At 40.6% G+C, this 72,089-nt stretch overlaps 1 protein-coding gene and 1 long non-coding RNA gene across 2 annotated transcripts; both read left to right on the top strand.

Moving 5' to 3' along the window:
- The first annotated feature begins 4,441 nt into the window (after positions 1-4,441).
- PTP4A2 (protein tyrosine phosphatase 4A2) lies at positions 4,442-31,754 on the top strand. The gene is given in 7 exon segments (XM_036846426.1): positions 4,442-4,578; positions 19,844-20,543; positions 22,629-22,721; positions 26,484-26,549; positions 26,551-26,615; positions 27,925-27,999; positions 29,240-31,754. Coding segments are annotated over 6 exon segments (504 nt in total). The 5' UTR covers positions 4,442-4,578; positions 19,844-20,447; the 3' UTR covers positions 29,349-31,754.
- Positions 31,755-36,938: 5,184 nt separating this feature from the next.
- Positions 36,939-54,283, top strand: LOC118890257. The gene is made up of 3 exons (XR_005018716.1): positions 36,939-36,966; positions 53,337-53,429; positions 53,750-54,283. It is a non-coding gene; the product is annotated as an uncharacterized LOC118890257 (long non-coding RNA).
- The last annotated feature ends 17,806 nt before the right edge of the window (positions 54,284-72,089 follow it).

The raw sequence follows: 72,089 nt of genomic DNA, 5'->3' as shown, positions 1-72,089 counted from the left end.
GTTGTGGTGCACGGGCTTAGTTGCTCCGCGGCATGTGGGATCTTCCCGGCCCAGGGCTTGAACCCGTGTTCCCTGCATTGGCAGGCAGATTCTTAACCACTGTGCCACCAGGGAAGTCCCACCAGGCAAGTTTAGAAGTTGGGAATTTGAGGGGCAGAGCTGGGATTCCTGTAGAGTCACAGTACAGAACCACAGTTAATGTCCATGTAGTGCTTGACAGTTTATAAAACACGTTCAAGATCTTCATTTCAGGAACTTCCCTGGTGGCGCAGTGGTTAAGAATCCGCCTGGCAATGCAGGGGACACAGGTTCGAGCCCTGGTCCAGGAAGATCCCACATGCCACGGAGCAACTAAGCCCGTGCACCACAACTACTGAGCCTGTGCTCTAGAGCCTGCAAGCCACAACTACTGAGCCTGCGTGCTGCAACTACTGAAGCCCGTGTGCCTAAAGCCTGTGCTCCACAACAAGAGAAGCCACCACAATGAGAATCCACAGCAAGAGAAGCCACCGCAATGAGAAGCCTGTGCACTGCAACGAAGAGTAGCCCCCGCTCTCCGCAACTAGAGAAAACCCGCGCACAGCAATGAAGACCCAATGCAGCTAAAAATAAATAAGATTTAATAAATAAATAAATCCTGTTTAAAAAAAAGAAAGATCTTCATTTCAGAGCTATCCCATTTCACAGATGAGGATAGAGGTTCAGTCCTGAAGTTAAGCCGTCTGTCCAAGGTCACAAAGCTAACAGTGAGAACAAGAGCTGGCAGTTTTGTTGTTGTTTTTTTTAAATTTATTTATTTATTTATTTATTTTTAGCTGTGTTGGATCTTCGTTTCTGTGCGAGGGCTTTCTCTAGTTGCGGCGAGCGGGGCCACTCTTCATTCCCGTGTGGGGGCCTCTCACTATCGCGGTCTCTCTTGTTGTGGAGCACAGGCTCCAGACACGCAGGCTCAGTAATTGTGGCTCACAGGCCTAGTTGCTCCGCGGCATGTGGGATCTTCCCAGACCAGGGCTCGAACCCATGTCCCCTGCATTGGCAGGCAGATTCTCAACCACTGCGCCACCAGGGGAGCCCGAGCCGGCAGTTTTGAAATAAACTCTGTAGAGTCAGTAGTAGCAAAGCTCATTCCATTTACTCATTCCACAGTGCCAAGTACCATTCTAATAATTGTAATAATAGCTAACATTTATTGAACAGTTACTATGTGTCCTGTATGGTGCTACCTGAGTTATATACACTAACTCCTGTAATGCTCAAAACTATGTCATGAGGTAAGTACTGTTTCCTTTTCCATCTTACAGATGGAAAAATTAAGACTAGATGAAATAACTTCCGAAGTTACACAGCAATATAATGGCAATGCAAGGATTCCTGATGAAACAGTCTAGGGTCCCAGGGTAGCAACAAGGCACCTGGGTTGTGTCCCCACTTCTGTCTAAAACCACTTCCCTGAGGGTCTCGGTTTCTTTGCCACACCACCGTTACTTCTTTCTCTAACACCTGTGTGTGGCAGGCCCACACAGCTCCCGCTCTCAAGGAGCTAATGCTCCATAAAATCAGTCAAGAAGGCCGCCAGCTTTGCCTCACAGGGGCGCTGGAAGGATTAATAAGCTAATGGCACTTGGAATGCTTCAGCAAAGGCACTGGATAAACTCAGGGCACTTATTATGTGTAAAACTCACTGCCAAGGGTGGTTCACGCTGTAATAAGGTGCCTGCAGCCCAGTTCCTGATCTGTTTGAGGTGTGCAGTTTTCCTTGGGAAACCATTTGGATGAGGTCATTCACGTCAGGGGTTAGAGCATTTCCCTGCTGTCCTGGGAGTGCGGGGAGTTGGTGGTGCCATGGTCTCAGGGCTTTTGCTCCCAGAGGGGGGTGTTTCCAATATCTCAGAAGGGATTCCAGCTTACTATGATGTACACCAGTTATTGACTGGAGTCAGAGACTAACGTCATGCTTATGTGGGCTTCAGAGGTAGACACCTGGGCTGAATCCTGCTTCTGTCACTTCGTCTCTCTGAGCCTCCAGTCCCTTTTATTTTAATGTTTTTGGCCGCACCATGCAGCTTGCAGGATCTTAGTTCCTGACCAGGGATTGAACCCAGGCCCTTGGCAGTGAAGGCACGGAGTCCTAACCACTGGACTGCCAGGGAATTCCCTCCAACCCTCTTAAAATGAGGATGGTAACAACTTCCTCACAGGGTTATTTTGAAGCATAAACTTGATAATATATTTAAAAACATCTGCCCAGGGCTTAGAATAGATGCTTAATAAATGGTACCTGTTATGATAGCTATTTTTGTTATCCTTATGTTGTGTGTGTGTGTGTGTGTGTGTGTGTGTGTGTGTGTGTGTGTATGTTTTCAGCCATGCCGCAGGGCATGTGGGATCTTAGTTCCCCAACCAGGGATCGAACCCGGGGCCCCTGCAGTGAAAGCACAGACTCCTAACCACTGGACTGCCAGTGAAGTCCCATGTTGTTATTATACTATCTACTGACATTTTAGGGCTGGGCTAAATCCATTTCTCAACAATCTACTACACTGCCCCAAGTAAGACAGTCTAAATAGGGGAGAACGTGAAATAGACATTTATAATACACGTGATACATGCTATGATAGGGGATTGCATAAGGTGTTTTGAAACTTTAGCAGACGAATCAATAACCAGGAGACTCAACCAAAGTTTTGCAGAGCAGGTAGTTCTCTGTCTCAAGCCTGTGCTTCGAGGAAGTGGAAAACGCTGCCTGCTGGAGGCAGGTAGAATTTAAGAGTGGCAGCTGAGCCTGTGCTCCTCACCCAAAGGGCCTTGATTCAGATCTGCAGCCCCTCTTGCTTCAAGGCCTCTCAGCTTCTTCACAGCTCTGCCACCCAGCCTTGCCCTGGAATATCTACCTCCTCCCGGGCCACCTGCTGGAGGTGAACATCCTGGGTTCTGTGCTGTGGCATGATGTGGCTGAGTCATAAGACCTTTCTTTTCACCGCTAAGCTCTAATGGAGGCCTTCTGGTCAGGAGCAAAGCCCCAGGTCTACCTTGTGGGGAAGGCTTAATGATGACTACTGACCATTTCTTCTCCCCACAGGGCCAAGCGAACATGTGTGTGGTGGTGCCGGGGGGCGGGTGAAAGGCAGCCCAAGGGGCAGGAGTCCCTTCTAGATAGGTGCCAAGTCCGAGCAGGTGAGGCTTCCCAGGGTGGCGAGGGAGGACAGAGCCCCTGCCCCCCTCCTCCAACTCTCATGGGTAAGCCTCCCTCCTTCCTCTCAAGCCAGCCTCTAGTGTCTTTCCTGCTGCCATCTGGCAGTGGCCCAAACCAATATCCCAACTCACCTGTGACCACATTTTCCAAACCAAAACTCAGAACGCATGGTCTGACAAAGAAAGAATTTCTGGCCACCTTCTAAATGCAAGAGAGAATACTGAGATCTCTAGGATAACCCCTGTCGTTAAATTCAGGGTCTCCTTTTTATCAGGAATTTTTCACACGAAATGAAAACAGCCCTATGAAGTAGCTGATAACTATTTCCATTTAATAGTTGAAAATACGCAGAGAGAGGAAATAACTTGCCCAAGATACTACATCCCGGAAGTTTGAATTTTGATCTGCTGCTCGCGGTTCCTAGGTCTGGGGGTGTGTGTGTGTGTGGCGCGCGGCCGGGGAGTAAGGGTAGGGGGACGCAGAAATATCCTTCGCTATTGCAGACGCACACGCCATTTATCTGGGGCCTCGGGAAAGGGCAGCCAAGAACTGAGCTGCCTGGGTTTTCACTTCTGGGTTGGAAATCCCCGAGCAAAGGGCTCGGTCACCGCCTTGTCCCGTCAGGATCTGGCCTCAGGCCTCACGGCCTGGCCGCGGGAAAAGGCCCTTCGACCTTGAGGGTCACCCCGCGGCCTCGAGCTCTGGCCCAGTCCAGGTGCGGATGGGCGGGCCGCGGCGTGGGCGAAGGACACCCAGGCCAGGTTCTGCCCCCCCTCCCCGGTCACATGGACGCGCCTTCCGCAGCCAGGAGTGCTGAGCGGAACGAACCACGAGGAGGAGCGGGGGAGGCGCCGAGGGCAGTGGGTCAGCGCCCCGCGGGGCAGGTGGGCGGGCCTCACCGCCCCTAGCCGGCCCGCCAGCCAGTCAGCGGGCGCGGGGGGCGGGGCGGAGGGCGCGCGCGCCGCGCCCCGCAGCGCCCCCTGAGGGGCGGCGGCGGGAGCTGGTTCCGGCTGCGCGCGCAGCGGTGGTGGCGGCGGCGCGATCGGCCGGGCTGTAACCGTCGTCCGTCCGGTAGCGGCTGGAGCGGCAGCGGCGGCCGGGCACGGCGCGAGGCGACGCCACAGGGCAGCGGCGGCAGTGGGGACAGCGGCGGCAGCCGGAGACGCAGCGGCGGCCGCAGCAGCAGCAGCAGCAGCAAGACGGACTCGTGGACACGCGCCGCCGCCGCCGCCGGGCCGGGCCGGGTGTCGCGCGCCGAGGCTGGGGGGGAGCCGTCGCCGCCACCGCTACCGCCGCCGCCGCCGCCGCCGAGGTGACTGAGGAGAGAGGCGCCTCCTCGCTCCCGCCGCCGCCGGACTTCAATGCCCAGTCCCCAGCTCGCCAGCGTGAGTGCGCTGCTCCCGGGCGGCTCCCGCTCTGGCTCCCGGGGCCTCGGGGCAGGGGAGGGCGGGAGGCGCCGCAGCCATTAGTGCAGGCCCGAGACACGTCCCCGGAAGGAGGGCCGGGCCGGGGCCGGGGGCGGGGGGAGCGCGGCCGGGAAGCGTGGAGAGCGAGGGTGGGTGAGCAGGGGGGGGAATCGCGCGTGTGGGAGGGGGAGGGACTAGTGTTGTGTGCAAGAATGTTGAGTGGGGGGGCGATGTGCGTGCGTGAGGGCGAGAGTGTGAGTTGGGGACAGGGCTAGTGTGCATGTGGGGGGAGAGAGCGTGGGGGGGAGAAAGTGTGGATGGGGGGAGTTGGGGGCAGTCTGTGTGTGTAGGGGAGAGTGAGGGGGAGTGCGAGTGGGGGACGGTAGGGGGGACAGTGTCAGGAGGGTGGGAGGAGAGCGAGGGGGAGCGTGTGGGAACGAGTGAGTGTGGGGAGTAGGAGTGTGCATGGGAGAGTGGGGTAAGTGGGGGAGGGAGAGTTTCGCGTGCCTGAGGTAGAGTGGTGGGGGGGAGAACCTGAGTGCAGAGTGAGAGAGGTTGGGGAGAAGGTGAACGGCAGATGAGGGAGTGTGGAGGTGTGTGCCTGCGACTGTCCAGTCTGTGAGCCGGCTTCCTGGAGGCTCTCCTTGATCGTTTTCTAGGGCCATAGTGAACCCGGGTGTCCTGGGTTAGGGAGTTTTTTCCAGGAGCATCTTGTCCCTGGGTCCTTGGGTTCAAGTATGAGGAGAGGGTACAGAAGTCTGTTCCAGTGGCACTACCATCTTCTGGCCCTGTGACCCCCCCCCCCCATATTTCATGACATGGACATGAGTTTCCAAATTTGTGAAACATATGATTGGCATCCCATCCTAGTCTGGGGTTCTGAGAGCTAACTAGAATTTGTGTATTGCACAGACTCTTTTGTAAAGTACTGCTAGTTTTTCAGGTGAGAGGTATTCTATTGTTAGATAAATTCAAGAAATGTTTTTTAGGTTTTAGCTCTTTCCTACCCTTCTGGAGAGAAGATTTTAAGAAGTAATAATAATGATAATAATAATGGTGTAACATGTTGATGATGAAGAAGAACCATAGGCTAGTTTATTATTTTCTGGAATTTTTCAAGAAATGTATTAAGTATCTAGCAGTTCTAGCATCATTGTAGGCATTCAGCAAATGCTTGTCTGTATGGAGTCACCAAACTGTAGCCATTGCTGGATTAAATATGGTGGTTACTGGCTGCCTTCCTCTGTATTACAGAGTAGTTTCAGACAGGAAGTGAGTGAAGTTATGCCTTATTCAAGGTGCAAAAGGAAATTAAGGCTTCAGAATGACACATTATTTTTTTAATACATTTACTTATTTATTTTTGGCTGCATTCTTCGTTGCTGCACGCGGGCTTTTCTCTAGTTGTGGAGAGCGTGGGCTACTTTTTGTTGCGGTGCGCAGGCTTCTCATTGTGGTGGTTTCTCTTGTTGCGGAGCACGGGCTCTAGGTGCGTGGGCTTCAGTAGTTGCAGCACGCGGGCTCAGTAGTTGTGGCTCGTGGTCTCTAGAGCGCAGGCTCAGTAGTTGTGGCGCATGGGCTTAGTTGCTCCGCGGCATGTGTAATCTTCCTAGACCAGGGCTCAAACCTATGGCCCCTGCATTGGCAGGCGGATTCTTAACCACTGCACCACCAGGGAAGTCCCCAGAATGACACATTATTAAGGCTTCATCATCACTTGCCAGCATACCATTATGTTGGTGAAGATAGAAGTTGATTGCTGGTATTCATTTTAAAAGTTGTTTCATAGTGGATAGTGAACGGACTAATCACTGTCATGGAGTTTTCCCAGATTCTCATGTTGTAGAAGTAGGGGTTCTTGATGAAGAGTACCTTGATATGGATTTTATACTGTAATGATGGGAAGTCTCTTAGAAGTTGGGAGTCTTTTCAATATAAGCAAAGAGTAGTGTGGTCCTTTTGGTACTAGACGTGATAGAATTACAAGCAAAAGCATTGGTGCGTAATTAGAAGTCAAATTATATTTTTCTTACAGTGTCCTTTTCTCCATCACTAGCATGCTCTCTGCTTTCAGAAACAGTAAATAGTATCGATACTGTTTGGTGGGGGTCCAGATTAATTAGTATTAAGTTCCTCCTATGTACCAGGTGCTTTTTATACTCTCATTCAGTTCTCACAGCTACTATTAAAAGGTGGTAGGTGTCCTCATTTGCATTCATTTGGCACATGTTGAGTGGTTTCTATTTGCCAGACGTCGTTAGGGATACAGTGATGAGCCCTCATTGACTTACAGTGATGAGATGAGAAGATATAGAGACTCAAAGAGGTGAAGTAACTTGTCCCAGCTGGATTAAAAACCCAGGTCAGTCTGACTCCAAAGTCTTTGATTTTTCCACTCTACCATCAACTACCCTCGCTAGGTTGTCTCTCTTTGAGGTTTCTCATCCACACAGTGACCTAGCAGCTTGTACAGATGAGAGATGTTGAAGGTAATGCAGAAGACTGAATGGCTGGAGGCAAGGAGATCATTTAGGAGATGCTGACTTGAGGCTCTTTGGGGCCTAAGTTAGGCTAGGCTTTTATGTGGGTGGAGATTCTGCCTTGGAACTCTCTTGGGGCCTTAGGGTGCTTTGAGACAAGAGTCTTATGAGGCACCTGGGATATATCTGGGAGAGGAAAGTCTGATTAAAGAAACCCGGCAGCCTTTTAAATGTTTTTTTATTTTGGGGGAAAGAAGAAGAGTGTATTAATGGGGCTAAGAGTCAACCAGAAGTTGTCACTTCTTTGTGAAAGTCTTTCTCTTCAGCTTTGTGGGATTTTTACCTCAGGAGAATTTGAAGATCAAGTGAGAAAATAGATATGAAAGCACTTTGTTAATTATAAATTGAACTACAGACTCAAAGTATTATTATCACTAAGACTTTTCTACTAATGCAACAGTTTCTTATATTTAGTAGCTGGAAAAGGCTACTAGCATTTTAGACCACCTATATAAATGAAAAATTTTTTAGAACTGCTGAACCCGGTATATTCTGACTCAGAACAGCAAAAGTCAAACCACTCCCTCCATGAGTCAGGCAAGTAATATTTAATTTGAACGAACCAAATTTATAGGCAGAAACCATTTACAACATCATTGAACTTTGGTGGCACTAGGGAAGAGTGAAGAGTAAATGTTTGAATGTTTTTGCACGTAGTTTCTTAAAAAGTCTGAAAGCCCCATGTTTATGTTTTACTTGAAAAGACATTTGTGTGAACAAGGAAAAACATTTATTTTTCTTAAGATGCAACTTTTTATTCACTGTGTCTTTAAAGATGGCATTTCTATATGAGGTAGTTACAGAACACTTTATGGTTTTGAGACACAAAGTTGAAATTGAATGGAGATTTATTTTATAGGGTTTGACTGTATGGTTCTTTTTTTGTTGGAATGTGGGATTGGTAACCAGTGAAGCCTCTAGTAAAAGCATTTACGAATAAGATGCAGATGAGCAGTACATAAATTTTTAGTTGTTGCTCTTGGAAGAGTGAAACTTAAGTTAGAGGGAAGCCTGAGTTAGGTTGATTTTTTCGAGTGCTATCTCATCAGCTATACTACTTGTAGAAGTTGGTGATCTTTAAAAATTTTGAGCAACTGGAAATCAGGACCCATAGTTTTAACATAGAAGACTTAGTTGTGTTTATTGAATTAGGGTAGTAGTTAGAGATTTTGAGCTCTTGGAGTACTTATGAAGTCCAACATTATGCTTTAGGTTTCAACATTACCGTCTTAAGAATCTTCTGTGTGCTAAATCACGAATCATATCATTTTAAATTCATAATAACCCTGGGAGTGAGTAAGTGGCATTCTTCCAATTTTACAGATAAGAAAATTGGTTTAGAGATCAGTTGTTGAATCCTAGTTAAAGAGTATCAGTAAATAGATGGCAGTGGCTTAAAAAAAATTTTTCCCCTTGGGGCTTAAAGTACTTAAGTCTCTAACCATTTTTTTTTTTTCCTCCCCAGTTAACTGTAGTCATTTTACAGGGGATTATGTAGGAATTAGTTAAAGAAATTGCCTTTTCTTTGCTTGAAATTTAGTTTTTAGTTAGTTTTCTTTTTTTTTTTTTTTAAAGGATACCTCAGTTACCTTTTTTGCTCTTTGGGGGATGTTGCTGCTTTGAGATTTTTCTCAAGATACTAGTTGGGTTATATAGAAACTGATGATTATTCTCGAAGTTTGTAAAGCAAGAGTCCTTGATGTTACAGTTTGGATAATTTTGTATCTTGGGTTTGTTAAATGAACAGTGGATGCCACCGATTAAAATTACTTGGGAAATGGTGATTTGAGTCTGTTAATCTGGAGTATTAGAAGAGTCTTTTATCCATTTTCAACTTCAGAACTAGTATATATATATACAGAGGTGTCTGATAGCTTTCTCTGGTTATCCTTCATTGTACTGACTGAACCACATTCTCTAGCTCCTTTGACTTCCTGGCCACTCTGTTGGGACTTGAAACCTTACAGAATTGCTTGGTGTAGAGCTCAAGTGGATATTGTATCTGAATCTTTTGCTCCATGGAGTTGTAGGGGTCTAGGCTAAACCAGAAACTGTCACTACTCTGACACCTCCATGAGAGAAGCTGCACAGCACTGCAGGCTCTGTCCACTTTCCACAGTTACCCTGTGGAGTTACTAGGGCCCAGATGAGAAAATAACCTTTCTCCTGCACATATTGAGGTGGTTTTCCCTGATCAGTCAGTATAGATTTACAGGGTATAAACTCTGCCAGAAAAATGGCTATGAGGGGTTGACAGATTATACCAACAGTTTTTGTGTGATTTGAATACAAATGTTTTTTGTTTGCCTGCACTGATTTCTTACCCGTGGGTTCTGTAACACAGCATCCACTCCATTTTAAGTGATCTAGAAACTAAATTTTATCATTTAAATATAAATTTACATTGCACAACAAACATTCTTTTTTAAACTGTAGAGAATTTTTAGATTAAGCTTTTCTGTGACCCTTTCTTTGCTAGTTGAGCCTGTTTTGAAAAAATATTTTGACCATTAGAACCCTCTTTACCTTTTAGAGAATTTAATTCCTTTCATGTATTTTTGGGTTGAAATTTCATTCTTCTCAGAAAATGTTAATTCTTTTGGCATAAAATGTGCACATGATATATTTGCTTTAGCAGATCAGATAAATTACTTTATATTTTTATTTCTGCAGTGGTCAAAAATGTTGGCTCTTAACTAATGTATTGTTTGACAAGAATTCAAATTCACAATCAAGTCTGCTTTCTTCTAGTCTTTTCGTTTTGAGATTTGAGCATAGGTGTGTTTTTTTTTTTTTTTTTCACTCTTTTACTGGAAACATTCACTAGGTTGTACCACCACAGTCTTTGTAGATTGGATTTATATACATATGTTGATATTTACTGTTTTTAATAGCAAAACAAATTGGTGTGTTTCCTTCTTTCCATTATTGGTGAAAAGCCTGTCATGAGGGAACAGAGTGACTGGTTAGTACAGAAGGATATGAGTCATCAGCAGGATTTGTCAGCAAATTGAGAAGGATATGATGGAGAAACAATAGATTCTAGTGACATACTTCATTCTGCATGTGTGGTTACAAACAGGTTTCCTTTTGGTGATTGGTTTAAATTATTCAAATAATTTAGATCTTTCTGGATGAAGAGCGCATCAAATTTAAGTCATAGCCTAAACTCTGAATTGTTTTTCTGGTGAGATGAGATATTCATTTGGAGGTCATCACCAAGCAGAATTTAGTTAAACTTGTATCCATTTACTAGGAAAAAGAATTCAACAATCAGGTAGGTTTTAGTAAGCTGAGAGGCTGTTTTTGTGAAGCTTGCTGGTAATTATGGAGCGGCTCAGTAGATCAGAAGATGCCCACCAATATGGCAATACTTGTTTTCTCTCAGTGAGCAAAGAGTTACTACTACTGTACTTTTAAAATTCCTAAGAGCTTTTATTGCATTTGAATTGGTCTAAAATTCTCAGCATGGTCAAGGCCTCCTCAGAGCTATCTAACCGAAGACTTAGTTCCTTTCTCAAGTCATGCTACCATGGCCTGTCTCTATTTCTACCAGTCTTGTCATAAAAATTTTCCCTTTCCTCAGAAGTCTTAATTAATCCTACTCCATTCTACTCATGCTTATTTTGTGTCTTCAGAGTATGTAGCATTAATAATGAAATTTTAATGCTCATCATCAAATATTTTTCACCCACGTTGATTCTTCTACGGTCTTGATCCTGGATGGTGATTATAATGGTATGCAAAGAGAGCTCCACAAATGCTTGTTGTAAGATTAGATGGGCTGAGTTTTAGTATCATTCAGAGCTGGTATATTGTCCCTCATCTCAGTAAGCATTTGGAGGAAGAGGACACGAAAGATTAAATTTTGCATTCTTTAAGTGAGAAGAGAAGGAAAGTGAATCCATGTTGAACTAAGCTGGTGAGCAAAGAATAATAACCCCTTGACATGGAATTATAGAGGTATTTCACCATTTTTACTTCACATTCATATGTAATGCGAAACAACTGCTTTAACTGTATGGTTTCTAAAGACTTTTGAATGTTGTATTTTATGAAAATAAACATCAAGTCATTATTGGGCAATTCAGTTAGTGGGTAGACAGTATATTTTAAAAGGCCACCAGCAGCTCCAAATTGAATTATTTGGGTTCTTGTCTGTTTATCTTGTACTAATACTCAGTGCACAGAGAGATGGCTGTGAACTATAATGTGATTTATAAGAAACAAGTTTAGGAGAGGAAGTGAAGTGTAACTTACTTAGGGGAAACTTGGACCAAAATGCGCTAACAGCAGAAAAATTTCTGGGGCTCAAACAAAAGAATTTATGCTGACAAGATGTAATTTGGAATGTTTTTATTCTGTATCCTGTACATAGAGAGCTTCCTTCCCCCCTTTTGGTGGTGGATACTTGAACAGGACCTTTAAATATGCTCAGTATGTTAGACAAAATGGGGAAACGAAAGAGTTAAGCTGACCCATAAACTGCTAAGTTCTGAAACATACATTTTAAATAATGCTAACAATAGCCTGGAAGTTTTTGCTTTGCATGCTGCTCCTGTGCTGTAGGTTATTTTGAAAGGTGATTCAAATAACCTTTTCCCAAGTATCTATTTTGCAACCTCAGGGAACTTGCAGCTGTTACAGTCATTCTAACTGTCCTGATATAGCTCAGAAAACATTTCAAAGTGGTGTTGACAGGGTGAATTCGGGTGTCCTTTTGGATTTTTACTACTGAGTTTACTTTATTACAATTGAAATTCAGAATCTCAAATACATTTCTTTATTAATGAAATAATTCAGTGGTTCTTGAGTTAATGTATGTATAGTGATGTTGGAAACTAAAGTAAAATGATTAAGACTTAAATTGTTCTCCAGGAAAATTATTTATCCTTTTGAGATTAAAGAAAGATGGAGGGAAAGAAGAAAACAAATATTAGGATTTAAGTTTATGGGAATGCAGCTGAATTTGAGATAGTTCTTTATTGTATGAAGGAGGTTACCACAGTTTTTTAGGAAAAGAAGGTGCTTAAACTTTATAATAAAGAGGCTTGGGAGTCTTGAAAGGTACATAAACTGAAGTCTTTAAACATAAAGCCCGTGGAAAGGATAGTCCTGATGATACCTTTCCTTGGAAATGGAAATATGAATGAATAGAATCAATTTAATAGAGCTATTTAACTTAATTTTTAAGATTCACTGAAAACAATAAGATAATGTTCCGTACTAGAATGGTGTTGTTAGGATTTTTAATGTTTTTACTGGTATTGAAATAATTTTTTAGAAAAAGTGAAAATTGGCCATAGTGCTGTTATCTTCATTTAAATTTTATTTCTGAAAGGAAAAATAACATATTTGGACAAAGAGTTTCAGCTGGGGAATTGCTAATCTTTAGAGGAACAATGGAGTACAAAATTGAAAAGTAAATATTTTCAAGTGTGGTGTGAAAATATTTAATGCAATTTTTGTCTTACAGTTATTTGTAGAGGTAGGAATTACCAGAAAAGGACAACTACTTCTAATCGCCAGGGTACATACAAATTTGAAAACCGCTCCCTTTTCATTTGAGTGGGAACAGAGCCCACGGGACTTCAGAAAATAACTGTCACTGTTCTCAGAAGCAGGTGTGATCTGTTGGTTAATTGCTTTCCTTTCCTTTCTGAGTGGCAGGCCATGTATGTCCTGCTGGTTCTGAAGTGTTCAGATATTTTCCCACCATCAAGGTCATGCTTTCTTTTTATAGAACTGATTATTGATTTGTGTACTGGAACTTGATTCTCAAGTTCCCTCCTTAAATGAGGAAGTGGAAAAGTGGGAATAACCAAGGGAGTAACTCTGAAACTTTTTTTTAGCAGTAAGAAGCGTGTTGCTATTTTTAGCTTGTTTACGGATATTTTGGATCATAATTTCTGTAGAATTTAATGATACCTCTTTCCTTATCAATTCCCCAGGACTGCAGTCAGTAGGGGAAGAAAACTAACATTAATTTGAATGGTCTAAGTTCAAGGAGCCACATGTATTCACTTTTAGTATGATAAATGCAACAATAGAGGGGATGAACAAAGATAAGTAGTACAGAGAGTAGAGCTCTTATTTCTACAGGGCTCTGATGAGTTGGGAATAGGTATGAAAGTAAAAATTTCCAATTTGAGATCAGTTAACCAGGAGGTGAGTTTTTTTTTTTTAATTGAAATTTAGTCGGTACAATATGTTAGTTTCAGGTGTACACATAGTGATTAGGCATTTAAATACATTGTGAAATGATCACGTCTATAAGTCTAGTAACCATCTGTCACTGTAAAAAGTTATTACAATATTATCAACTATATTCCTTATGCTATATATTACATCCCTATGACTTATTTTATAACTGGAAGTTTGTACCTTTTAATCCCCTTCACCTACTTCACCCAGTCCCCCACCCAGAAGATGAATGGTTTTTTTTTAAAAAATAAACTTATTTATTTATTTATTTATTTATGGCTGCCTTGGGTCTTCGTTGCTGCCTGTTGATTTTCTCTAGTTGTGGCGAGCGGAGGCTACTCTTCGTTGTGGTGCGGGGACTTCTCATTGCGGTGGCTTCTCTTGTTGTGGAGCACGGGCTCTAGGTGCGCGGGCTTCAGTAGTTGTGGCACGTGGGCTCAGTAGTTGTGGCTCACGGGCTGTAGAGCGCAGGCTCAGTAGTTGTGGTGCACGGGCTTAGTTGCTCCGCGGCATGTGGGATCTTCCTGGCCCAGGGCTTGAACCCGTGTCCCCTGCATTGGCAGGCGGATTCTTAACCACTGTGCCACCAGAGAAGCCCCAGAAGATGAGTATTTAATTAGCAATGTTGAGTTTTCTTTAGTTTACAAGTCTTAATCTCAAATGGTCAAAATGCAGTAGATACAGTAGTACTTTACAGAGGAATTTCCTTGCTTTTCTTTCTTGATGGTTTTGAAGATTTTATGGTCTGTTGTCTGAATAGTCTGTGAATATTCGGTCAGCCTTCTGCGAGTTCATAACAGTTACTCAGGGCCTTGACTTTTTTTTCCCCACAGACCCCATATCCAGTCTGTGGACAAATCTTTTTGGGTTCCACCTCAAGGTATATCTTGAAACTGATTCATATCCTCTCTACTGCTACTACTTTGGCCCAAGCTACCATTATCTGTCTCCTGGATTATAGCATCAAGTTCCTACGGATCTCCCTGCTTCCACCCTTACTACTCATAATCTGTCTCCATATAGCATCTAGAGTGATCCTTTTAAACATAGGTTGTCACTCTTGCTTGAAACCTCTTATTTTTCTCTGAATAAAAGCCAAATACTTCTGTTGGCCTGTAAGGCTCTCTTTTTATTTCTCTGACCCTATTCATTCCCTTGCCTTATATGCTCCAGTAGCACTGGCCCCCTTGCTGTTCCTAGAACACTCCAAGCATGGCCCCACCTCATAACCTTTGCAAGAGCTAATCCCTCTGCCTAGAATGCTTCCTCAAATATCTATTTGGCTCAAAACCCCAGGCCTAGGATAAAAGGTCACTTTTTTCATTGAGGCGTTTCCTGCTAGCCTTATTTAAAAGTGGAATCCCCTCTCCCTTCTGACACTGCAGATTCCCCTGCTTTGCATTTTTCTCCATAGCAGTGGCATGTTTTATTTATCTTTTTCTGCCTGCTAAAATATAAGGTCTATCCTGACAGGAATTTTTGTTTACTGCTCTTGCTGCCCCTATAAAATATATGGTACATATTATGTATCCAATAAATATTTGAATTTATACATTCTTAACTGGCCAAATTGCAGTGTCTAGTCCTTCATGAGAATGAATTCTTTACTGTTGACAGATTATTCATACTTATTTTAAGGGAAATGCAGGTGTCTTCAATGAGGTGAAATGAATTTGTTTTAGGAAAAAATTGTTGCAAGGTGTTACTCTTGTATACCATATTATGCTTTCATGTTGTCTGCTTGTAGAAACCACGCTGACTCAAATTTGCATGACTTCCTGTAGAATTTCTGGTAAGAAAAGTAAACAGTAAATGTATACTTACTTGTTCCTCAGACCTTTGCTTTTAGATTTTCTAAGATCTAGAGTTCTTTTGTACATTTACTTATAATGTACTGTTTTCAATTTGGTGAATACTGGCATAACCTATCAAATTAGAGGGTTATTGCATCATCACTTTAATTTGGAAATAGAGGTGATTTCTCAGTGGAAAGCTTGTTGTAAGTGGCTTGACAGGATTTTTAAAAGGATGCCCAGTAAGCGTGGGTTACATTAAATGGGGCTGATTTTGTAAAGTTCGTTCATGCCCTTGTATTCTCTGTATTTATATTTGAACTTAGAATTACAGTTGCCAAAGCAGGATCTGAATTTTACTCCATAATTTAGTATCTTTAACAAAGAAGAAAGCTGTCTTTCTGGAAATGTGTAGGTACAGGCTTGCCAGGGACAGAGGGACTAGCCCTTTTGAGGCTCTTTGTAATCCAGTGGTTATAGCACTGTTAAGGATGTAATTAAATTGTAAATCATTGTAGGTTCTTTATCACCCTAGAATTAAAAATTAAAGGGACTTCTCTGGCTGTCCAGTGGTTAAGACTCTGCATTTCCAATGCCGGGGGTGTGGGTTCGATCTCTGGTCGGGGAACTAAGATCCCGCATGCCACATGGCGCAGCCAAAAAAAAAAAAAAAAAGAAAAAAAAGTTAAAGAAATTAAGGTAATAAGTGTACATGGGAAAAAAACAGAAACTGTTTAGAAGGTATATATTGTAAATCATGCTCCTGGCCTGAGTGAAAACATACTAAGTACTCACAAATATTTCTATATATACTGCTTATATTATCATGTACCTTGCTTTTTTCACTTATTAGTATCTCTTAGCCATCTTCCCATATCAGTTTATATAGGTGTTTTATTCTTTTTAACCTCTCCATGGTTTTCCGTTTTAACATTGTGCCATGATTAAGTGATGGATATTGTATTATTTCATGCCTTTTGGCTTTTGGTTCTCATCTAGGTAGATGTTAGCAGTAGAGCATTGACACTGGATATTTAAACTTGTAACATACCCCTCTTCAGAGTTTTAAGTAGTCTCTGTTGTGTTATTGACTTAGTCTTACTGGCAGTGCACTGTCTTAGCTTGGTAGACCTCTGCTTGCTTGTTCTTCTTCCAGCCCCCTTTCTTCATTCTTCTTTATCTTTTCCCCTTCCCTCTTTAATTTAAAAGGATTTCTCTGTCACAGACCATCGTTTCTAATCCTTCAGTGAAGTCATATTCTTTTGTTAAAAATGGAAATGTTGCCTAGGAAATGGAAATTCCCAAATTCAACATTTTAAAAGTTAGATTCTATAAAAGATAAAGGGTGGAGAGAATATTTGGATGCGTATTTGAATTTGATCACTGTTATGTGTCAAGTAAACCAGCCTCTTCCATCATCTGGTAAATTAAAGTAAAAATCAATTTTTACTTAAGTAGGTAGAGCAGAATCAATGCCAGAGAGAAAACTTTAGAAAAAAGTTTTCCAGTAAGGTATACAGGTGCTGAGTTTATGCTAAAATGTATGGCTCTGTACTGTTGAATACTTTCCAGCTGTGGTAGGTTGTTTATGATTTTTTTTACAGACTGTTTGCTTTGCATTCTTATAGGTGTCACAGAAACGAACATTAGTTTATCAGAATTGACAGGTGCAAGAACATTTAACTGTTAATGTGTAGTTGAACTCCTGGGGGAGGGGGAAGGAACAGAAGCTTGCTTTTATCATGCATCTGTTAACATTGATAGAACATAGTGTTTAATTTGGCAGAAATTCCTTTGCTGGAGATCTCAGTATGGTATTAAGAATTGAAAATCTGGGAACTCCGTGGCGGTCCAGTGGTTAGGACTCTGCGCTTTCACTGCCTGGGTCTGGGTTCGATCCGTGGTCAGGGAACTAAGATACTGTAAGCCATGCAGCCAAAAAAAAAAAAAAAGGAATTGAAAATTTAATAATAAATTATCCTTATCCCTGGGAGTGGTCCTTTCAAATTGAGCTTGGAGGAATAAGATGGGATAAAGGTTGTTCTGTTTTCTGAGAAGACAAACACTGATGACTGGGTAGAAAACTTAATGCTAGAGCTGTAACCTTTTAAGCCTGGCTGTCACTACAATGCTGGTCTTTCAGTGCCTTTCTCAGCTGACACACATCTTAGCTGCCATAACAGCATTAAACCAAAGGGATTCAAACAGGTTTGAATTTCCTTGTGTTTTGCTCTGCATTGCACGCAAACCATTGTTCTTTGAGTAGTTATTTTAATAGTCTTTTCTCCCCTTATTATAAGGTCACAGAGTTGGAAATGAACATCCAACCAAATATTTGAAGAAAAGTTACACTGTCATGAATAAGATTATGACTTGAAAAATATGTGGATACCTCCATTAGTCAAAATTGGAGGGAAAATAAGACCTGGGTTCTTGTCCTTGATCTGCTGCTAATTAGCAGTGTGGTCTTACTTAAGTCTTTGTAATCTCTCTGGATCCCAAACAGCATCTTTTTTTTTTAAAGGTCAGTGTATTTGATCTCTTAAGTTTCTGCCAGCTTTAAAATTCCTTGACTGTACAAGGAGTACTCTATGAAATGTGTGATCTAAAGTGGCTGTGTTTTAGGGTTACAGTTAGAGTTATGAGTTAGATTATGAGTTAGGAAGGGTGATGGTGTGTTTTATGTTTTTGTTAGTTTGAATGTAGAAGTTTTGTGTTTTTACTGTAGTGGTAACTCATTATGCTGAGGTATTGAAGTTCTTACAATGCCATTTTGAATTTCTTGCGTCTCTCTCATATTTTAGGAATGTTTTAGTTTTGCGCTTGTGTCTATGGTAATATAATCAGAAGTATATAATTTACAAAATAAAATGCCATTAAGCATATCATAAAAAGAAGACTTGAAGATAGAAGATTAAGCTTGAAAGTTTGAGGCTTAGGTTTGTTCTTATCTCTTTCAGTTTCTTCCTGCAGGTGCCTCTGTAGTCATTTTCTTTCATTTGTCTGGTTACAGTCATCTTTTTTAGAGTTCTAAATAAGCATTTATTGGTGGCTTAGGGAAGAGGCAAGTAGAAGAACTTAGACCTTGTCCCTATTTCCAGAGGAATTTATGATTATGTTGACACTCTGACTGAGCCAGCTATACAGATTACTGTGTTTCAAAAATTCTGCCACTTCTCTTCTTGCCTTGTTTTGGTAGGAATTAATATTTGGGCAGGAGACTGCTGTGAATCATTAACCTTTGGATGCTTTTGTACTCTTGAGGTAGTGATGTGAGAAATAATAAAAAGATAAATTGGACTAGAAATGAGAGAATGGGATTTATATATTAGCTGAGTCAGCTGGAATTGTGGTACCTTGGAAAAAATACAGGACTTTTCAAAAGAGTCTGAATTTGGGCTCAGCTAATTCATTCACCTTAGACAAGTCACTTTTCTGATCCTCTTTCCTCATTCTTCATAGGTAGTTAAAAACTACTTAGAGTTGTGAGGAAAAGAAGATAATTTTTTGAAAGTGCTTTATGAACTGATATCATAAATGGGGCCAATGCATATATTTTGGATTGAAAGAATTAAATCCTCAAAGTGGAATTTTGGTAAATATCCTTCATCCATTTACAGATATAATTTTAACCAAAGATAGTTAACATCAAAGCAGAAAAATAAGGAGATCATTTGATGTGAACTTTATGAAAGAGTCCATGGAGTGAAGTTTTAAGTATCTTTTAGTCATTTAAAAATGATTTAAAATGATTTTTTTTTTTAATTTTTATTTATTCATTTATTTATTTATGGCGGTGTTGGGTCTTCGTTTCTGTGTGAGGGCTTTCTCCAGTTGCGGCAAGCGGGGGCCACTCTTCATCGCGGTGCGCGGGCCTCTCACTATCGCGGCCTCTCCTGTTGGGGAGCACAGGCTCCAGACGCGCAGGCTCAGTAATTGTGGCTCACGGGCCCAGCTGCTCTGCGGCATGTGGGATCCTCCCAGACCAGGGCTCGAACCCGTGTCCCCTGCATTGGCAGGCAGACTCTCAACCACTGCGCCACCAGGGAAGCCCCTAAAATGATTTTAAAAATTCATTTAAAAATGACTTGAGTTAGAAATAATCTTATTAGTACAGAACTTTATTGAGCCTCGTTTTGAAAAAAGGAAGACATATTTAACTTCTTTTGGCTGCACCATGAGACGTGCGGGATCTTAATTTCCTTACCAGGCATCAAACCTGCACCCCCTGCAGTGAGAGCACGGTGTCTTTTATTTTATTTTTTTTAGTATTTATTTATTTGGTTGCGCTGGGTCTTAGTTGTGGCAGGCGGTCTCCTTAGTTGTGGCACATGGGCTCCTTAGTTGCGGCAGCCAGGCTCCTTAGTTGTGGCTCGAGGGCTCCTTAGTTGTGGCATGCAAACTCTTAGTTGCAGCATGATTGTGGGACCTAGTTCCCTGACCAGGAATGGAACCCAGGCCCCCTGCATTGAGAGCTCGGAGTCTTAACCACTGGATTGCCAGGGAAGTCCCAAGACGTACTTAACTTAAATCTCTGACTTTTAAAACTCTTGGTATATACTTCTGTCCTATTCTTGGTAGATGGCAGTAGTTTAGAAGTGGCGCCATTTCAGATGTCTTTGGGCTCATAAAGAATGTATTCTTGACTTTGGGCATTGTGTTTGCTGTCAACCTCCAGTTCATTTTCTTTATGCTTTTCTCCTCCAGGTTTTTCGTTGGAATATACGTTGCACATTTATGGCGATTCTGAGCGTGAGGGCAGACTTCTGCCAGGCTCAGCACAGCGTTTCTGCTGACAAGTGAGCTTGGAGGTTCTATGTGCCATAATTAACATTGCCTTGAAGACTCTGGACACCGAGACTGGCCTCAGAAATAGTTGGCTTTTTTTTTTTTTTTTTTTAATTGCAAGCATATATCTTTTAATGACTCCAGTAAAATTAAGCATCAAGTAAACAAAAGTGGAAAGCGACCTACTCTTTTAACTTGTCTCACTAGTGCCTAAATGTAGTAAAGGCTGCTTAAGTTTCGTATGTAGTTGGATTTTTTTGGAGTCCGAAGGTATCCATCAGCAGACATTGAGGCCCAAATTGAATTTGGATTCAAGTGGATTCTAAATACTTCTGCTTATCTTGAAGGGAGAAGCTTCTTAATAAACAAGTTGAATAGAGAAAACACTGATCGATAATAGGCATTTTAGTGGTCTTTTTAATGTTTTCTGCTGTGAAACATTTCAAGATTTATTGATTTTTTTTTTTTTTTCATTTTCCCCATCACACTCACACACGCACGCTCACACTTTTTATTTGCCATAATGAACCGTCCAGCCCCTGTGGAGATCTCCTATGAGAACATGCGTTTTCTGATAACCCACAACCCTACCAATGCTACCCTCAACAAGTTCACAGAGGTAAGATTGTAGCATGGTCTACCTTTTGGATTGAGTTTTAGGTAAAATCCTGTTAAAAATTAACACCACTGTAAAGAAATCTTTTACCACAAAGCCATTTATTTCTGTGATTGGAGTATGGGTGATATGGATCCTGTGGATCTTACCAGTCTTTGTTTGAATTGAGTTGAATTAGTTAAAACAGATTTTTAAAAGAACATTTATGGAATTTGAGGAGATCTTAGAGATTGTCTAGTACTGTGTTTTTTCCTTTGAACATTATTAACAGTTCTTTTGTTACAGTTTCAATAATAAAGCTAATTAACATTTATTGAATACTTAGTACGTACCCAGCATTACAGTAAGGAATTTTATGCATTATATCATTTACTCCTCACAATAACCGTATGAGGTATAGGTACCATTATTTCCCTTACAGTTGAGGTAACTGAGGTTCAGAGTGATTTAGTAATTTGCCTGAAGGCACACAGTATGTGGTAGAACTATCTCTGACACTAAAACCCATTTCTTCCTCAAATGCCCTAACCACTTTTGATGAAAAGCTACCCTAGAACTACTTAGCAATAGGAACCACATTATTCAAGGGTCCAGAAATTTAGGGGAAGGAAAGGTATTATAGGTAGCATTTTTATGTCAGATCCTGCATTTTTTCTATTGGTAGTAGTAGAGAAACATTTTGTACTTTATTCAACAGGCATTTGAATATAAGCTTTTTAATCATTCTCAGATTGTTCAGTCTCAGTGATTTCTGTTGATGTATTTATGGAGTAGACTTAGAGAGCTAGATGAACTCCTAGGGATTCTAAATCTACCTCTCTCACTTTACAGATGGCAAAACTGAGTTCAGAAGAGGTTTTGACTTGCTGAAGGTCACAAATATTTACCATAAAAAATTTCTACTGGAAACTTTCAATGAACAGCTACTGTGGAGTTCATTTTAATGGGATTTTATTTGTATTTTGAAATTTTTAAAAATTTCTGACTCATTATATAACATTAACAACTTTCCTCAGTCTTTTATGAGAAGGTGTTTCTGTGAATAATGAAGTCCTTTAGCAATTAAAATAACTTTTCTCTTTAGATAACCAGATGATGGACACTTCTTGTAGGATATCACTGTCCTGCTTATTTATATTTTTAATTCTCTGAGCTTCTTAACTTTGTGTACACAGCGTACAAGTTAATTCCAGGCCGGTATGCCCTCAGGTTGTTCAGTCACCTTTAAGCCTGGCTGAATTACATGATACTATTTTCAGCCTGTGGAGTCCTTGGTCGTAGACTCCTGCAGCTATAAAAAGATGTCGGTGGCCTCTTGAAGTTAGTTAGTGACTGGATTAGGCATTACTGTAGGAAAACTTTTAAAGGAGCAAGACTTCTGGCTGTAATTGTGTGTTACTTGACTTTGTAATATAATACCACTTTTTAATCTTAATTTCAAAATTGCTTTTGTTTCTTTAAATTATAAAGAGCAATATGTACTTAGTACATAAAAATGAGAAGATAGAGATAAGTAAAAGACAATTTAAAAATACTGTTAATACCTGGCATCTAGATGTTTTTTTCTGTATTTATGTATACATTTATAAATATACATATAGATAGGATCACACTGTGTATTTTAGAAAAATTTCCCCAACCTCCTTAGTATTATTTTTATAGCTGTCATAGTATTCTATATGGATGTGCTATACTTTCTTTAACCATTCCCCTGTTTTTGGACCATTAATGTTTCTGTCTTTGTACCATCCCAAACAACCTGTGCTGAACGTGCTGGTACCTAAATCTTTGTGTATATCTTTAATTATTTCTTTAGTATAAATTCCCAGAAGTAGAATTTCTAGGTCAAAGTGTATGCATGTTTTTAAAGTTTTTGCGTTATGCTACCAAATTGCCCCTTACAAAGGTGGGCCTTATTGATGCTTCCACTTTGAATGCAAAAATGTCTATTGTATATGTTGTTAGAACGAGAATGATTTTGATCTTTGTCTGAGAATGAGGTCTCGTTTCAGTTTATAAGAGTATATTTTTAAAGCTTTCATTGCAGATTCTAAAAACAAGTTTCCTTATATTTGTTTTTCTTTAAAGGAACTTAAGAAGTATGGAGTGACAACTTTGGTTCGAGTTTGTGATGCTACATATGATAAAGCACCAGTTGAAAAAGAAGGAATCCACGTTCTAGTGAGTGTGTAGTGTTTTAATTTTTCACTACAAACAAGTTGTACCTTTCAAACATAGATATTTTTAAAACTTGGCACTCATAGTTTGCTTTTTAAACCTACAGGAGATACAGTAATCATAGCAATCTGTTAAAATTCCTTTGGATTGGCAGTTTTGTTCATTTATGGCCTTGAAGTCTACAGATGCAGAGTATTTTCAACAAAAAAGGCAAAATTTAGTGCATACTTACTTCAAGAGAATGGAAATTTCATTTTTTTTTCTCTAGGAAATGAATGTGATACTTAGCTTTTGTTTCTAGGCTACTGGTTTGAATCTAACTGAAAGTAGTTTCCATCAGACGTTCTTAAATCACATGGAAATATTCTCTCTTGCTTTGCAAGTACAAATTGGTTACTTAATATTTTGTGGATAACTTGTAGGGGACAAAAAGGTGGGAGAAGAGCATAAGTAGGGAGAGGGAGAAGGCATCTTGCCCCAGAGTAATTAGCATAGTTTCTGATACTTTTTGGTAGGTTTCTAAGAAGCATTTGTATGATTAGATTTCTTTCATAATTCAGTTTGAATATAGTGATTGGAATTATTTTGAATTAAATTTCTCCTTGGCCCCTAAATATGCTGTTTCATTATTGGAAACAGGAACTTCAGATTAGGTAAAATTTTATACTTTATTCCCTAAAAAGTTGTCTAAATTACAGTAGCATGTATTGAAATGACCTTGTAGTCTTAGCGTCTTAGAGCTATTTGACATGGTTGTGGGAAGGCATTGTAGTGCGAAGAGAACTGAAGAGTTTTGAAGTAGTTGGGTAGGAAGAAAGTAATAAGATGATGGTACAAGGTTATGTTCCTATTTTTTATTGAGAGTTAGTTCTGTAGTCTTCATTGCATTGGTTAGTAGTTGAGAAGGCAGTTGATGCAAAGAAAATAAATGTCCTGTTGGTAAGGCAGTTGTCTCACATCTGATGCATAAAGTTTCCTCACTTCCACATTGGTGAAAACACAAAAATCAAATAGCCAAACGTTATGTTTTTTAAAATGTATTTTAATAGTATGGCATGGTAATAATACTTTGCTTGCATTCCTATTTCTAAATGACTTTAAGGTCCCCTGGCTGGAAATCACTGAGGATAAGTATAAACATGTATAAAATGTAGCCCTGTGTTTAAAAAAATAAAAACAGAATTTTAAGTTATGAAATTAAACCAAATACAAGTTCCTTTTCCTGTATTGTATGTTCTTTAATGGGTAGATGAGAAATCAGTTTGTCTTGACAGTTGGCAGGGTGAGAAAATGAACTGCAGATTGACCGTAGTCTGTTTGAATCAGTAATGTTGTTAAACACCTTTATGAAATAGAAATGAACTAAAGAACTTGAAGTAGTTTGTAGAAGATAATGGTAGATCTGGGATTTATTCCAGGCCTTTAAATCTAGGCTTTTGTTTTGTTTTAAAGAGCTGTGATCAGATAAAACTAAAGGTCTAACTAAAGCTTGAAAAAAAACAAGGATATTTAGAATTAAGCTTGGAATTTCTTTTTTTTCCTAGGCAGAATTTTTTTTTTTAATTTTTCAAATAAACTTTATTTTTTAGAGCAATTTTAGGTTCACAGCACAACTGAACAGAAGGTACAGAGATTTCCCATATATGCCCTGACCCTACCCATGCATAGCTTCCCCCATAATCAACATCCCCCGCCAGAGTGGTACACTTGTTACAACTGATGAACCTACACTGATACATCATCATCACCCAAAGTCTATAATTTACATTAGGGTTTGCTCTTGGTGTTGTATATTCTAGGGGTTTTGACTAATACATAATGACATGTATCCACCACTATAGTATCATACAGAGTCGTTTCATGACCCTAGAAATCCTCTGTGCTCCACCTATTCATCCCTCCCTTCTCCCTAATGCCTAGGCAGAAATTTTAGTTTAAGTTGGATTGCTAATTTACTTTTGCTAGGTGAAGAGGGTTTGGAACACTTTATAAGAGGATATTCCCAAAGTGAGACCTTTCAACCCTTTGACCAATGTTCTTGTAAATCAGAGGCACATTGGAAAAGACTAATGATGGTTTTCAGCCATGTCAGTTTGAAGTTCAGATGCTTCTAAATGACTGCTTTAGTGATTTTTTTGGATAAAACTACTTGTATGGGTAAGTAAAGCATATTTCATATTATTGTTTCTTAACTAGATGCATTTTAGGGAGTTTTAGAGGAAGTAAGCGCTTGACTAAGGTACTTACTAGTTTTACTGCTATTTACAGTTAAACTCTGTAGTGACATTTATAATGATAACATTGACAGCCCTTTAATTATGGGGCGTAGTTGGCAAACATAATGTGCTGTCATGGCTAATGGGCTCCATGAAGTGTTCTAGTGGTGCCAGTAATGAGTGCAGAATCAATTTAGTGCTCTGTCACTTTTCCCTTTTTCCTTCTCTAGTATTTTAAAGTGTCCTTATCCAGTCTCATTAGAATAGTATTATGTTAAAAAAAAAAAAACCCAGTGTCTTTGCATTTCTGTCCTTGAAGTTAGATGGTACAGAGGGTATGATGCAACATGTGAATGTCCCTTTCCCCCTTTCTTCAAAATGACTTGTGTTGGTTTCTCAGGACCTTGTGCGAGGTAACAAGGAAGATAAATCCGTGCCTGTATTGTGAATGCACATGGGGTTGGTCTTAATTGAAAAACAACCCAAATCAATGAATATAAAAAGAGAAGGGAATACTTGAGGAAATGGTTTTCATTTCCCCAGGATCATATCATGTGGCACTGTACTTGTAAAATGGGATGTGTATAATTTAGGCAGAGCTTTAAAAATATTTGCTGCTTGACTTTAAAAAAAATACATATGTAAGCACAAAGATGGTAGTATGTTTCTATTATGATCTGCTGTTGGAAATTACTTATCAGAGAGTGTTTAAAGAAAAGACATCATAACTTAGAGCTATTTGGGGGTAATCCTCAAAAATATTTATATTCTTAGAGACCAATGAGATACCAGTTGGTACACTTTGCCAGAATGGACTTCTAAATCTTATTGACAGGTGGTGTGTCCTCTCTTACTTTGTCTTGGTTTTAATTTTAGTTTTCTCTATTATGTCTAATTACTGCTCTGTTCACATAAAATATTTGAAGAATGCTAGCCTTTTATCACTCTGGTAAGAGATATTTCCAAAGAAAAAGTTTGATGCTTGTGATGCTGGTTGTGTATGCTTCATTGAGAAGGCTAAGTTGGCACACTTGAATTTTGATCTTGGATCATTTTTCAGAAGTGATCAGAATTGTGTGATTAAGTATAGGTACATGGGGCTTCCCTGGTGGTACAGTTGTTGAGAATCTGCCTGCCAATGCAGGGGACACAGGTTCGAGCCCTGGTCCGGGAAGATCCCACATGCCGTGGAACAACTAAGCCCGTGCGCCACAACTACTGAGCCTGCGCACCACAACTACTGAAGCCCGCGAGCCTAGAGCCCATGCACTGCAACGGGAGAGGCCACAGCAACGAGAAGCCCACGCACCGCAACGAAGAGTAGCCCCCGCTTGCCGCAACTAGAGAGAGCCTGTGCGCAGCAGCAAAGACCCAATGCAGCAATACATACATACATACATACGTACGTTTAGTAAAAAAAAAAAAAAAAAAAAGGTACATGTAGTACAGTTAGTGCAATTAGGCCTGCCCTGTGTATGCAGCTGTTGTGCATTAGGATGTTAATTCTGGAGAAAATATCAATTTAATGTAAAAGACCTTTTCCTCCCAGGATTGGCCTTTTGACGATGGAGCACCACCCCCTAATCAGATAGTTGACGATTGGCTAAACCTACTAAAAAACCAAATTTCGTGAAGAGCCAGGTTGCTGTGTTGCAGTGCATTGTGTTGCAGGACTGGGAAGGTAAGCTCTTCCCCTTTTGTCTGTGAATTCATTATCAAAAATTTCACTTTGATAGAAACTGCATTTATTACGCTGAATATTAAGTTGCCTGAAAGGAAAGGAAATGAGAGCAAAAGCTGGTGTAATGATTTCTCAAAATAACTTTTTATGTTTCATTGTTTGTCTGAGTCTGGGTTTAGTGGGTGGTGGTTCATAAGTTGTTTTGAAACTGGTTTAATGTAATTATCTTATCTTTGAGCCAAAAATACAGTCTTAATTCAATATGTTTTCTTTTTCTCCATTTCCAGTAATCAAAGGTTTAGGTGTTTGAAATGGGCAACAAAGTTAAAATAACTTTAGATTTGAAGAATGTGTACATGGTTAATTTTAGATTGAGATGAATGGAAGTTAATAGATGAAGAGCAGATGGTTGAACCTTAAATTTTTGAAAGGAAATGTGTGGAGAGTGAAAGCTGACTTTGATTTTAAAATCTTTTTCCTTGAGCACTGCATGGAATGGTGTTGTAACACTCATCAACAGTAGATTAAATGTCAATTTATAATGTGCACTTTGACTCCAAACATTAATGCAAGCTGCTGTTGCCTCAAGGTGGTGGTGACTCAGGCTGTTACCTCTGCTCAACCCTTTTGTTTGCTATTTTCCTTTTTTGCAGTTTAGTGTTGTACAGTTCTTCTTCAGGGTCAGACGTCTCTAGTCCTTATCCGGATTTGGGGCAGTTTTTTAAACTAATAGCTATCCTAGTTAGGTAGTCAGTCCAAAGTTAGTGCCTTATAATGGGCTTATTAAAAACATCATTTCCTTTGTTACATTAATATATATATATAGAAAGCAATTCCTAATTACGAATTCTCTGCCACTCTTCTAGCTCATGGAAAGGATTTTGTTGAGGAAGTCTAGCACCTCTTTAGTATTTGATGAAGAGATGATATTAAAATTGATTTGTAACGAAAATTCTGAGACACTCAAGATAATCCATTTGGTCATTTACTATGATAATGGTTAAAGATCAGTGGATTTTTGGTGACATAAAATGATGTGAAAATTTGAGATATAATGTGATGATGTTTTAAAGAGTAAAGATCTCTTAATAAAGGTTTAGAATTTTGTACTTTACTAAAAATAGAAAATACCATAGAAGCTATAATGATTTAGATATTTTTACTATGTAGAAAAATATCAGATATTTTAGTATACAGGAACAATGAAAGCTCAAGCTTTATGTAGTTTTGGTAATACGTAATCCTGGGTTTTAAAAATCCTTAATTCCAAAGGACCTGTGGTTATTTACAAATGAGTTTATCTCTGCAGGGCACCTGTGCTGGTCGCACTTGCTTTGATTGAATGTGGAATGAAGTACGAAGATGCAGTTCAGTTTATAAGACAGTGAGTATGAAGTTTTATGTTCAGAAACACATAAAGCAGGACTTCCCTGGTGGTCCAGTGGCTAAGACTCTGAGCTCCCAATGCAGGGGGCCCCGGGTTTGATCCTGGTGAGGGAACTAGATCCCACATGCCATAACTAAGAGTTCTTATGCCTCAACAAAAGATCCTGCAATGCCTCAGCAAAGATCCTGCGTGCCACAACTAAGACCCGGCACAGCCAAATAAATAAATAAATTATAATTTTAAAAAGCCACACAAAGCAAAATCATAACAAGAGAAAGAAATTATAAAAAGTACCCATTCATAGTACAGGGTAATTTGCTGTCTTTGGCTTAAATATTATTTGAAGATATCAAAAATAGCAAGTGCTAAAGAGACTCACAATAACACTACTGGCTCCCAGATTAAAGATTTTCTAATTTAGGTGGCAATTTGGACATTGTAGCATATGTCCAGTATATGACTTGAACACCTAGGAATCTTTAAATGAATAGCTAGGTAGCTGAGTCTCAGTGATCTGGTGCCTCTTTTAATGGCTGTCCAAAATGCCTTCCAAATGTAACTCTCTGTGACAAAGAGGAAAGGAAGAAAAGGAGTAGTTAATCACCTAGGATTCTTAAGTGACCTGTTCAGTCACAGAATCAGGATGGTAGTGCCCAGACAGAATCTTGACAGTAGTCTGGAATAACAGGCCATGCTATTTTTTTGTCCAGAATTCTTTGGCAATTATTGTCTTGCCCTTTCCCTTTCTAACCTTTTCTTAAAAAAAAAAAAAGAGAAAGAAATAAAAAATGACTGTTTTGTGACAAAGGGCATGAAATGTATGGTAGCAGCTCTAGGAAGATAACATATTTCAAGGAATGCCATCTGCGTCTGCTGCTTCATATAAATACTTCCTCATTTATCCTAAATACTTGCTGCCATTTCTAATATGAAGAATATATTAATTGGGAAGAGTATAGTCAGATGTCTCTGGATTAACTATTCTGATCTTTATTAAACGATTAATAGACTCTAATGAGAGTTAGCAAAGAAAATTTGTCTATTTCTTCTTTTAGGAAGGCACACAGAAAGTTCATGTTTCAGTTCAGCCCTTTCGCTTAAGAAGTGATGTTGTATGGGAAATATGCTGGTTTTCAGCTGTGTAGAGTTAGAAAGGCCATAGGCCATAAATACACATTTCAGTGAATCAGGCAGCTCTTTTTTTACATGATAAAGTGTGCCATTCTTGTATTTTCAGAAAAAGAAGGGGAGCGTTCAATTCCAAACAGCTGCTTTACCTGGAGAAATACCGACCTAAGATGCGATTACGCTTCAGAGATACCAATGGGCATTGCTGCGTTCAGTAGAAAGGAATGTATACGAAGGCTGACTTGATCGTGGCATTTAGAGGGAACTCTTGGTACCTGGAAATGTGAATCTGGAATCTTAACTGTGTCATCAAAGTAGTGATGGATTCAGTACTCCTCAACCACTCTCCTAATGATTGGAAAAAAACAAACAAAAGAGAAATCCCTCTATAACGTGAATAAAATGTTTAAGAAAAGAAAAAGAGAAAGAAAAAAAAAGGATTAATTTAGTGAAGGATGATTTTGCTCCTAGTGTTGGAGTTTGAATTTCTGCCAGGATTGAATTATTTCAAAATCTCCTGTCTTTTTTAACTTTCTCAAAATAGGTCTCTAAGGAAAACCAGCAGAACATTAGCCTCTGCAGAACCATCTGTTTGGGGAGCACACTCTTCCATTATGCTTGGCACATAGATCTCCCTTTTGTGGATTTCTTTCTTACTTGGGGGCGGGGGGGAAGGCACAGTATATATTTCCCTTCTTCTCACTTTCTTCTATCCCTCTTTTTTCCCCGGATACAAGTTGTAGATGAAATAGGAGAAGCCCATGTTGCTGTAGATGTGCGTGCAGTCTGGCAGCCTTAAGCCCACCTGGGCACTTTTAGGAAAAAAACAAAACAAAAAAACACCAAAAAAAAGGAAAAAAAAAAAAAAGGCAGTGGCGTATATAGTATATGATCCAGGTGTTTTTTAGTCTTTACTGATGATGGGGTATTCATGTTAGTTTCTTTTCTTGAAAACCCTATTCAACATTAGGCAAAGTAGCCAGGAGCCTTTTTTGTTTTGATAAATTTGTGGGGAAATGGCATTTTAGAGGAGTCTCTCAAAGAACTTAGCTGAGAGTCGAATTCATCTCTTTCCAACCATGAAGCTAAGTGGATGTCCCAGAGATTGTTGTTTTCGGAAGGGGAGTACTCCAGGCCGTCACTAAAGATATGTCCAGGCAGAGCATTAGCACACTTCTACACCTTGTAGAATTGTGGGCTGTAGCATTACTCTGATTTTCTGTCCTAATGATGTCAGAGAATGCTGTTAGTGTAAAGTTTTATTTAGGACTTATTTGTACTCTGAATTTTCAGGAACAGTCAAAGGAGTAGCAGCAAAGACACAATATTTTAGACTTGAGAAATGCTGTAATGGGTATTTCCCAACTGCCCCCTATATGTACAGTTCAGTTTAACCACTGATTGCCTTGTTCTTTTCTTACTAGGTTCTTTGTGAGATTAAAAAAAATTTTTTTTGCTGGTTCAAAACCAACAATGCCTAGTGAGTATGTGTCCACAGGCCATAATAGGGTAGAAGAGAGACATAGAGCAGCTCATTGTGTAGCAAAGGGACTGTGTGGCTAGTGCAGTGGTGTAGTATCATTTCTTGCAGATCTTTGCTGGGTTCAATGTACTGATCTCAGAAAAAGCTGTTTTGCTGCTCCTTTTGCAGTTGTGACCAGGCTGCATTGACAAAGCAAGTTGGAGGATACCATCAGGGGCTCTTGCACTCTCCATCTGAATATTACATAATTAATAGTGCTCTGCTTCTAAGGATTTGAATAAAGTCTTACGGTCATCTTGTCCTGTTGGAATTTGCTGTGCAGAGCCATAAACTTCCCATTTTGTTAGGATCAGCTAGGCCAGTAGGAATGGACCGGGACCTTGTTTCACACTGATGATACCTCAGATGTTGGCTGGCTATGTGAACTGCCTATTTCCTATGCCGAGTTGTTTTGATTTTTAAATAAATGAAAATCTGTAGATTCTCTTCTCCCCCATCCCCAGAAAACAAAACAATATAATGCTTTTTGAAATTGTTTCTAGGATTTTAAAGTGAAAAAATATGGTACTATCCAAAATTCTTTATTTCAGAACCTGACAGTAGATTCCTTTAACATAGCTCAAGATCAAAAACAGCATACCCTCTAAGCTCAGATAGACTGTTGACTCCAAGGGTTTGATCAATACCAGAACAAACCTTTTTCCTTTGACATGCTCTGATTTTTGTTGTTTGGAGGGAGGGAAGGAGGGAGGGGGGAGAGAGAGAAAGGGAAGAGTGAGGCGTGTGAGAGAGGTGTGTGGTGTGTGTGTGTGAGTGAGCGAGCAGTATCCACCAGTAACCAGTGCCTGCCTGAGTTAGGAAAATTACATCCTGGTTCTGTATGAGGAGAAGGGTATATAATGCAACATGAAACATTAGCCTCATTTTTGTTTTTAAATTACAGACTAATGTTAATTGTTCTCAGAACTGGATTTTCTTCAAAATTAAACATTTTTTTTTCTTTTGGATTTAATGAAGTATTGCTAGCTGAAGCCAGTTTGACATGGTGAGAGAGATGTCAGACTGATGAAAGGTGTGCAGCCTGATTTAAAACCAAACCCTGAGCCCTTTTAAAGAACAATAAAACATATTTTACATGCTCTTTGTCTGTGCATTTGTTCTCCACCCTCAGGTTGAGTTTCATTTATGTCTCCTTAGAAAACTTGGTATTCTCAAGGCCTGTTTTGGATCCTGCTAATAATTACTTCGGAGGTGAAATAATTAGAGGTTGGGAAGTTCGAAGATTTCATGCTTCCCAGGTGTTCAGTAAGGGCAGACTTAACAGTAGTTGGGATACATCTGGTTCATTTTCTGGTTCAGTTCTTGGACACAACACTGCAGGAATTCAGCATCTTGTCTCTTTTCAAAGGATTTGTTTATACCATAGGGTTTTTTGTGTTTTTTTAGATTATTTTATTTTATTTTTGGATGCGTTGGGTCTTCGTTGCTGCACGCGGGCTTTCCCTAGTTGTGTCGAGCAGGGGCTACTCTTGTGGTGCGTGGGCTTCTCATTGCAGTGGCTTCTCTTGTTGCAGAGCACGAGCTCTAGGTGTGCGGGCTCAGTAGTTGTGGCACACGGGCTTAGTTGCTCCGCGGCACATGGGGTCTTCCTGGACCAGGGCTCAAACCCGTGTCCCCTGCATTGGCAGGCGGATTCTTAACCACTGTGCCACCAGGGAAGTCCTATACCATAGGGTTATTTATTTATTTATTTATTTATTTATTTATTTATTTATTTATTTACGGCTGTGTTGGGTCTTCGTTGCTGCGCATGGGCTTTCTCTAGTTGCGGCGAGCGGGGGCTACTCTTCATTGCGGTGCGGGGGCTTCTCATTGCAGTGGCTTCTCGTTGCAGAACGGGTTCTAGGCGCGTGGGCTTCAGTAATTGTGGCGGGCAGGCTCAGTAGTTGTGGCTCGTGGGCTCTAGAGCGCAGGCTCAGTAGTTGTGGCACACAGGCTTAGTTGCCCCGTGGCAGTGGTGATCTTTGCTCGGATAAAGGGCCTCGAACCTTGTCCTCTGCACTGGCCGTGGATCTAACCAATTTCCTGCGCCACCAGGGAAGTCCTATCACCATATGGGTTTTGACTGATAGCACCCGAAACATGTACTTGCACATCACTTTACAAGCTTTCCACAGAACAGTGAGAAAGGAGGATGGTTTTATATCGGATTTGGGGGCTCGGAAATTTCCTTTATAACCATGGGTCCTTATTTTTATAAAATCATCCATCCAGATAACAAATTCCATGTGGTGAGGTCACGAGACATGAAAATGTACGAAACTGATCCCTTACTTTGGAGGACCTCAGTCCAGAATGAGAGCTTCTTAGATATGTGACCTATTTAAACAGAGTGAGTGGTTTACAGAAAACTACTGTATCACATTCAATATACTCTCACCCTCAGTCCCTTAATATGACAGCTTTAGATTCTGTGGTCTCCAGTGTTAGAGTTACTCGTTGACTATATACGTATAGTTGCCTTTGCCTCAACTCTTGCTGCTATCTATTACTTGTTTTCATGGCTGAACTCCATTTTTGGTTACGTTCAGTATGCCGCCTTCTCTGCACTTACGCACCTGAACTTGCTGGAAGAGTTTCTGTTGTTTAAAGTCATGATCTCAGTAGACCTGAGTACCATCTGACAATCCTACTGTGTTTCTCTATCCCTTACTCTTGTGGTCCCCTTGAAAACTCTTAACATTATTTCCATCTTTCTCATCCTCACTCCTCCGCTTAGACTTTTTTTAAAAAAAAACCTTAGAAAATAGAAACAAGGAAATTCCACAGGCTTCTACCATCACATCTTTGTTGGAAGTACTTTGAGTCACTTTTTAAAAAAATTTTATTTTTGGCTGAGTTGGGTCTTCATTGCTGCTCGCCGGCTTTCTCTAGTTGAGGTGAACGGGGGCTACTCTTCGTTGTGGTGCGCGGGCTTCTCATTGCGATGTTTCTCTTGTTGCGGAGCACGGGCTCTAGGCACGTGGGCTTCAGTAGTTGTGGCACACGGGCTCAGTAGTTGCGGCACATGGGCTTGGTTGCTCTGCGGCATGTGGGATCTTCCCGGACCAGGGCTCGAACCTGTGTCCCCTGCGTTGGCAGGTGGATTCTTAACCACAGCGCCGCCAGGGAAGCCCCTGAATCAGTTTCTTAATAACCAGTAGGGCCTTGACTAGAAGGGATTATACAAATAGCATGTTAAGTGCTGTGATTATAGACCTATAGGAAGAGTGATGATTTACTTGGTATTTGAGCACCTGCCACATGCTACACACTATGCTAAGCACTTAGGATATGGTGGCAAATAAGACAGATGTTGCCCTTACAGGGTTTAAATTCTAGTGGAGAAGATAGAGAATAAATAGGTACACATAAGTAATACACTTTCAGATAGTGGTTCGTATTGTGAAGCTAGGAAGAAAGTAAAATAGGTAAGGGGCTAGTGACTGGGGTTATGTGTGGAGTTAGGTGGGATGGTCAGGGAAAATCTCTGAGGAAGGTGAAGGAGGCTACTATGTGCAAATGCTATGTGAAGGCAGTGGAAGCACTTTCCAAGCAGTGTAGGTGGAATCTATATTTTGGCTGCACTGTGCAGCATGCGGGGTCTTAGTTCTCCCACCTGGGAGCGAACCCTCTCCCCCTGCAGTGGAAGCGCGGAGTCTTGCCCACTGGACTGCCAGGGAAGTCCCATGAAGGTGAAATTCAGGCAGAGGCCAAATTGTGTGGATTTTGGGAGGCTGGGAAGATTGGAGTCATACTGTAGAGGGTATTGCATATCATAACAAGAAATTTGAAAGTTTATTTACTGTTTTCAATCAGGAGGAAACATCAGACTCAACTATGTGGTTTATTCAAAGTGTCCATGTCCAGGCATCACTAAGGTCATTCTGATCAGTCTTGAGTTGGGAATCTCTATTCTGGGATATGGGGAGCCTCTGGAGGTTGGTAAACAAAGAATTGCATGGTCAGACCTATGCTCAAAAAGCTTACTCAAGAAATCCTTAAATTAGAGGCCATACCTTTTATGTAAACTCAGTGGCTGATTTATACTATGCATGCAATAAATAACAGTTGAATGAATGAGAATGTATTGAAGAGAGTAGAAGCTGAGAGACCATTCATGTGTGATAGGTTGATGATGGCTTGCAGTAGGCCAGGAGAGGTGTTTTTAGTGTTGGGGCCTCTGTCTCCTTTGCTAATTTGGGGTTGGGGCAGTCAGGAAGATGGAGGAACAAGGAGATAATACTAGCTAATTTCTGCTGAGTATGACTGGACTCAGAATTTCACTTGCATTATCTCATTTAATCTTCATAGGCTTCTGCTCTTTGCTAACTGCTTGACTGTACTGCTGTAGTAGAATGGCGAGATGTTTATGTTCAGCATGTTGCTGTGGGTTTTTGTACTCAGTGAGTCCCTATTAATTGAGCTGCATTTTTTAAAAAAATTTTATTTATTTATTTATTTATGGCTGTGTTGGGTCTTCGTTTCTGTGCGAGGGCTTTCTCTAGTTGCGGCAAGTGGGGACCACTCTTCATCGCGGTGCGCAGGCCTCTCACTATCGCGGCCTCTCTTGTTGCGGAGCACAGGCTCCAGACGCGCAGGCTCAGCAACTGTGGCTCACGGGCCTAGTCGCTCCGCGGCATGTGGGATCTTCCCAGACCAGGGCTCGAACCTGTGTCCCCTGCATTGGCAGGCAGATTCTCAACCACTGCGCCACCAGGGAAGCCCTGAGCTGCATCTTTATGTTAAGTGTTGGGGGCGGGGGAGAGAGGAGCACATGTGTCTGTGTACAGCAGTTATGTCTAGCCAGTGGATTCAACTTGTGCAAACTGTGTGTAATGGGCCCTACCACTAACAAACCAGGACATTTGAGCAGAGTGGTTTATAGTTTATAATTGGCTTCCTATTACTGTTGGCTGATTCTCCTGCACAGAGAGTATTACTCCAGGATTGGTATTTGATTTAAGAAATTTTCAAATTGATTTTATCTTCAGTGCATTAATGCGTGGCCTAAATTCTTGCAGAGCCATTAGATAACCAGCCTGGACATGCTTTAGCAATTGTAACTGGATCTGAGCTGGCAGTGCTACAGCTTTTATTCAGCATAGATAAATCACTTTTCTGAAAACTCTTTTCTGCCTAAGCCCTGTGACTTATTTTTTAGGACACCTCAAGTTTAGGCCCCTTGAAATTTGAATATATTCCCCAAATCATTCTAAGACACACAAACAGGAATTTGTTAACACAAGTAGAATTAATCTCTATCTTCCTGTCAGAACAGAACACAAATATTCAAGGAATGGTGTGGAAATCAGCCTAATTTTCAAGCTTGCACAATTGTAATGCCTTTTAAAATCCGGAAATATGAAATGTGACTCCAGTAATGAAAATGCTATAAACGTAACTGAGTACATGGAAAACTGGAGGATGTTCTGCAATTTCATGAGGATTAGCATAGGTAAATGTTTTTCGTGAAACATTTTTTTTCAGCTCTAGATGTGCAGAATAGATCACAGCTGCATGAAAATACCAATTAATCATCTTCTAATGCTTTTATGCAAATGATTATATTTGACTTTCACTTAGAGTTGCCATTAACACCTGGAACCCTAAGATTGGTAACAGGTAAAATTTTAATGAATACATAAATTAGAGATTTGAATCATGTTTAGATTAATTTATAGCACCTTTATTCATTACTGCAAGTCCTCTTGAAATCTAAAAATCACAGGATGAGACAGAAAATAAAGAAGAGGAGACAGCCTTTGAACTTATCAATTTTTTTTAGTGGTGAAAAAGGATGACTTGGAAATACTAAACCCTGCAAGTGTTTTTTTCTGCCCTTTGCAATAATTTGCCCAGATGCTAGGCCTGTGTATCCTGCAGAAGACTTTTATTTTCTCATGCCCTGAGATAACACTGGTCTTTTTTTTTTTTTTTTTTTTTAATGATTTTTCTTCCTGTGCACACTCCTTGCTTTAGAAAATATTTTTTAAAAAAATGAAAGTCGAAATTGGCTTGTTGTAGACGTTTTGGGAAATACAGAGGACGTGAAGAAAAAACTCATTGTCCTCACATCCAGGGACAACCATTATTATATTGTATTTCTTTTCCGCTCCTTACCCCCATGTATAATTGTATTTGTATAATTATGTATCTTCCTTTTCCACTTACAAAGCCAAAATAGTATTTACAATTTATTGAAAGTTTACCATGTGCCAGGCACTGTGCTTAGTGTTTTAAGTGTATTATCTATTGAGTGGTAGATAATATTACCTTCATTTTACAGATTAGGACATGGAAGCTCAGAAAGGGTAAGTACCTTGCCCAGTATCACACATTTAGTAAGTGGCAGAGCTAGAATTCTAACCTGAAATGTCTAACTCAGAAACCCTGATTATATCACTGCGCTATACTCCCCTTGCATTCAATAAGTGGAAGCTGTTACTATTAAGTGAAAACCAAGTTGTCCCCTGAGGGCACTGTTTTCTCTGCAACCTCAAAAAACAGAAGCTACTCATTCTCCCATGACCCATGTACTACAAAGGCCAGTGGGAGATGAGGGGTCGGCTCTCTGTGGCCACGTCCAGACCATTGTTCTTCTGCCCTTGGGTAATACCAGCTTGAGACAGTTATCTTCAAGCTGTTACAACCACTACCCCTCATTGTTGCTCTCCTCTGCTGCCCTCCCCATCACTCAATGCATGGAGTTCCTTGGGCCTTGAAGGCCCACCCCTTGTCATTCTCTCGTCCTTGGCAGATTCAGTGCCTCCTCCAGCCGCTCGGCATCGAAGGCCTTTACTACCTTAAATCCAATGGCCCATTCTCATAGGAGTGAGACTGTTGCCTCTGATGTAGTCAGGAGGTTGAACAATGGGGTGAAATCAATTGTGTGTACATGTGTATGTGTGTATATCTACACATGTACATATATACATATACACATATGTTTACTATACATTTTACTACATAAAGGATGTGTAACATACAATTTTAAAGTAGTAAAATATGCATTACTCTTTACTGTAAATTCCATATAGCCAATTAATTCTCACAGAATGCTTTTGTTGATTTTTGCCAAACTGTTATATCCTAGCCAACCTATGGTTGCAATTGACAAACCCACCATAAATGATGGTCGATAGCTTCCCTTTTGTTAAAGACACGAAAGTAGAACAATGAAGACTTATGTTAGAACTTCACTCATTCATCAGTGATGTGACTTCTTTGTGGAACTGGAAAATAGTTTCTGAATGCTGGAGGACTATTTTTTCAATTTTTTTGGTGTTGCTTACAATGTAATGGCTACAGACAGGATGCACTTTTAAGTTTAATATGCATTCCTAACATTTTCTCCATTAATTTCTTTTTTAAAAAATTTATTTACTTATTTATTTTTATTTTTGGCTGCATTGGGTCTTCGTTGCTGTGCATGGGCTTTCTCTAGTTGCCGCGAGAGGGGGCCGCTCTTCGTTGTGGTGTGTGGGTTTCTTATTGTGGTGGCCTCTCCTGTTGCAGAGCACGGGCTCTAGGTGTGCGGGCTTCAGCAGTCGTGGCACGTGGGCTCAGTAGTTGCGGCTCGCAGGCTCTAGAGCACAGGCTTAATAGTTGTGGTGCATGGGCTTAGTTGCTCCGCGGCATGTGGGATCTTCCCGGACCAGGGCTCGAACCCGTGTCCCCTGCATTGGCAGGCGGATTCTTAACCACTGTGCCACCAGGGAAGCCCTCCATTAACTTCTTAAATGTACACAATCATCAAAACAATGAAACAAGCTCTGATCTGTAGCATTTTCCAATTTCCATGGTATAAATACTCCTGCCATGAACAATTTCAAGCTACCAGTAGACGTCACTGAACATAGATTTGGGAAGAGACGTGCAGTGGCACACCATTATAATATTTCCATTAAACAGATACCATAGATAATAGTAAAATGTAGTAAAATAATTAGAAAGTGATGAGTTTTAAGAATTAATGACCTTTGTCTTTAAATATAGTTTATTTAATTATAAGTTTGTACAACTTAAGTTTTAAAAATTTATTTTATTGAGGATAGTTGATTTACAATGTTGTGTTAATTTCTACTGTACGGCAAAGTGATTCAGTTGTACATATATACTTTTTCATATTCTCTTCCATTACCGTTTATCACAGGATATGGAATATAGTTCCTTGTACTGTAGAGTAGGACCTTGTTTACAATTTGATTTTTTTTTAAGTTAGTTGTTTTTTTTTTTTTTAAAGTCTTGAATTTGTTAGAGTATTGCTTCTGTTTTATGTTTTGGTTGTTTGGCCACGAGGCATGTGGGATTAGCTCCCTGACCAGGGATCAAACCTGCACTCCTGCATTGGAAGGCCAAGTCTTAACCACTGGACCACCAGGGAAGTCCCCACAACTTAATTTTTAATAATGGCTGTATTTAACAACCAGCTTGCAAAATTCCTGAAATTTAACAATCACTTGGTATGAGCAACCCCGGCACAGCACTGTGTATAGTTGCCTCTGCACCTACTCTCTGCCCCAGCCCATCATCCATCTTTCTCACTTTCTAACTTGCAGCATGTATGCTTACCCTTTTATTCATTTTCTGTTCACTCCTCAACCCACTATAACCTGACTTTTGTCTTTTCCATGACAGACCCTGTGCTAGTAAGTAAAGGCTCCTTTATCCCCACTTTCCCACTGAATTCCAGTTTTCCCCAAAGCTCTGTCTTAAGGTGGTCTGCTTTTCTCTTCCTACATATTTTGCTTTGGTGATCTCATCCAAACCCCTGACATTAAGTACACTGATGGCTCCCATATCTATAATTACAACCCACATCTCTCTCTGGAGCGCCAGATCCATTTGTCCAACAGTCTATAGGACATCTCACTTGCTTGTCTCATGGTGGTTCAAACTAAGCATTTCAAAAAATGTATTCATTGTTTCTCCAGCTTTCCACCTCCATCCCCCAAATCTGACTTTGCCCCTCTTTTTCCTGCCGCAATAAATGGAGATCCCGTATTTAAGCCGTCCAAGCAAGACACCTTGGCATCAGGCTTGATTCCTCTCTCTTCTTCATCACCTCTACTATTCACCCTGGTACAAAATCCAGATTTACTCAATCATTCATTCATTCATCCATCCATCAAACCTTTCAGCAAATATTTATTAGAACGGCTGCATAGTATATTGTGTAAGAACACTAGAGCTTGGAGTCAGCCTGCCAAGCATGAAATCCTGACTCTGCCATTTACCTAGCTTTGTAACCTTGGGAAATTGACTTGACTATGCTGTGTTTCAGTTTTCTTAAATATAAAGTGGAAATAATAATAGAATCTTCCTCACAGGGAATTGAGAGGTTGAAATGGGTTGCTCTGAGTAAAGCACTTAAAACACAGCCTGACACAGAGTAACTGCTCAAGAAATGTTAGCTATTGTATTTACTGAGCTACATAATTATGCCAGGACATCATCCTAAGTAAGTGGGAGTGTATTAGTTTCCCAGGACTGTTGTAACAAAGTACCACAGACCAGGTGGCTTAAACAAGAGATATTTATTGTCTCAGAGTTCTGGAGGTTAGAAGACCAAAGTCAAGGTGTCAGCAGGGCCACGGTCCCTCTGAAACCTGTAGGAGAATCTTTCTTTGCCTTTTCCTAGCTTCGGGTGGTTTTCTGGCAACCTCTGACACTCCCCAGCTTGCAACTGCATCACTCCAATCTCTGCCTTCGTCATCACATGGAGTTCTCCCTGTGTGTCTCTATCTTTACATGACTGTCTTCTTATAAGGATACCAGTCATATTGATTAGGGGTTCATCCTACTACAGTATGACCTCATCTTAACTAATTACATCTGCATCGACCCTATTTCCAAAGAAGGTCACATTCTGAAGTATTGGGGGGGTTAAGATTTCAGCATATCTATTTTGCGGGGGGGCACAATCTAATTCATAATAGGCAGGAACTATGACATAGGGATCATATCTAATCCCTGACCTTCTTAACTCCTCTCCCTACAGCCACTGTTTTAGTTCATTCTGTCTTGTAACTCTTCCTAACTAGACCGTAGTCTGGCCCCACCATCAACAATTCTTCATGTGACTGTCAGAGTTATCTTTCCAAAACATAAAATTCATCATGTTGCCTCCTTCTGAAGCTCTCTGAGCTTTCAGGTAAAGGTTTAGCACAAAAGAACTTTCTTGCTTCAGCTCCTTCCTGCTTCCCTACACTGAACCTCACAGCACAGACCAAAAAACTCTTTGTAGTTCCCCAATTGTATCATTCTCTTTTGCAACTCTGGATGCATGCCATTCTTCTGCTTTGCATACACTTACCCTCACATTTCTTCACTTGCTTGGGGAAGATGCCCCTGACACGCTCCCAACCCCTCTTCTGAGCATCTTTGGTACCCTGTGCACACCCTGAACATGGCTCTTACTGAATTTATTGTTTTTCTTGTGCTTTGTTGACAGGACAGAATGCCCTTGAGGGCTGGGACTGTTTTTGTATCCCCTATTGTTAGACATTTGTGTCATTTTCAATTTTTTCACTATTGTAAATAATACTGTGATAAATATTTTTATGTTTAAATAGTTTTTCCAATTTAAAATTATTTCCTCAGGCACAACTCAACAGCAAAAAGACAAACAACCCAATTTTTAAAAAGGACAAAAGATCTGAATAGACATTTTTCCAAAGAAGATATACAAATGGCCAAAAAACACAAGAAAAGATGCTCAACGTAATTAGTCATTAGGAAAATGTAAATCAAAACACACACAATGAGATATGACTTCAAACCCACTAGGATGGCCATAACAACAAAAAAATAAGCGTTAAGAGAATGTGAAGGTGGAAAAATTGGAAGGTTGCTGGTGGGAATGTAAAATGGTGCAGCCACTGTAGAAAATGGTTTGGAAATGGTTTGGTTTGGTGACACCTCAAAAGTTAAACTTAGAATTACCATATGACCCTTTGGGACTTCCCTGGTGGCCCAGTGGTTAAGACCTTGCACTTCCACTGCAGGGGGCACAGGTTTGATTCCTGGTTGGGAACTAGATCCTGCCTGCCGTGCAGCATGACCAAAAAAAAACCATTCTTAAGAATTACCATATGACCCAGCAATTCCAATCTTAGATCGATCTATCTATCTATCTATCTATCTATCTATCTATCTATCTATCTATCTATCTATCTATATATCTATATACATATATATATCTATATATATACCTGAAAGAATTGAAAGTAGGTGTTCAAACAAAAATTTGTACACAAATGTCCATAGCAGCACTATTCACAATAACCAAAAGGTGGAAATGATCCAAATGTCCATTAATGGGTGTGAATGGATAAACAAAATGTGGTATATCCATACAGTGAAATATTACTCAACCATAAAAAGGTATGAAGTACTGATACATACTACAGTGTGGGTGAACCTCAAAAAACATCATGTTCAGTAAGAGAAGCCAGATACAAAAAGTTATATAGTATATGATTCCATTTATATGAAATATCCAGGATAGATAAATCCATAGAGACAGAAAGTAGATTGATCATTGTCAGGGGAGGAGGGGAGAATGGGAATTAATGGTCTAATGAGTATGGGTTTAATTTTGGGATGATGAAAATGTTTTGGAACCAGATAGTTGGTAGCTGCACAACATTGTGACTGTACTAAATGTCACTGAATTGTACACTTTAAAATGTTTAATTTTGGGGCTTCCCTGGTGGCACAGTGGTTAAGAATCTGCCTGCCAATGCAAGGGACACGGGTTTGAGCCCTGGTCCAGGAAGATCCCACATGCTGTGGAGCAATGAAGCCCGTGCCCCACAACTACTGAGCCTGCACTCTAGAGCCAGTGAACCACAACTACTGAGCCCGCGCGCCTAGAGCCCGTGCTCTGCAACAAGAGAAGCTGCTGCAATGAGAAGCCCGTGCACCACAACAAAGAGTAGCCCCCGCTTGACACAACTAGAGAAAGCCCGCGTGCAGCAATGAAGACCCAACGAGGCAAAAATAAATAAATAAAATAAAATAAGAAAAGTTTAATTTCATGTTATGTGAATTTTACCTAAAAAAATTAAAACAAAGAAGGAATAATGTACTGATACATGCTGCAATATGGATGAACCTTAAAAACAATATTTTGAGTGAACGAAGCCAGATACAGAAGGTCACATATCATATGATTCCATTTATATTAAATATTCAGAATAGATAAATTCATAGATACAGAAAGCAGATTAGTGGTTGTCAGAGGTTGGGGCAGAGGGGAATAAGGGATGACTATTGAATGGATATGAGGTTTCCTTTTGGAGTGATGAAATATCTTGGAACTAGTTAGTGGTGATGGTTGCACAACAACATTGTGAATGTACTAAATGCTACCGAATTGCATACTTAAAAATGGTTAAAATGGTAAATTTTATATTATGTGTATTTTACCACAATAAAAATATATTTCCTTAGGAAAGATTTTCTGAATGACGTCAGAGTCAAAGGATATGGTATTTTGCTGAATTTCTGTTGAGAAGCGGTCACTCATTGCCCTCTCACCAGCAGTGTTTGCGAGAGTCTGTACTGTGTCCTCACTAGACTTTGGTATTGTGTTAAAAAGCAAAAAACTTCATTAATTTGACATAACACTGTTCCTCTTCAGGGAAGTTCCTCGTGCTTCCAAGTATAAGGCTAAATTGAGTAGGAAGGGTTGTTTAGGAACCTAGCCAAATAAATGAATTTTAGAGCTGGGAGAGGCCTAGCCAAATAAATGAATTTTAGAGCTGGTCTCATCCTCATCAGACCAATATTAATAACAACCTTACTATCCTGAAATAAAATTTGTAGATAACCTACCTAAAGTTTATATGACATAGTGCTTCAGAGAATATGATTTTTGGAGTAATCATTCTGGGTTCAAATTCCTGCTCTGCTGCTTATTAGCTGTGTGAACTGGGGTACTACTTTGTGCCTCAGTCTTTTCATCTATAAAATGGGGCCAATGACAGTGTCTACCTCATAAGATTGTTTGAGGACTAAATTAGTGTAGATATGTATGTGTGTGTATATATATATATATATATAAATATAAATTTATTTATTTGTTTATTTTTGGCTGCGTTGGGTCTTTGTTGCTGCACGCGGGCTTTCTCTAGTTGTGGCGAGCAGGGGCTGCTCTTCGTTGTGGTGCACGGACTTCTCATTGCAGTGGCTTCTCTTGTTGTGGAGCATGGGCTCTAGGTGCACAGGCTTCAGTAGTTGTGGAACGCGGGCTCAGTAGTTGCGGCACGCGGGCTCAGTAGTTGCGGCTTGCGGGCTCTACAGCACAGGATCAGTAGTTGTGGCCCACGGGCTTAGTTGCTCTGTGGCATGTGGGATCTTCCCGGGCCAGAGCTTGAACCCGTGTCCCCTGCATTGGCAGGCAGATTCTTAACTACTGCGCCACCAGGGAAGCCCTATATATATTCTTAGGATTACAATTTCCTACCCATAAAAAAAAGAAATAAAAGAAAGTAATGTACAATAAAATGTATTTTAAATCTGTAAATACTTAGGCGTGATTACCCTAGAAGTGACTGCAATAGATGTTTGCATCTACACATAGAATCACCCTGGAGGCCACGGCTATAAATGTAGACTGATGGCTATGTGTTACACTTCAAAAACTATGAGCATTGCTATTGGTGACAAGCTCTTCCAAAAGCAATTCTCTATACAGATCAAATCCCTTGATTTTCATTTGAGTTGCACTCCTGGGAAGTATTTTTAAAAACCATGCTTGTATGTAAAATGGATGTAGATTCTAGGCTTAGATAATTTTTAGGTTTTTCATCTTTATAAATGTGCAGTGGGGCATTTGAAAGTGGATCACGGGACCACTCTTTATTATGTGGGATATCATACATTTTCCGGATGTCTAGAACCCCTGGCCCCTTCCTCTAAAGGTCATCATTCTGTAAGGGGTATTTCCTCACTGAGAACCACTGAAGCTATTCCAACCATCTCCTTTTCCAGACCAGGTTACTGGGGCTTAGAGAGGGAGTTTAAAATAGACGTGTATTACTTTGACTGCTTGTTCACCCCATCCACACCTTCAGCCATGTGATCCCGGTGGGAGATGTCTTGCTAGTAAGCAGGACTCCACCTCGGCCACATTTATCCACTTTATTCTTTTCTTTGCCTATACACCGTCTTTTTTCCCTAACCTTTTCCCTCCTTCTTCCCTAACACCCAGCCCGTTAGCAAGTCCTGTTGGTGTGCCTTCAATATGTGCCTTCTACTGGTGCCCTGCTACAACCTATTCTCATAGCAGCCAAAGGAGCTTTTGAAAAAAAATCACATCAAGCCAGTCTTCTGCTTCAACTGCCCCAGAGGCTTCCCAAGACACTGGGGATAAAATGCAACTTCCTCTCCCTGTGCTGCAAGGCCCTACATGGTCTGGCCTCATCTCCTTCCATTCTCCTGACTATGCTCCAACCACCTGGCCTCACAGACCTGCCCCAGGGTCTTTACACATGCTGTTCCCTCTTACTTCTCTTCTGCCAGATCTTTGGAGAGCTGACCCCTTATCCTTCATGTCTATTCAAATGTCACCACCTTAGAAACCATCCTTGGCCACCTTATCTAAGATAACCCCATGCCCCGTCACTCTCTATCCTCTTTCTCTCATTTTTGCTCTTTGAAGCACTTACCATGAATTGAAGTGGGAGTGTTTATTTGTTGGCTCGTTTATTGCCTGCCTCCTCACTAGATTGTAAGCTCCACTGGGGCAGAGACTTCATTAGTCTCATTCTCCGAGGGATCCTGGGGCCTAGCACAGTGTCTGCAAGTGCTGATCAGTAATTTTTGAATAAGTGATCAAAGACCTAACACACAATTCATAACGGACCAATCAGAATCCTTCTCCATGAATTTTGCAACTTGACTCAGAGAGAAGTTCCTTTTTGTTTTTTTTGATACCTGGGCCTTAGAATATAAAGCTCAGAGAGTACTGGCTGCTGAGTGTTCTACCTTTCAGGCCAAAGAACTGGAGAGAGAGAAGAATGATGTAGACATATGGAGAGCCAGGGAAAAGAGAGAAGGATGAAGAGGGTATATTTGCAGCAGTGGCAGGTGGGCATCAGATGTCCCTGGGGTCTGGTTGCTAACCTGGTCTCTGTGTGTGTGTGATGTGCCCACGTGTACGTCCTGTTTGTAAAAATCAATTTCATTGAGGCATAATTTACACGCAGCAAAAATCACTGATTTTAAGTATACAATTTGATGAACTTTAATGCTGTATACAGTCGTGTAATTACCGCCACAATCAAGATATAGAACATTTCCTTCAACCCAAAAAGCATAACCTATGGAACTTGAGTTCCACATGATACTCCGTGATTCTTTTTGTAAAAACCAGCTTTGTTGAGGTTTTATATACAATAAGCTGCACATATTTAAAGTGTGTAATTTGATAAGTTTTGACATAGGTATACACCCGTGAAACCATCACTATAATCAAGATAGTGAACACCTCCATCACCCCTGAAAGTTTCCTCCTGCTTCTTTGTAATCCTTCCCTCTCATCCCCCTTTACCCCAACCCAAGCAACCACTAATCTGCTTTGTGTCACTATAGATCAGCCTGCATTTTCTAGAGATTTTTATAAATGAAATCATGCACTCCTTTTTGGTCTGGCTTTTTTCATTCAGCAAATTTCTTTTTAGATTCATCCATGTTGTTGCAAGTATCAGTAGTTAATTCTTTTTTATTGCTGAGTAGTATTCCGTTGGATTGATATGCCACAATTTGTTGGACATTTGGGTTGTTGCCAGTTTGGGATTATTACAAATAAAGTTCTATGAACATTCGTGTACAGGTCTTCATATGGACATAATATTTCTTTTTCTCTTGGGCAAATACCTAGGAGTGGAATGGCTGGATCCTGTTACCCTTACGTTATTCTTTTTTTATTTTTAAACTTGGACGCGTTTGCAAAGTGTCCATTAACAGCATTTTAATTTTTTTTATTTTTTAATTTTTAATTTTATTTTTTTGGCCACGCGTCTTGTGGATCTTAGCTCCCCGACCAGGGATCGAACCCGGGCCCCCAGCAGTGGAAGCGCAGAGTGCTAACCAATGGACCGCCAGGGAATTCCCTCCCTTATGTTATTCTTAATAATATGTTTCACTTTTTGGCTGAAACTAATCAATTTAGGATTGGTCAAGGCCCCTCATCAGGATGGGGACTCAGTTCCCTCCCTCTCAAGGGTCTCAGAGCTGCCTCTGGTCCTATGTGAGCCATGGTGCAGTGGCAGCCTGAGGGGCACCTTATCTTCCTGAGCACGTCTCGATGGAGAAGCGATGCTGGCTTACATAAGCACACTGACCTCTTGCCTCTTGCCAGAATCTAAAATCATGAAATCTTTTGCAAGCGTGCTGCCTCTGGACTGGAATGTTAAGTGCCAGTGGAGTTGTCTGGCTTAACAGTCTGGTCAAAATATGTCTGCAGATGGACAAGGTCAGTGATTGACTCCGTGGAAGGAGAGCCTTAGATGAAAAGACAGTCTGAAGAACAGGGAGCCATAGGGATGAGCTGAGAACGAGGCTTATGCATTCAGAGCAGCTTAGAGACAGCGTCACGCGGGCAGCATGCTTTCACATTTGAGTTTATTTCTGAAAAAGGAATGCGTTCAGATGGTTCAAAATTCAAGAGCTAGGGCAGGTACACAGCACTGTGAAAAGTCTTTCTCTTACCCACATCCCCACTTCCTCTTCCTGGAGGCAACCGCAACTCCTCCCACCCCAGTTCCTTGTTTATCCTTCCAGAGATTTGCATACACTAAAATTTGCATATACCAGTACATATGTGTATATCTTGTGTGTGTAGCACTTTTATACAAGTGCTAGCAGGCTAAGCACATCGTTGTACACTTTGATTTTTTTCACTTTGCACATCTTAGAGCTTGTCTGCAATACAGTGGAAAGAGCCTGCTCATTTTTTTTTTTTATATTTACATAGAATACCATTATGCTGATTTAACCTGTTGAGGCAGCATTTGACCACTGGTGCTGGTATGACAACGGATGACAGGGTGAATAATTTTAGTTTGCACAGTAAATAATGTCAAAGTTACAGGTGGGTTCTCTTGGCCTGCTGGACTGTGATATCATCTCAGTGAAAGCAGACTGAGGGGAAAGTAACATTTCTAAGCACTTGATATGCCAAAGAGTTCATAAAGCAGTGGTTCTTTAACTTTGGTGTCTTGGAGAATTACCAGGGGAGCTAATTAAAAGTGAGGCTAAGCAGGCTTCTCCCTCCTCCACTGCCCCAGAAATTCTGATTCATTGGAGCCAGTGGAGGGGGGTGGGTGGAGCACAGATTCCCATAAAGGTGGTCCTCAGACTCAGCTTTGAGGAGAACCGAGCTCTGCGGAGGGAAAAGAGCTTTCCACTGAAGGAGTCACTAAAGAGTTCATTAATTCAAATTATTAAAATAATTTCATTCCCATATTTTTAAGCCTGAGAAGAATTCATGAACAAGAAAATGACTTTTTCAAACGGTTCAGAAGGCTATGCAGTCTCCCCACCCCTGCCTCCCAGTTCTGTCTTCTTAGAGACAACAGTTTCTTGCCAGTCATTATTTTGCAGGGACATAAAGTCCCTACCACACTGCAGGGAGCACCATTGTGACTGAGGAAGTACACCTTGCTCCTAGTTAGAGGCAGTGCAATGGGCTGAGAAGAGCAACAAACTTGGATTTGGGCGTCCTGGGTCAAATGCCTTAAATATCAGCGACTTGGGCTTCCCTCGTGGCGCAGTGGTTAAGAATCTGCCTGCCAATGCAGGGGACAGGGGTTCAAACCCTGGTCCAGGAAGATCCCACATGCCGCGGAGCAACTAAGCCCGTGCACCACAACTACTGAACCTGCGCTCTAGAGCCTGTGAGGCACAACTACTGAGCCCAAGTGCCGTAACTACTGAAGCCTGCGTGCCTAGAGCCCATACTCTGCAACAAGAGAAGCCACTGCAATGAGAAGCCCGCGCACCACAACGAAGAGTAGTCGCCGCAACTAGAGAAAGCCTGCGCACAGCAACGAAAACCCAACACTAAAAAAAAAAAAAAAAAAAAAAAATCAGCAGCTCCCTGTGGGCCAGGCACCGAGCTCAGGATTTTACATGCATTATCTCAGTTAATCTTACAATGACCCATTTTACAGAGAGCAAAACTGAAGCCAAGAGGTTTCATTATTGTCTGGGGTGGGAGTGGGGGTCTCACACAGCTAAGGTAATGAAACTAGAAATTTGAATTCAGGTCTAAAACCCTTGCTCTGAAACACTCTGTCTGGAGGACCAACCTCTTGGTCACTGGGCCTTTGGGGAAAAGCTCTTCGCCACCCTCACTTCTCTGGCCTCCATAACGCTTGATGGAAACCACACATTCATTGTCTTTCCCACCTTGGGAGCTCTGTGAGGACGTGTCTGCATCTTGTTCTCCACTGTAGACACAACACCTGCCATCTGGGCAGACAGCAGGCCCCCAAAAAAGGACTGCTGTGATGGGGTTTGGGTAGAAAATCCAGGAAGGGTGAATTCCCATAACTGTTGCAATTCTTCAGCCCACTAATTTGTTTTAGAATTGTTTTAATTTTTAATAAGTGTTTCCCAATTATAGACTGATGTGTGCTCAATATAGATCAGAAAATAATTTTTAAAAATCTAAATATACATAATTACATCACCAGGAAAAAAACCTTTTTTTTTTTTTTTATACAGCAGGTTCTTATTAGTCATCAATTTTATACACATCAGTGTATACATGTCAATCCCAATCACCCAATTCATCACACCACCACCCCCACCACCCCCGCGGCTTTCCCCCTTTGGTTTGTTCTCTACATCTGTGTCTCAATTTCTGTCCTGCAAACCGGTTCATCTGTGTCATTTTTCTAGGTTCCACATATACGCGTTAATATACGATAATTGTTTTTCTCTTTCTGACTTACTTCACTCTGTATGACAATCTCTAGATCCATCCACGTCTCAACAAATGACCCAATTTCGTTCATTTTTATGGCTGAGTAATATTCCATTGTATGTATGTATCACATCTTCTTTATCCATTCATCTGTCGATGGGCATTTAGGTTGCTTCCGTGACCTGGCTATTGTAAATAGTGCTGCAATGAACATTGGGGTGCATGTGTCTTTTTGAATTATGGTTTTCTCTGGGTATACGCCCAGTAGTGGGATTGCTGGATCATATGGTAATTCTATTTCTAGTTTTTTAAGGAACCTCCATACTGTTCTCCATAGTGGCTGTATCAATTTACATTCCCACCAACAGTGCAAGAGGGTTCCCTTTTCTCCACACCCTCTCCAGCATTTGTTGTTTGTAGATTTTCTGATGATGCCCATTCTAGCTGGTGTGAGGCGATACCTCATTGTAGTTTTGATTTGCATTTCTCTAATAATTAGTGATGTTGAGCATCTTTTCATGTGCTTCTTGGCCATCTGTGTGTCTTCTTCGGAAAAATGTCTATTTAGGTCTTCTGCCCAGTTTTGGATTTTTTTCTGTCCATTTTTGACCTTTCTCTCATCTTGCCTGCCTACTATACACACACACACACACACGTATATAATACATTATGTATAACATATATATATTATGTATATATATAAAATGTAGGCAGGCAAGATCATTACATATAATACATAAGATATAATGTACCCATATAAAATGTGCGTATTGATGTATATATATCCCTGTCCATCTCGCTCCCATTTCCCCCTGTTAAACAGGCTGAATAATCTCCACTTATAGGTCTCCAAGGAGGTCCTTGCGGGATTTTTGCTAGCACAGTGCCAGGCACACACTGACTTGCTTTTTCTACATGAAAATTAAAAGATGGCAGTATTTCAGGGAATTAGGGGGGCTGGACCTGTCTTGTGTTTTACAGGAGCCTCCAGCCCTACCTATGACTCTGCAGTGCTGACTGCAGGGTCACCAGCAGCCTCCTGGTTACAGCAGGATCCTCAGGAGCCCTCACTCCGGGAAAAACACTGTGTTTCCAAAGGACCCACATGTCCGATCCCCGTGGTCTTTCCAATCCTCACTGTAAACAAACGTCTTGACCTCCTGTTTGTCTATAGTCTCCCTTGCGTTTGGTTAATGTTTGTCAGTCCTCTGGAGATAGAACACTTCTGGGGCGCTCACAGACTTTGGCTTCTACTTTTGCAAAGTAGACTCAGCCTGAACACCTGCCAGCTTCCCCAGCAGATTTACTGTCATTTCTCTCAGCTCCAGGAGCAACCCCAGCTGTGGAGCTGCAGTAGATTACATTTCTGTTTAAACCATTCACTGTCCATTCTGGGGGAGGGTTATACTACATCTCTGCCCTATTGAATTCAGGAGTGTCCATAAGATTTGATTTGGTCAATAAAACGTGGGTGTCAATGGCCGTGTCACTTCTAAGCAGATGTTTTCAGCTAGCTTGTGGTCTGCTATCTTTTTCTTTTCTCTCTACCATGGATCCAGCAATGTCCCTGAGAGGGGCTGTTCCTTCAGCCTGGAGTGACAATAATACAGAGTAGGGACAAGCTGACCTATGATGGCATGTAACATGAGTGAGAAATAATTATTTGTCAGAGAAAAAACCACCTGTCTCTGAGATCTTGAGATCATTTGTTACTATAGCATAATCTAGCCCATCCTGCATCTCCGTTACAGTGGCCTTGGCATGTTACTTGACTTCTTTGAGCTTGAGTAGCCTCATCTGTAAAATGGGGATAATTGTGCTTACTTCACTTACAGGGTTTTTTGGGGGGGATTTTCATAAACAATGGATTGAAAGCACTTAGCCTAGTTCCTGGAACTCAGTAGCTGCCTGTGAAATGCTAGGTGAATCTCAACCTGATTGGCAGTTGGAGAGAGGCCAGACACAGAATGACGGAGGGAGGCCTTCCATTAAAAAGCCAGATAAACACCGATGTCCACAGTAGCACTATTCACAATCTCCAAAAGGTGAAAACAAGCCAAATGTCCATCAGTGGATGAATGGATAAACAAAATGTGGTGTAGACATACAATGGAATATTATTTGGCCCAAGAAAAGAAGGACATTCTGACACATGCCGCAACATGGATGAACCTTGAGGACATTATGCTAAGTGAAATAAGCCAGACACAAAAGGACAAATAATATAGGATTCTCCTTATATGAGGTGCCTTGAGTAGTCAAATTCATAGAGACAGAAAGTAAAGTGGAGGTTGCCAAGGGTTGGTTGGAGGGGGGATGGGGAGATTTAATGGGTATAGAGTTTGAGTTTGGGAAGATGAAAGTTCTGGAGATGGAAGGTGGTGGTGATAGCTGCACACAGTGTGAATGTACTTAATGCCACTTACCTGTACACTTAAAAATGTTTAAAACGGTAAACTCTATGTTGTGTATATTTTATCACAATTTTATTTATTTTTAAAAATTGAAAAAAAAAATTGGATCATTTGTCTTTTTATTATTGAGTTGTAGAGTTCCTTATATATTCTACTACAAGTCCCTTATCAGATATATGATTTGCAAATAGCTTCTCCCATTCTGTGTACTGTCTTTTCTACCTGAACTCTTTTTTTCAATCAATATTTTTTTAATTGAAGTATAGTTGATTTACAATGTTGTGTTAATTTCTGCTGTACAGCAGAGTGATTCAGTTATGCATATATATACATTCTTTTTAAAATATTCTTTTCCATTGTGGTTTGTCACAGGATATTGAATATAGTTCCCTGAGCTATACAGTAGGACTTTGTTGTTTATTCATTCTATAAATAAAAGCTTACATCTGCTAACCCCAACTTCCCATTCCATCCCTCCCCCACCCTCCTCCCCCTTGGTAACCACCAGTCTGTTCTCTATGTCTCTGATTCTGTTTCTGTTTCATAGATAGTTTCATTTGTGTCATATTTTAGATTCCACATGTAAGTATTTCATCATAATTTTTAAAAGCTGGATGAAGCTTCCTTTTCCTTTAAAAAAAAAACCCCTTCATTCCTTTTTTTACTCTGCTTTATGTTGGGCCAACCTCATTTGGAGTCCTTTCTTGTTCTGGACCACAAATTTTTATCTTTTCCTTTATTATTCTTTTTATTACACACATCACACATGGTCATTATTAAAAAAATTAAAATGCAGATAAGCAGAAAGAAAAGAAATGTACCCATGTACTCACCCTGCAGTAATAACCACTGTTAACGGTTTGGTATATCTCATTCCAAACATTTTTCTAAGCACTTATACATATAATTATACATACATCTATATACCTTTATACAAACTTCATTTAAACATAAAATCAGGTCATATTATATATACTAGTATAAAAACCTGTTTTTTTCCCTACAAAATAATAAATAACATGAACAGTTTTCCACATTAACGAGTATAGATCTGCATTGTAATTTTAAAGGGCTTCACAGACACCACCTGTATATATGGAAGTAACATCTTTATTTAACCAACTCCCCATTGATCGACATTTAGGTTGTTTCCATTTTTGTTGTTGTTGTTGTTGTTATTATAAGCAAGCTTGTGGCAAATATAATAATAATGGTACAACTTTTTTCCTATGTACCAGGTTCTATGCTAAACTCTTCACAAGCATTATTTAATTTAATCCTCACAAGAATCCTATAAAGTAATACAGTTATAATCTCTGTTTTATAGGTGAGGAAACTGCAATTCACAAAGGTTAAGTTATTTGTCAACATCATCCAGCAAGTGACTGACAACACTGGGATTTGAACGGAGCTCTGCCTGGTACTACAGCCCATCCTCTTTCCTTTAAATTGTGCTGTGTCCCAACTCCTGAAACAGGGCTCCTTAAATTCCCTTTCCTGCAGCCACAGAGTGGGAGGGATTTGTGGGCAAGGGGCCTGGAAGGTCCCTCATATAACTCTTTTGAAACCTAAATGGAGCCAAAAAAGTCATGGACCCATTTCCCCTTAAGAAAGTTTACATATTTGCCAACAAGGATACCAAGTCTTCCCTGGGGAATGTCCAGGAGGTCTGAGATCTGGGTCATTTCTGTAAGGGAGTAGGCCCAGCACTATCTGATGTCATGTGCTCTTGACCTGCAGGTTTGCCTGTTGTCGGCTCAGCCCCGAGAGAAGCACACTGGGCCCACAAAGCTTCGTTTCCAGCTGAGGCTTAGAGGTTGGCCAATCCAACCTGGAGTCTTGTGCTTCTTTGCCAAACAACGCAGGTGCTCCGGTGGGTCCAGGCCCATGGCTTCGTTGAGTACACATCCCTGGGAGCAGCAGCCACTAAGAGGTGATTCCTTGTCCGCTACCCAATTGGGCAACTGCTCGTCTCAGTACAGAACCTGCTTCCCCCTGCTTATACCTTTTAAAAAGCATGTTGTTAGGTTCATACAAATTTAGAATTGTTATATCTTCCTGGTAAATTGGATTTTTATCATTATGAAATGACCACCCCTCTCCATTATGAGATATTTTGGGCTTTAAAGTCTATTTTATTCTGTAACGAATCTAGCCATGTCAGCTTTCTTTTGTTTAGTGTTTGTATAACATGCTTTTTCTACCTTTCCACTGTCAACCTTTTTTGTATATTTATTCTTTAGGTATATTTCTTATGGACAATATATAGTTGGATTTTTATTATCTACTCTGGCAATCTTTGCCTTTCAAATGAAATATTTATTTTTTAAACCTCAAGATAATGTTACCATTATTTACAGTCAATATTCATTTAGACATTTTACTTGGGATCATTTTTTGTCTGCCTGTAATAAAACATTTAGAATGTCTTTAGTGTATTTGATCTTCTAGTGGCAAACTGTTTCGGTTTTGTTTGTCTGAAAATGTCACCTTTATGGTTGGTTTCCTCCTTAATGCCTAACATGTTGGAAGAAAACAAATGTCAATTCAGAATTCTACACCCGGCAAAAATATCCTTCAAGAATGAAGACAAAATAAAGACATATCATCATTCCACTGAACTCTTAGTTCTTTCCACCTGCTCTTCCCTACCAATCCCAAGAATTTGGGCAGAGAGCACAAAGATACTGAGCTTATCTAAGACTCATCTTCTTTTTACTTCATCTCATATCCTGATTTCCTGTTAAGTCCTGTAAACTCTATTACAATCTAACCATTTCTTACTTCCTCCACTTCTACTACCTTAGCTTAAACTACTGTCATCTCACCCAAACTGTAGCAATAGCTTCCTAATTGGTCTCTCTGCTTCCTCTCTTACCACCCACATGATGTTGACACAACATCCTTTTATAATGCAAAGGAGATATTGTTATTTTCTGCTCAGAACCCTCTGATGTCTTCCCATCACATTTAGCATCAAATGCAAACTCTGTGCATAGTGTCCATGATGTGGCTTCTCCCTACCTGTCTCACTTCATTTCCTACCACACTCCTCCTTGTTCACTGAGCTCCAGCCACACTGGACTCCTGCTGTTCCTCACTCATGCCCAGTTTGCTTCTATCTCAGGATCCTCCCAGGTGCTCCTGCTTCTGCCTGGAGTGTTCCCCCCAGAGGGAGCCCACCTCCCTCCCTCACTTCATTCCCACCTCTGCTCAAATGTTAACTCATCAGCGAGGGTTTCCCTGATCTCCCTAAAATAAAATTCTCTCATTCTCTATCCTCTACTCTGCTTTAATTTTCTTCCTAACAATGATAACTACCTGACCTTATTTCATATGTACTAGAGTATAAACTCAAGGAGGACAATAACTTTATTTTATTCATTGTATTCGTCCCTCGTGTCTCAAATAGTCCCTGGCAGAGAGGAAGTTTTCAATAAATACCTGCTGAATAAATGGATCTGCACAGTTGTCTATGTTATAATGAGAATGCATATTAAAATATTTTAAAGCAAATATAGCCCAAGTATCTAACCTCATCAGCTTGTTACTACAAAGTTGGGTTTAATTGCCTGATTGCCCTTTCATATTCAACTTGTAATGACTTCAATCCCATTCATGTGATGGCAAATCCTCAGTCTTTCCTCCAAGGTCCCCGCAGTTATTTCTGGGGGTCCCCGCAGAAGGGCTTGCAGGAGTGATGTACTAGAGTTGGCATGTACAGCCTCCCAAGAGCTGATTGTTAAATATTCAGGAATTCTGTTAAGTTGATTGTCATACCGTGGTAGCTTGAAATTGGTCAGAATGGAAGTACTTACACACTGGCAATCAGAGAATGCTATAAATCATGGTGGTGCTTTAAATAAAAAAAAATTTGTAGAGCCAGTTTACCAGTACGAGGTTCCCCAAACTAATTAGTAAACTACTGTCTCCAAGTGGTATCTGCTGTCCTCCAGCTGAGGCCCCATGGAAGGCTCTTGGAGAACCCTGCCTAGTGCCACGGCCCATCCAGACAAGGCCAACGCACCTGCTAAGGCTATCTCATATACTCTCAGGGAGCCAAGAGTCAAATTTAGGACTGCTTATCCAGTAGATACAGAAATGGAGGGGAGCTTTGAAGATACAGGGTTTCTCCAAAACCTCCCTCAGTGTCTCCTCTCACCAGCTGACTTTGAAAGCTCTTAGACTTTTTTTTTTTTTTTTTTTTTTTAAATCAAAGCTCCATAGTGGTGGTGACAAGGCATGGCTTGATGACTTTGTCTCCACCCCCCCACGCACCCACCCCCTGCCCCCTTGGAAGACTCTGCTACTTGTATTTTCCAAACCCATTCCTCATTCTTCCTTATTGTAGCTGTGATGACAGAGCAGCAGAATGACAGAGCAGGAGACAGAAGAAGCCACCATAAGGACACTGGAGACAAAATAAAATCCCTTGACTCGCTTAAGCCACTGTTAGCTGGCTTACCTACTACCTGACCAATTCCTAACTGAAACACTTCTCTATAATATCCATCACCTTCCCCAAGCCAGTTAAGTAAAAACATATTTTCCATGCAAGTACAAGAGCCCTAGGCATCCTCCCCACAACTTGATGACTACCTCCAGGCCCCTATGTAGACTCTGGACCTGCCCTCGTGGTTCCATATATGTCCCTTCTGGCACGTGCTGCACTACCCCTCCCCACTGACCCACCCAAGCAGGAGGTACGCAGAAGATATTTCTCCTGAACCTGCTCCCTCCATAGGTCAAGGCCTTCACGTTGAGGAAATAGCAGAGTGTGGGCTTTTAGGCTTGTGTTTGAGCCCTGATACTTACAACCGTCCTGAGGAAAGTTATTCATTTTATTCTCAGTTTTCTCATCTGTGTAATGAGGTCAATACTCCCAGCCTCCTAGGGTTGATCGCTGTAAGGATTAAATGAGAAAATGCCCAGAGTAAGTGCTCAGTGGGTATTAGCTCTTACAGACAGGGCTGTAATGAACTTTATGGTCCACACATATCACACCTAACAATTTCCTTAGGATAAATTCCTAGAAGAGGAATTTCTGGGTTACAGTTTCTGCTCATTTCGAATTTTGACCATACTGAAAATTGTTCTCCAAAAGGGTTTATACCAATCTGAGAATCTCCCATTTCTCCAGAACTTCATTAGTACAATGTATTATCATTTTCCTTATCTTTGCTGATTTTTTAAGGCAAAAATAGTGTCTCACTTTTTTCTTATTAATTTTTAAGTTGGATGTATTTTTAATGGCTCACAATATTGATCACTTTCTCATGTTTGTTGGTCATTTGAATTTCTTTTGCAAATGTCCGGTTCTCACCCTTTGCCTGCTTTTCTGTTGGGTCATAGGAGGTGAGGGAGATGGAGGAGCTGAAGTTGGTTTGGCTGATGCGGTGGCAGAGGAAATGACAATTAGTAGATGGATATGAGAGAAGTTTAAGTGGTTTAAGTTTACATGGTGGTTTTGGTGATGGTCTGGATGGGGGTAGAGCAGGAGAGGAGAGAAGGCAGTTAACAATGACATCCAGGTTTCTGGTTTCAACAATTGGTTAGGTGGTGGTGGCTTTTTCTGTGATGGGGAAGATTGGGGGTGAAGATGATGTTTTTCCTTTTGGCCATTTGAGTTTGAGGTGCCCTGTGGAACATCAAAGGCTAGTAAACAGTTGGGTTTGTAGGTCTGGAGCTCTGAAGACAGACGTGAGTGGGAGAGTCCTTGCTCTGCTCCTGGAGACCGTGAGGAAAGAGGACCTGCTAGAGAAACAGGAGACGTGCCAACACTGAAGAGATGGACAGAGAAAGATGACTGGGAAGGAGGGATGGGAAAATAAGTGGAAAACCAGGGGTATGAGGGGCCACGGAAGCCAAGGGAAGAGGGTGCTTCAAGAAGGAGAAGGTGGTGAACAGTGTCAAAGGAGTTGAATAAGACAAAGACTGAGACATGCCTGTTCAGCTTTCCAGATGAGCAAGCGCAGTTTAATGGCGTGACAGTGGCAGAAGTTGGGCTACAGTGGGTTGAGGAATGGAGGGTGAGGAAGCAGATGCCGAGTGCCAAGTGTCTGTGGGTTTGGAACCACTGAGGAAGCAAGAGTAAAAGTGCTGGCTAGAGTGGCCCTGCCTATTTCCCCACACCTTCACCAATACTGGATTTGACCATTTTCTACTCTTCACCTACCTGATAAGGTAAAACTTCTGTCTCATTATTTTTATTTTCATTTATTTGATTGTCAGTGCAGTTGATTGGTTGTTTTCCTGAGAAAAGTCTCCTCTCCCCAGGTTGCTAGACTCAGCAAATAAAAATACAGGATGCCCAGTGAAACATGAATTCCAGATAAACAAGAAATACTTTTTAAGTATGTCCCAAATATTGCGTGGGGGCATACTTACCCTGTACTTTTTACTGGCAAAGTTCCCCCCACCCCAAGATTATAAAAAAGAATCACCTGCCCATGTTTCTAGCACATTATCATTTCATTTAGATTTTTTAAGCCATCTCACGTTTATTTTGTGAGATAGTATTCTAACAACTTTTTCTCAAGTGGTTAGGAAATTGTTCCAGCACTACTTTTTTTTTTTTTTTTTAAATTTATTTATTTATTTTTGGCTGTGTTGAGTCTTCGTTTCTGTGCGAGGGCTTTCTCTAGTTGCGGCAAGCGGGGGCCACTCTTCATCGCGGTGTGCGGGCCTTTCACTGTCGTGGCCTCTCCTGTTGCGGGGCACAGGCTCCAGACGCGCAGGCTCAGTAGTTGTGGCTCACGGGCCTAGTTGATCCGCGGCATGTGGGATCTTCCCAGACCAGGGCTCGAACCCGTGTCCCCTGCATTGGCAGGCAGACTCTCAACCACTGCGCCACCAGGGAAGCCCCAGTACTACTTACTGAACAAACTAGCAAACTCTCAGTGATTTAGAAAACCATCTTTGTCATATCAATTTTTTCTTTCCTTTTTTTTTTTTTTTTTGCTGCGAGGCATGCGGGATCTTAGCTCCCTGACCAGGGATCAAACCCATGCCCCCTGCAGTGGAAGTGCAGAGTCCTAACCACTGGACCGCCAGGGAAGTATCCTCATATCAAATTCTTTTATGCACTTTGGTCTCATCTTTCTATTCTGTTTCATTGTCATTTGTCTGCTGTGTTGTACTAATCATTTTAAAAACTTTTCTTCTGTATTTCAGGATGCTTTGACATCTTGGGGCCTTACTAATCCTGAAGAGACTGCCCCTCCCAGGGCTAGCTAATTCCTAGAGATGGTAAACAAGTTGTCTCCAAGTATGCATATGCAAGGCAGCCAATCCCAAACCCATAGCTATTGATCCAACCACCTTCTCTATCTCCCTCTCAAACACCAGGCCAACATTCCCCTGCCCTAAATCACCCCAGGGCGACAGACAACTAGGGACCACTCTCAGAGCTGCTGAAATTATTCAAACTATTCAATCCTAAACCTGTTTAGCGGTTTACCCTGCCTCACCCATTTCTTCCTATGAAAACCGCAGTGAACGCTCTGGCTGGTGGTTTCCCCTTCCTCCTTCCTCCTGACCTACACTGATTCTTTCCTAACCTGGCCCAGCATGGCAGGGCGTGCCCGTTCCTCTTGGGAACTGTAAATAGTAAACTCTTCTTTCAAAGGCAGCTGTGTTTGCGTCTGTCACCTTACCATACCCAATTAATACAAAATCCCAGGCACGTTTTAAAACCTCTGTGCCAGTACCATATTTTTTTTAATTTCTAAAACGTTGTAATATTTTAATGGATGGGCAAAAGTGTCTCTTATTTTTCATACTTTTTCTGAATATTATTATTATTATTATTATTTTAAATTTATTTATTTATTTATTTATTTATTTATGGCTGCATTGAGTCTTCGTTGCTGCGCGCAGGCTTTCTTTAGTTGCGGCGAGCGGGGGCTACTCTTCGTTGCGGTGCATGGGCTTCTCATTGCGGTGGCTTCTCTTGTTGCGGAGCACGGGCTCTAGGCGCGCGGGCTTCAGTAGTTGTGGCTCGCGGGCTCAGTAGCTGTGGCTTGTGGGCTCTAGAGCGCAGGCTCAGTAGTTGTGGAGCACAAGCTTAGTTGCTCCGCAGCATGTGGAATCTTCCCGGACCAGGGCTCAAACCTGTGTCCCCTGCATTGGCAGGTGGAGTCTTAACCTCTGCGCCACCAGGGAAACCCCTGAATATTATTATAGCTTTAGTCTTCAAATTACCTTTAGAACTGTTTTGTTAAATTCTAAGATAAGGCATTTGGGGATTTTGAGTTGGAATGTGTGAATTTTTACATTAATTTGAGAAAAATAGGTGGATTTTAAACATTGTGTTTCTATTTAAGACAAGGTAGAGGTTTCCAAGTTCTCTTCCATGCCCCTCAATAGACTTTTTCCCCGGTAAAGTTTATTTCTAGTTGTTTTCTGAAGGTTTATTTCTAGTTATTTTCTATCTTTACTGATATTATGAATGGAACGCTTCCCTATTATAATTTCTAACTGCTTTTTATTGTTTGATGGGAATGCTGTTGATTCTTGTATATTTGTTTTGTAATTGGCCATGTTCCTGGACTCAATAGTTTTTTAAAATTTATTTTATTGAAGTATAGTTTTTAAAAAATTTTTATTGAAGTATAGTTGATTTACTATGTTGTGTTGTGTTAATTTCTGCTGTATAGCGAAGTGATTCAGTTATACATATGTATATTCTTATTCATATTCTTTTCCATTATGGTTTATCACAGGATATTGAATATTGTTCCCCTCGCTATACAGTAGGACCTTGTTGCTTATCCATCCTATATATAATAGTTTGCATCTGCTAATCCCAAAGTCCCAGTCCTACCCCCCTTCTACCTTGGCAACCACAAGTCTGTTCTCTATATCTGTGAGTCTGCTTTTGTTTCGTAGATATGTTCATTTGAATCGTATTTTAGATGCCACGTGTAAGCGATATCACATGGCATTTGTCTTTCTCTTTCTGACTTACTTCTCTTAGTATGATACTCTCTAGGCTGGACTCAATTTTTTTTTTTTTATAAATTTATTTATTTTTGGCTACATTGGGTCTTCATTGCTGTGCGCGTGCTTTCTCTAGTTGTGGCGAGTGGGGGTTTCTCTTGTTGCAGAGCACGGGCTCTAGGCACACGGGCTCAGTAGTTGTGGCTCTCTAGGCTGGACTCAATATTTTTAATGTATTTTGGGCGGATTTCCAGATATATAATCATATTAACTTTAAATAATGATTATTTTTCCTCCTCCTTTTAAATATTTATACCTCTTTTCATGTGTTTCCCTAATCAAATTGACTAGGACTTTCAGAACTCTGTTAATTAAGAGTTGTGGTAAGGATCTTTGATTTTTCTTTACCTAATGGAATTATTTCTAGAGTTTCATTGTGAAGCACGATGCTTAAAGTTGGTTTGAGACATTTAAAAAAATAATCATTTCAAGGTATCATTTCCATTTTACTAAGACTTAAAATAGTTATGGATATAAAATTTATCAAATGCATTTTCATTATCTTTTAATAATATATCATTTTCTTTTTCTACTTATTAATAAGCTAAATTATATTAATAGATTTTCTAATATTGATCTATCTTTTTATTTCTGTAAAGAATACCCAAAAGAAGTCATGATATATTTTTCTTTTAAACCAATATTTTAGTCTATTTTCTAGAATAAATTATATTAATAGACTTATTAATATTGAACTATCTTAACATTCCTATAGTAAATACCTCTTGATCATGGCATATTTCTATCCTAATATACTATTAGGTCCTCTTTGCTAATATTTTTAGAAGAGTATAAACTCAGTCTATAAACTCACTTACGCAAGAAACATCACATTTCTCATTCTGCCAGAATTTTATTCAGAAGTTTTGCATCAATATGTGTAAGTGAAGTTGGTCTATTCTGCTCCTTTTATGCACTGTCCTTAAGTTTAGAACACAGGGTTTTTGTAAAGAAAACCAGGAATATTTCCTTCTTTCTCTCTGGCCTGGTACAGTTGTCCCTATTAATTGACAAAACTGCCTGATTTGTAGGCTGTATTATTCCCATGTGATACCTGAGGAGACTGAGGTTCAGACTTGCCATCATTAAGCCTGGTGTCAAGGTCTCTGAGAGGCAAACTATATCAATGAAAGACAATGTAGCATGGTGGATAAGAGTTTGGGCTGGAGGGCTAGGCTAACTAGTCAGGTGACCTTGGGCATCCTTCCCCCCACTCCCCACCCCTGAGTTCTTAAGAGAATTTCACAAGATGATTGCGTATAGAACTGAGGACAATGCCTGGTACATAGTAAACACTGAACAGACAAGAGTTGGAAAACAGAATGGAACAAAACCAAACCCAGAAGGCTATTTGATGAACCAGGAATCAGGCCCTGGTTCAAGGGAGAACTGTCCCGAGGATGACCCCTGCTGAGCTGAGAAAAAACCTCAGAAACTATCTCTGCTCATAGCAGCACCCCCTCTCTGGCACCCACATCCCACGTGCCTTCCAAATTCAGCACCCCTTACCAGGAAAGAGCTGCAGGGACCATTGCAACAGTCAGCCTTCTGCCTGGAAACCCCAGCTTCTCCTAAACCAGGGCCCTACGTGTAGGTCCATCGTCGCCCAGGATTGCATTCAAACAAAGACTGTGGAGTCACCAAAATAAAAGCAATTGCCATTTTTACTGATGTGTCCTGAATAATGTAAAAGGGGTTCAATGAAGAAATCTCATACCTGAAGTGGCCTTTTCTCACTCACACCTCCCAGTTGCCTTGAAGATTCAGCCCTTCACTCTCAACTCCCACCCTAGCTGGGTGAGCATCTTCTTTCTCCTTCCAGTCCTCCCACCCCCATTCCCTTCCTTCTCCACCCTATGCCCACTCATGGCGCCCAGCCCCCTACAGGACCTTCCCCAGAAAGGTATTTTGTCTTGGGCTCTGATCGCTCCTCCCTGGAATTTGTCCCTGGAAGCAGCTGTCCCTGGAATTTGTTGATGCTATTCTTTGGTGGATGATTTTTGTCTGCAGAGAAGACTATTAAGAAGGTTTATTTTTGGTTTTAAAAATGGAGTCAAAAAAGAAAAAAAAAATGGAGTCAGTTTATTAAAATTACAAATTCACAAACTTTGGTTCTTTCTCAGGCTTATACATCTTATTATTCTATTTATAAGCCTAATACATTTTAAGAATAAGTTTTAAGGAAACTGAATGATGTTTGGTCCCATTTACAAGCTCAGTTAATTAAACACCTTCACCACTGTAAAACTGCACTGATAAATTTAAATAGATTTGATTTTTTTTAAAGTATTTAAATTTTCTCACTTAACAAACAAAACCTTCCTAAGTGCAAAATAATTCTTATCAATCTAGAAAATTAAACTAATAAATATGGTGAGCCTAAAACTCACTTAGGTTTTCCAATATTGTGCATTACATTAGTAAGATTTCTACTGACAATCATACGTCTTAATCAATTACTCCATTACACATTTATGTTAGAGTTACACAGTTAATTGTCATTCTAATAGACCAAATACTCTTAAACATTACAAATACATAAAATACCAAATATGAATAGGTTTCTTCTTATCACAGCATTATTAATGCTATGGTTTTAGTTCTCTTAGACCTTTCTACACTTAATTTTAAATAATAATAGCTAACACTTACATAGCGTTTTCTGTGTGCCAGATTCTGTTCTAAGTGCTTTTCATGTATTATGTATTAGCTCGTTTAATTCTCACAATTCTTGACCACAGACTTCAAGTGGGCCCTGAAGGCTGCCTGGCAGTCACACTATATGGCAATGAATCCTTCACTTTCACATGCTTTTAAGTGACTATTTCATACATTCTTTCCAACCTCCCAACACCGCCTCCCCATCTCAGTCTCAGCCAGTGACCTGTCTCACAATGATTCGCTGGATTATTCCCATCAGCAACAGACATACTGTGATTTCTCCCATCTTATAAAGTAAGATGAAATAAACCTTGTTTTTGTTTTTGTTTTTTTTTAACCATATTTTCCCTGCCAGCTATCAGCCCATTTAAAAAAACTCACTTTTGCAGCCAAACTCCTCAAAAGCGTTGTTGTCCTTGCTCTCCATTCCTCTCCCCTCGTCTCCTCTAAACCTGCTCCAATGAGTCCTCCTCGCCCAGCGCTCCACCAAAACTGCCTTTGTTCATCTTGCCTGACCCATCAGCAGCAACTGACACAGCTGATCACTCTCTCTTCCTGGAGACACCACTTCCAGGACCTCCCTCCCTCTGGGTTTTCCTCCTTCCTCACTGCTCTCTGTCTCCTTTGTGATTCTTCCTCTTTTCTCTTCTCTCATGTTGGACGCCCCAGTCTTGGGCTTTGCTGCTCCACTCTTTCCTGTATACTTTCATTCCCTTGGTGTGCCTATCGAGGTCCATGGTCTTCAATATATTTATTTACACGCCTATGTCTCCCAAATTATATCATCCACCCAGAACTCTTTTCAACTCCACGCTCACGTATCCAACCACCTACTTACTCAACATCTGTACTTGGATGTCTAACAGACATCTCAAACTGAACATGTTCAAAACTGAATTCCTGATCTTCCCCCCATTCCCAAAGCCTCTTCCACCCAAAGTTCCCCCCACCTCAGTTGATGAGGCTCTTTCCAGTTGCTCAGATCAGAAACAGTGGATTCCTCTCTTTCTCTCACATCCCATATTCCAAATGGAAAATTTGATTGGTTCTGCCTTCAAAATATACCCAGAATTTGGCCATTGCTTACCACCTCCACTGCCATCACCATTGTCTGAACCATGGTCTTCCACTTGGATTGCTGCAATAGCTTCCTAGTTGGTCTGCCTGCTGCTACCTTGTCCACTCACATTCTGTTCTCCACATAGTACTAGAGGGATCCTTTAAAATGTGAATTGGATAATGTCAGTCCTCTGCTCAAAACCTTCAGAGGCTCCCCATGTCATTCAGAGTAAAAGGCAAAGTACTTGCAGTGGTCTTTAGGGCCCTCCATGGTCCAGTTCCTTGTCCTACTCCTTTTCGCCTACTCAGCTCCAGCCACACTGGCCTCTGGTTGTTTCTCCAGCATCCCAAGCAAGCTCATGCCACCACCATATGGGCTTCACACCAGCTGTTTCCTGGGCCTGGAAAGCACTTTCCCCCAACACCTGCTTCCACTCATTCCTTCATCTCCTTCAGGTCCTCACTCAAATCTCACCATTTCCACGAGGCCAACTCCAACCACCTTATTAATACAGCAACCTGCCCGCCCAGCCCTCGCTGCCTCTTACCCTGCTCTGCTTTTGTTCCCACAGCATTTATCATCTCCAAAAAGACATACAGCCTACTTGCTGATTGTACTTACTGTTTGCCCTGCTAGAGGCCAAGATCTTTGTTTTGTTCCCCAATGTCTCCTAAATGCCCAGAATGATGCCTGGCATTTGGTAGGCACTCAGTAAATATTTTTATATGAACAATTCCATTAGAGAAGTAAAATTTTAATTTGCATTTTACAGATGAGGAAGCTGAAGCACAGAGAATATAAGGAATTTGTCCCAGGTCACCCAGCCAATGAGTGGTGGAGTAGGATTTGAACTGACAATCCATGTGCCTAAAAACTACCCTAAACCACCTCTTTGAAACTTAAAAAATGAGAACTTCCATGTAGGCTTGAATCCCTGGATTCAAGTTACTTATATTATCTAATTCTTTTTACTCAAAAAAGAGTGCACTCTTGGGAATTCCCTGGTGGTCCAGTGGTTAGGACTCCATGCTTTCACTGGTGTGCCCCCCCGCCCCCCAAAAAAGTGCACGCCCACTCAGGTTGGGACTGAATTTTGCGCTTTTTTTTTCTCTTAAGATGTGTAAACATGATTTTCTGTTTTACAGTAAAGACCTTTGAACTGGATGAGATCACTCATTCTGTCATGTTCTTATGGTCACATAACTCTAGGAACCAAACATAAGCTCCATGAAGACAGATATTCTTGGATACTCTGTATCTTTTGTTCCTTACTGATTCTCCAGGACCTAAAACAGTGCCTGGAGCAAGGTAGGCACTCCATAATTTTTTGTCAAATGTTGAATGGATGATATTTGAGATGATAGCCAGTTAAATTTTAGCTATATTATATGGCTTTGTCTGACTCACAGTCACCATTCATCATGCCATACCCCAGTTTATTGTGCACACTACTTGTTCCTTCCTCTTTTCATCGTCTGAAAGTGCTAGAGTGCCTACTGTGGGCTGTGATCCTCCACTGGTTTTACTTCCTTGAGTAACTCCTCCCAACTCCATGTGATCCGGGTGGAGTTATCAGTCATGGTGCCCAAGCCGTTAAGCCATGGAGGGGTGAAGCATGGCCCAGCCCAGCGCAGTCCTGTGATTGATTGACCCTGTTACTGAAGCAATCAGCTGGGAGTTTTTGTTATTGTTGCTATTATTATTACTATTATAATTAACAAGACGTTAAGGTACACTTTCTTTTTTTAAAAAAAAATATTTATTTATTTATTTATTTATTTTTGGCTGCGTTGGGTCTTCGTTGCTGTGTGCGGGCTTTCTCTAGTTGTGGTGAGCAGGGGCTACTCTCCGTTGCACGGGCTTCTCATTGCGGTGGCTTCTCTTGTTGCGGAGCATGGGCTCTAGGCGCACGGGCTTTAGTAGTTGTGTCTCGCGGGCTCAGTAGTTGTGGCACGTAGGCTGTAGAGTGCAAGCTCAGTAGTTGTGGCGCACGGGCGTAGTTGCTCTGTGGCATGTGGGATCCCAGACCAAAGCTTGAACCCGTGTCTCCTGCATTGGTAGGCGGGTTCTTAACTACTGGGCCACGAGGGAAGCCCAAGGTACTCTTTCTTATGTTTCACAAGAGAATGAGGTGTAGGCTGTCAGTGAGGTTGCCCCTGAGGATGCCAGTGTATCTCTTTCTGCTCACATAGAGACTGTGTGGCATGAGGGCATGGAGCCAACATACAAATAAAGGTAGAGAGATGGAGAGAGAAAGAGAAAGTGAGGGAGGGAGGGAGACAGAGAGACCTGTGCCATGTTTTTTGTTTTTTAATATTTATTTATTTATTTAGGCTGTGCTGGTCTTAGTTGCGGCCCACGAGATCTTTAGTGACAGCATGTGTGTGGGCTTCTTAGTTGCAGCATGCATGTGGGATCTAATTCCCCGACCAGGGATCAAGCCCGGGCCCCCTGCATTGGGAGCACGGAGTCTTACCCACTGGAACACCAGGGAAGTCCCCTATGCCATGTTTTAATGGTAGTTCTTCAATAGTCTTTAAAATCTTTTCTTTGATTATTGGTCTGTTCAGCTTTTCTACTTCTACTTGAGACAATTTTGGTAATTTGTTTTGATAGATTATCATCTTCTTGTGGGTTTACACATTTGTTGCCATGGTGTTATCTTTTAATTCCTTTAGCTACTTCTGTATCCATATATATATATGTTTTTATACTTAATTAGGCTTGCTAGTGGTTTTGTACTTTAAAAAAATGTTTCCAAAGAACCGACTTTAATTTATCCTTTTAACTGCTTTTTTTTAATATATAAATTTATTTATTTATTTTTTAAATTTTTGGCTGCGTTGGGTCTTCGTTGCTGCATGCGGGCTTTCTCTAGTTGTGGCGAGCGGGGGCCACTCTTCATTACAGTGCACAGGCTTCTCATTGTGGGGGCTTCTCTTGTTGCAGAGCACAGGCTCTAGGCAAGCGGGCTCAGTAGTTATGGCATGTGGGCTCAGTAGTTGTGGTCCACAGGCTTAGTTGCTTCGTGGCATGTGGGATCTCCCCAGACCAGGGCTCGTACCCGTGTCCCCTGCATTGGCAGGCGGATTCTTACCCACTGAGCCACCAGGGAAGTCCCTTAACCGCTTTTTATTTCTTTCTTTTCTACTTCCTTAATTTCTTACTTTATTTTTATTAATCTTCTTCTACCTTTCTTCATTTTGTTATTTCTCTAGGTCTTAGGTTGCGTATTCCGTTCATTTGCTTTCAGCATTTTTTTAACAGTAAAATAATTTGAAGTTATAAATTCTCTTCTGAATAAAGATCACTATACCCCATATGTTTTGCTATAAAGTTTTCTCTTTTCCTTAATTATATTATTATAATTTCTGTTTTTATTTCCTCTTTACTCAGGTATTCTCTTCCATCCACTTTTCCTGGCTAATTCTTACTTGTTCATCAGATTTCAGCTTAGACGTTGTTCCCCAGGGAAGTCTTCCTGACCCTGCAAATCAGGTTAGGGCATCTTGTTATAAACTCTTACAGAATTAATACTTCTTCTTAATACACATCAGGAATGATTATTGGTGCGATCATCTGTTTACTCTCTCTTCCCTACTAGACTGAAATCTCCTGGGTGCAAGAACCAGTTTATCTTGTTCTGTGTTTCAATATGTATTTATTGAATGAATGACCGAAAAATGGTTATTAGGGAGAATGTGAAACAGTACAACTCTTTGGGTGGGGAACTTGAAAATACTTTTTAAAAATACATGATTGCTTATACAATTACCCTTTGGCCCAGAAATCCCTCTTCCAGTATTCTGACCTAAAGATATGCTGGGAAAAAAATGCTGCAATGATTTATGTGCAAGTTTATTCATTGTGGCATTATCTGAGATAACAAAAAGTTGGAACCAATCCAAATGCCCATCACTAAGACTGGCTGAATCAGCTGTGGTCCATTCACACAGTGGAATACTCTCCAGCTGTAAAAAGAAACGTGGAAGGTCACTGCAATGGAGTGATCTCCAGATATATTGTTAAGCAAAAAACGCAAGGTGTAGAACGGAATATCTAGGATTCTATCTTCTGTGTAACAATGGGGAAGAAAGGGATATAAATATGTATACAAATTGTTTATATTTGCAAAAAGAAACAGAAGAATAAACCAAAATAGTAAAAATGAAAATGATACCTTATGTGGGAAAGGACAGGGTAGAGGGACAGCAATAGAAAGGAAATTTTCCACACGTAGACTGTTATGTGGTTTTGACTTTGGAATCAGATAAATATTTTACACATTCAAAAATAACGTTAAATCAGAAAGAGAGGAGAAAAAAGCAATCTCTAGAATTTGAAAACAATCTGAAATGAATAACCTTGAACGTGTATCAAGTTAGTGATACCAGTCAGTAAAAATGATTGTTTCAAGTGGCTTTACAGCACAGCATATCCACTACATCTTTTTTTTTAATAGATCTTTATTAGAGTATAATTGCTTCACAATACTGTGTTAGTTTCTGTTGTACAATAAAGCGAATCAGCCATATGCATACATATATCCCCATATCCCCTCCCTCTTGAGCCTCCCTCCACCCTCCCTATCCCACGTCTCTAGGTCATCGCAAAGCACCGAGCTCATCTCCCTGTGCTTTGCTGCTGCTTCCCACTAACTGACTATTTAACATTCGGTAGTATATATATGTCGATGCTACTCTCACTTCGCCCCAGCTTCCCCCTCCCCGACCGTGTGCTCAAGTCCATTCTCTATGTCTACGCCTTTATTCCTGCCCTGCCACTAGGTTCATCAGTACCTTTTCTTTTTTTTAGATTCCATATATATGTGTTAGCATACAGTATTTGTTTTTCTCTTTCTGACTTACTTCACTCTGTATGACAGACTCTAGGTCCATCCGCCTCACTACAAATAACTCAATTTAGTTTGTTTTTATGGCTAATATTCCATTGTATATATGTGCCACATCTTCTTTATCTATTCATCTGTTGATGGACATTTAGGTTGGTTCCATGTCCTGGCTGCAGTAAATAGTGCTGCAGTGAACATTGTGGTACATGTCTCTTTTTGAATTATGGTTTTCTCAGAGTATATGCTCAATAGTGGGATTGCTGGGTCATATGGTAGTTCTATTTTTAGTTTTTTAAGGAACCTCCATACTGTTCTTCATAGTGGTTGTATCAATTTACATTCCCACCAACAGTTCAGGAGGGTTCATTTTTCACCACATCCTTTCCAGCATTTACTGTTTCTAGATTTTTTGATAATGGCCTTTCTGATTGGTGTGAGGTGGTGATACCTCATTGCAGTTTTTTGTTTGTTTGTTTTATAAATTTATTTATTTATTTTTGGCTGTGTTGGGTCTTCGTTGCTGCACGTGGGTTTCCTCTAGTTGTGGCGAGCGGGGGTACTCTTTGTTGCGGTGCGTGGGCTTCTCATTGTGGTGGCTTCTCTTGTTGTGGAGCACAGGCTCTAGGTGCACGGGCTTCAGTAGTTGTGGCACGCGGGCTCAGTAGTTGTGGCTCATGGGCTCTAGAGCGCAGGCTCAGTAGTTGTGGCGCACGGGCTTAGTTGCTCCACGGCATGTGGGGATCTTCCCGGACCAGGGCTCGAACCTGTGTCCCCTGCATTGGCAGGCAGATTCTTAACCACTGTGCCACTAGGGAAGTCTCTCATTGTAGCTTTAATTTGCATTTCTCTAATAATTAGTGATGTTGAGCATCTTCTCATGTACCTCTTGGCCATCTGTATGTCTTCTTTGGTGAAATGTCTATTTAGGTCTTTGACCCATTTTTTAATTGAATTGTTTGTTTTTTTGATATTGAGCTCCATGAGCTGTTTATATATTTTGGAGATTAATCCTTTGTGCCTTGTTTCATTTGCAAATATTTTCTCCCATTCTGAGGGTTGTCTTTTCATCTTGTTTATGGTTTCCTTTGCTGTGCAAAGCTTTGAAGTTTCATTAGGTCCCATTTGTTTATTTTTGTTTTTATTTCCATTACTCTAGGAGGTGGGTCAAAAAAGATCTTGCTGTGGTTTATGTCAAAGAGTGTTTTTCCTATGTTTTCCTCTAAGAGTTTTTATAGTGTCTGGTCTTACATTTAGGTCTTTAATCCATTTGGAGTTTATTTTTGTGTACGGTGTTTTGTAGTGTTCTAATTTCATTCTTTTACATGTAGCTGTCCAGTTACATGTAGTGGTGCCCATTTATTGAAGAGACCTTCTTTTCTCCATTGTATGTTCTTGCCTCCTTTGTCGTAAATTAGGTGACCATATATGCGTGGGTTTATCTCTGGGCTTTCTATCCTGTACCATTGATCTATATTTCTGTTTTTGTGCCAGTACCATACTGTCTTGATTACTGTAGCTTTGTAGTATAGTTTGAAGTTGGGGAGCCTCATTCCTCCAGCTCCGTTTTTCTTTCTCAAGATTGCTTTGGTTATTTGGGGTCTTTTGTGTTTCCATACGAATTGTAAAATTTTTTGTTCTAATTCTGTGAAGAATGCCATTGGTAGTTTGATAGGGATTGCATTGAATTTGTAGATTGCTTTGGGTAGTATAGTCATTTTCACAACATTGATTCTTCCAATCCAAGAACATGGTATATTTCTCCATCTATTTTATGTCATCTTTGATTTCTTTCACCAGTGTTTTATAGTTTTCTGAGTACAAGTCTTTCGCCTCCTTAAGTAGGTTTATTCCTGGGTATTTTATTCTTTTTGTTGTGATGGTAAATGGGATTGTTTCTTTACTTTCTCTTTGTGATTTTTCATTGTTAGTGTATAGGAATGCCAGAGATTTCTGTGCATTAATTTTGTATCCTGCAACCTTACCAAATTCATTGATTAGTTCTAGTAGTTTTCTGGTGGCATCTTTAGGATTTTCTATGTATAGTATCATGTCATTGGCAAACAATGACAGTTTTACTTCTTCTTTTCCAATCTGTATTCCTTTTATTTCTTTTTCTTCTTTGATTGCCGTGGCTAGGACTTCCAAAACTATGTTGAATAAGAGTGGCGAGAGTGGACATCCTTGTCTTGTTCCTGATCTTAGTGGAAATGCTTTCAGTTTTTCACCTTGATGCTTGCTGTGGGTTTGTCATATATGGCCTTTATTATGTTGAGGTAGGTTCCCTCTATGCCCATTTTCTGGAGAGTTTTTTATCATAAATGGGTGTCGAATTTTGTCAAAAGCTTTTTCTGCATCTATTGAGATGATCATATGGTTTTTATTCCTTAATTTGTTAATATGGTGTATCACATTGATTGATTTACGTATATTGAAGAATCCTTGCATCCCTGGGATAAATCCCACTTGATCATGGTGTATGATCCTTTTAATATGTTGTTGGATCCTGT

The sequence above is a fragment of the Balaenoptera musculus genome, chromosome 1 (genome assembly GCF_009873245.2).
Source record: "Balaenoptera musculus isolate JJ_BM4_2016_0621 chromosome 1, mBalMus1.pri.v3, whole genome shotgun sequence".
NCBI lineage: Eukaryota > Metazoa > Chordata > Mammalia > Artiodactyla > Balaenopteridae > Balaenoptera > Balaenoptera musculus.
Note: the sequence above shows the minus strand (reverse complement) of the source record. Positions and strands in the feature narration are given on the sequence as shown.